The sequence below is a fragment of the Lolium perenne genome, chromosome 5 (genome assembly GCF_019359855.2).
Source record: "Lolium perenne isolate Kyuss_39 chromosome 5, Kyuss_2.0, whole genome shotgun sequence".
Lineage (NCBI taxonomy): Eukaryota > Viridiplantae > Streptophyta > Magnoliopsida > Poales > Poaceae > Lolium > Lolium perenne.
The window spans coordinates 166531857-166603945 of NC_067248.2; the positions used below are offsets into that span (position 1 = coordinate 166531857).

The following is a 72089-nucleotide window of genomic DNA, read 5'->3' on the forward strand; positions in this document are numbered from 1 at the left end:
AAACGCTAATTTTAAAACACGGCGCTCTACATGCCCATACGGCGGTAGAACACCGTGTAGTCGTCGCCGCCGTCGTCGGAGCCGTCGTCCTCGACCTTCGGCACCTTCGGCTGCGCGGCCTGGCTGCTGCTGCCCTGGCCGGCGTCTCCCCACCCCGGGGATGGCTTGTACCAGTCGTCGTCGGAGGACTCGAGGTCGACGACGGGGACAGCGACGCCGGATGGAGGTGTCGCAGGACGGCGGTACCGCGCGACATCGTCGTTGGCGGTTGGAGCGGCGCGGGCGGCGAGTTGGCGTGCGGCGGCCAGGTCCAGCAGCCGCCGCTGCTGCTCCGCCTCTGGCGGCGCCGATCGCGCTGGCGATCCGGTGCGGCGTCGTCCGCGCGCTTCTCCTCCTCCATGTCGGCAAGCGACCTGGCGATCGCCTCCGCCATCGCGGCCTCCTCCGCGCGCTTCGCCTCCTCGTCGGCGAGCTGGCTTGCGGCGGCCTCTTTCTTCGTCTTCTTCCGGCCGCTCTGCGGCGCGGAAGGCTGTTCTCGGATGACGAGGGCGCCGCTGCTGCGCCCTCTGGTCGCCGGCGGAGACGCCGGCTCCTTCTTGACGCGCACCGGCGTCGAAGCGGCGTCGCCTCCTCCCGCTTCACCGGCGCCAAGGATGACCTTGACGCCGATCCGGAAGACGACGAGCTGGCAGCCATGCGCCGTGGCTGCCAGACGCTTCCCCGACGGCGGCTCGCCGATGCCCTCGATGCCGATAGAGGGGGCATCGTGAGCACCGGGGAGTTGCCGCCCTCGATGTGCTCGATGACGGCCTCGAGTGTCCGGCCCGGCGCGCCCCACCACCGTCGGCGGCCCGCGGCGTTGTTGCGCGCAGCGGAGGCGGCGGGCCGTCGTAGGCCGCCGACTCCCGCTCCCACGGCGGAGGAAGTAGGAGTTCCACCGCGTGTAGTTGTCGGGGTGGTGGCGCGGGTCGGCGCGCTCCTCGTCGGTCATCGTCATCCTCGCCTCCTCGATGGCGACGTCGAGGGCATGGCCCCGCGGCGGCGGCGGGATTGGAACGCCGCCAGCACTTAGCCGCCAGCCGCCTCCGGGAGGCCTCGTGTCCGGCGGGCAGGGGTACCCCGCCTGGTGGAGGAGGTGCCCCTCCCACGCGTGGAGAGACCGGCGGGCGAAGCCGTTGTTGGCTGCGCCGTCGTCGTCGTAGAACGCCATCTTGAGAGTAGAGGGAGAGTGGAGGGAGAGTGGAGCACGGGGTACGCCTCGCGGCGAGCGGACCGGCGTATATAGGCGTGGCTGGCGCGGGGATTAAATGCCGCGTGGATCGCGGCGAGCTGACCGGCGGCAGCCTTTAGTGCGCGCGGAAGACGATGCGTGCGCGGAAGACGAAGACATTAACTCGCCGCGTGGCCGGCGAATGCATGCCGGCGGCAGGCTTTTACAGCGCGCGAAGACGACGACATTAACTCGCCGCGTGGCCGGCGAATGCAGACCGGCGGCAGGCTTTTACAGCGCGCGGAAGACGATGCGATGAGGACGACGATCGGTTTCTCTCGCCGACAAGTTGGGGCCACCAGACGCGCGGGAAGTTTCCTCGCCGTTTCGCGCGCTTTCGTTTCGTCCGGAGTCCCCGAGCGCTCCCCGGGGGGCCGGGGGGGGCGTGGGATCGCCGGATGAATTTAGGCCCAAATCCGGACGAAAACGAGGAACCGGGGGCGCGACTGGGCCGAATTTCGCCGTCCGGATGGAAAAAACGCTCGCCGGGGCCTGTTCGGGGGGACGAGTGGAGATGCTCTTAGCCTTTACTACGTTTCTCCCGAGCAAAAAATCAGGACGTGATCCATCATCCCATTGATCTCCCGGATTATAGCCATCCCCTCTACACGCCCAACAGTGGTGCGCTGGACCGCTGGTGTCCTACCCGGCGCCCGGCGGCCGCTCTACTTCTAGCGCGGCAGGGACGGGGAGACGCGAGACGTGTTCGTCGTCAAGGTTGCGGTCGCTAGAGCGGTGGAGACGAGACTCCGGCTATGTTCATCGATGAGATCGCTCGCTTCGGCTGCCTCTCAACTGCGCGCAACTACAGTTCTTTAATTTCTTGATGACCAGAACGAATCTATCATCAATTTGATTTCATTTTTCTGTATATGTACCTATGTATATCCATCTAGGACCTGCCCGCATTTGAGTTCTAATGTCCAAGCTGCCATGGCGCAGGATCCATATCTCGCCATGGGCCATGGGGTCACTGGACATCTACGGCGAGATCAGCAAGTCGAAGGCTAGATTCCACGGGATTGATCACAAGTCCGGTACGAGGTAATCCAGTCCAATCAGCTGCCTCGTGTTGTGGTTGGGTCAACTAATCTCATCAATAGTGAGTGCAGGAGTCATAGGCAACGCGGCAGTCAAGGAACTACTGAACAAACACGGTTTGCTACAAAACTTGCTTAAGTCAGCTGATTAGAACTGTTGGCGGGGAGTATCCGTAGGAGGGTAGGATGTTCTCATCATGAAGTTCTTAGCTTGATGAGATATCTATTTATATCCATACTTTGGAAATACATATATGATCTCTGCACTTGAAGTTAACGTAGATAGCTTAGTGTACAATTATTAGGCCATGGAATCTTCCGCATCATGGAATCAAGCTAGGGAACTTATATTGTATTTTATTATCACGCAATAATGTGTTGATATAGTGTGTAAATATATTACCACAACAAGCCATGGAGCCTACATTCTCTTTTCTATTTTTATTACTACATAAGAGTGTGTAAATATATTGGCATACGCGAAGACATATGATTGCAGATACCTTTATAGTAATACTGAACTGAATTTTGGCTGATGAAAAATTGACGTATTCTTTCACTATCCAGAGAAGTGTAAATGTTCAGCTTGACGAGAGATGGTTATCCACGTGGGACACTTGCAATGACGCCAGTGTACTATCCAATTTCATCCTTGAATTAAACGAAGGTAGAAGCAAAATAGCGGGTAAAACAAATATAGCACCAATATTGTTTCATCCTCATAAGTTCCATCTATCAGATTTATCATTACAAGAAACTGGATTGGTAAGAAATGATTCTGTTATGATGGCTAATTTGTGCTATTTTCTCCCCTCTATTTCCTGCATCTGGTGCAACTGTGGAGATGGAGGTTTCCTATGCATATTTTGTAAAGTTTTTCTATTCTAATAATAAAAATAGTTTCAATCTACTCCATTTTCAGAATTTGACACCGTCGACAACTGATAAATTGAGTTTCTGTAACTCTTTCCACTTATGAAGGGAACAACTTTGATTGTTTACCTCTGTTCACTTCACCAAGAAAATGAGTTCCCTTGGCAATATCATTTTCATGTTATTTATGCGTAGGTACTTATATATGTTTGATTCATGAACGTCAGGAAAAGATGCAGCGCTACTTAAAGCAAGTGCACTTACATATAGAAATATGCATATCATATTTCTATAAATTTCTATTCTATTTTCTGTTAGTTGAGTAAGCTTATCACCTATCATCTTTAGTTTCACTAATCTACTTGTAGAATGCAACTTATGATGGCAATTGGGAAACAAGAGAAAAATTGTACGTCTAATGAATATGCAAATTGTATTTCTGGTAAAATTTTGCTTTGTTTTCTGTTACGTGGGTAAGATTATCTCATACCATCATTAGTTCCACTCATCTACTTGCATATTGTAGCTTACACTGGTAATTGAAAATCAAGAGATAAATGATATGTCTGACAAAGACTTTTAATATTATTATCTACAGGTAAGTAATTGACGTAGCAGTGATTTTGCTCCATGTTGATTAACCTCTTGATTAACCTTGTCTTAGATGATATTGACATATTGATCCTGGTTGGTTGGTAAAGTGTATTGACAATGGAATTGTAAGTATGCTCGTATGCGGATATTCTACTTGAGACAATTTTGCTCTCTGATTTCTCCAACAAATAGTATTACGGTTAGTTCATTTACTATGTCGCCATTCTTCTTGATGTATCTTAAAATGTTTTCCATTAATTCTTAATATTTTTGGTTTAAGAACAATTTGTAGGATATTTTTTAATCTTGTATGTTATTGGTACGGTGTCTTTTTTGTTTAGAATCTTCTCTAAGACATTGACTTTTGACTATCCATCCAGATTATAAAAAACAAAATGCATTGTGTTTCTTTGCGTGGCTTCTTTTCATGTGAGAGGACATTGAGCCTCCATGTGTGGTTTTGGTAATTGATGGCAATCCCTATGGACTAATGGTTATATTGAGGTTCTCTCTTAGGTTGTGTCCATAGGAAATGCTTGAGCCATATGTTGGTCTCAAGGTAGCAAGATGAAGAAGATCAAGTGCGATGTAGAAGATGGATGAAGACGGTATTAAAGATGGATGAAGATGGGTAGAAGTTGGATGAAGACGGTGTTGAAGAGGGATAAAGACGGTGTAGAAGACGGTGGCGTGTATGTTCAAGAAGTTGGATGAAGATGGTGGCATGTGCAATGTTGAAGATGGATGAAGATGAAGCTTGCCGGCTCGAGTGGAATGCGCAAGGTCAAGGTTTGTTCTTGATAGGATAGTTGTCCGCTCTATCAAGAGGGCTCTCAGATGAATCACTTGATCGCATCGTTCAGAGAGAGCTCAAACCCCTTGCATTCATTGCATCGTGTTTTTTGATTGTTGTTGGTTCTTATCCATAATATGTTTTAGAGCTTGTGTTCATACTCATGACAAACTCTACCTCATCGGAAACGGATTTCGGATGCATCACATGTTGCGTGTTCGATTTTGATGATTTTCTCAGTTTATCGTATTGAGAGGTTGCACCTCTAAATTCATACAAAATCATCCTCCACTTGTTTCCACTTTTTCACCTTGTATGGAGGTAGCTCTTGCCGTCCTCTTTCCAACAATAATAGTTTCGTCCCATTCCAAGTTTCCTATCTCAAGAAGTCTTTTTCAACATCTAGAGAGAAGGTTTCCTTGTGGAGATTTCATCGGCTGACAAGGATCAATGTGGAGGATACCAAGAGGAGGGGTTTACACTTTGGTGATTCTGCTTTGGTCAATTTGGAAACAAGGCAACACCCGTGTATTAGGAAAGATAAGAAGGCAATATGTCCCTAAAAAACAGAAGAAAAAAAAAGAAGGCAATGTGATGCTAGGGAATTAATGAATCGCATCATTGATGAGCTGAGCCCATGGAAGCTTGTAGCTGCCGGAGGGAGACAAGCAATCCCAGGAGATTAGGCTTAGGTGTGGCGGTGTGTGTGTGTGTGTGTGTGGTGTAAATGTGATAGTTTATTTGCAACTATGTCAATCATCTTGTAAATTGCTTCTTTTTCTCTAAAAATATGGTGTGCTATTTGCCTACTCTTAGAAAAAAAGCTCCATTTACCCGTTTCATATTCTTGCATGTTTTCTGTTAAATATCGAAACCTATATGAAAACAAGGGCAAACAAGGCTTAGATTTTACTTATATACGAATATGTAAGGAATGGGAATGGCCCGACCGTGGACTTATTTGTATTACCTTATTACTTTAAGGTTATAAATATTCATCTCTTCATTTTATTATGACATGTATATTTCTTTTTTAATTATACAAACTTACGATCGAAAGTGGTTGAAAGAATTGATTTTTTTCCTTTATTTGTATATTAAGACAACATCTATGGGATGGAGGAAGTATTATATTTGAGTTTTTATCCTATATATGTTCCAAGTTTTTATTCAACAAATATTTTAAATACTACACACGGTTATATTTTTTCTGTATACTTTTAATATTTACATGAATTATATGCTCACCCATATAACATAGACACCATCAAATCTAAAGGTATAATTGATGCCCCCCATGGGGGTCTCATAGAGCTTAGAGCTTCTGGACCATTAGATCTTCATATCTAGGCAATCTCATCCGTTTATTCTGGGAAAAAACGAGTGGTCCGATTTGCCCTCCCACTAGCTAATCCCATGCAACAGCCATTTGTTACCCGCCAGTGGCTGCACGTGGGTCCCAGTTCTGTCCGGACCCGCATGTCGGTCACCGTGGGTAGATTTCGTGGGTGGTATTGGCCCTCCGGCTAGCTAACCCCATGCAACAGCGATGTGTTACCCGCCAGTGGCTGCACGTGGGCCCCACTTCCGTCCGGACCCGCATGTCAGTCACTGCGGGCAGATTTCGTGGATGGTGGAAAAAGATCTCCACCCGCAGGGGTAGATTGGGTAATTCCTCGCGAGGTGGTCAGAAGAGCCAAAACTACAGCCCGTGGTCACAACCCTAGCCATTTTCCATCTCCCGCTCCCCGCCGTCATCGGTCTCCTCCCCGTCGCCGCCACTCGCGCCACCTCCCCGCCGCCGCCATGTCCCCAGCTCCCGCTCCGGCGACTCCCTCCCATGGCATGGCCGCCGCTGCGCCGCACGATGGAAGAAGGAGGAGGTGCAGCCTCGCGGTGAAACCCTAGGCGCGGCGCGGGCTGACAGCAGCGCCAGCGGCTCTCAGGCGAGAGGAGGAGGCCGCCGTCAACGAGGAGACGCGCATCGACACGCGCGAGGAGTGCTGGCCAGGCCGTCGACGAGCGCATGGAGGGAGGCTCCGCCAGCGTGCCTCCGTCGCTGATGTGCTGATCCCTCCTCCCCGTCTCCTCCATGATGCCTCTGGTGGCCGCGTGATGTTCCGCCTTGCGCTGTCCGAGTGACAGAGGGGAGCGGCACAGGCGGCGGCCGCGGACCTCGCCGTTCCCTGCACCGACCGACGATTCGAGGTGAAGCCTAGCCCCGCTGCTGCTTTTCTCCTTCAACAGGAGGTGCCCCTGTCTCCATAGTCTTTGCATCGACAAGGCAGTATGAGGCTTCGATGGGATCTGGCCAGTGTGGAACCAGTTGAGGTGATTCCATTTTTTCCCTGCCTTATATTTTTCATGCCTAGATTCCTTTCTAATAATTGTTTCTCTGATTTGATTTCAGGATTTTCCTGCCAACTAGTGCTCAGTTCAAGGATCTCATTCTTTCCTTTTTTTCTGGTTGGTGTCCATGGTATGTGAAAAATGCCAATTTGTGGTGCATATCAGAGTCCTTGAGCAGAAAACTCCCTTTATTACTTTTATCATTTTCCTATTTGCTCTCCTGATGTGGATGGAGGCTAGATACAGGTTCACCTGACATCTTGTGGCTTTCTAAAAAGACATATCTGTTGTGCTGCTAGGATTGTTAGGTGCATCTTGTGCTGCTCTTCCTCAGGCGACAGGCCCACACGATGTGTTCAACACTGCTTCGTCAATGTCATGGAGAATGCCAACCGTTAGTGCAGCTCCTCACCCTCCTACGCCTCTTCTCCGGTGGTCACTTGACTTCTAAATGAGGTACATCACATTGCTTGTCTTCACGGGCTCTTAAAAACTGCTTTTGTTCCTAGAATAAACTGTAGGGGAAGACAAATGGGAAGTATGAATTTGCAGCCAGCAAAGGGACCATGCTAATGTGTATTACAATAACCATTTACATTAGCTTGCTTTCAGATTTTTAGTTACTTCATACTTACTGAATAAGCAAACTTTAAATTTGCAAGAAACTTAAGATTTCCGAGGAGGATACTTAACACACATTAATAGATAATAGATTCAAATAGGAGGAGGGAATAAGAACTGATTCATATACGGAAGGACCAAACATGTCAAGCAGTTACAGTTTTGGAATGTTGCCAGTCTACTTGGCTTTTACATATTTAATTTCATTTGGCTCATGTAGATTGTTTGAATGCTCAGCGAGGACGAGCTTGCTGGTTCCACATCTCACAAGGAGGAGGTCGATGGGATAATCTCCAATGGTGTGGAGAGCTGTTGTTTCTGCAGCCTGTGACGTCGACCGAGGTTTGTCAAACTTGAGCATCCATCTTCTTTGACTGTTTTTTTTTGGTTTTTGGTCAAACCCACTAGAATAAGTTGATTAATTGTTTGTATGCGTTAATACATTTACTCTGATAAATATGTGAAAGATGAAGCTGAACCTCATTTAAACTATTTCATGGAATTATGGACTAAATTTTAAAGATGTGTGCAAGACAAAAAAGGAGAGCTTTGAAATAATTCAGTTACGTACAAATGTTATCTTCAGTTTGGTTTCCCATATCATTTACCTGATTTTTCAATGGTTTTGTGTAGATTATATCTCATTGATGTGCTCATTAGTCATTTCTACAAAAAACCAAGAAGATTCTTCGCTGTTTTGGTCTCTTGATTGAGCACAGATAAAGAGATTCTTGGATTCAGTAAAGATTCAAGCATTTGGCATGTGATTTGACACTGATTCAGTCACTTTCTATGAGGGTTCTCTTTCATGTACAGAACGGTTTGGACCATTTTAGAGATAAAATGTTTTTCTTTGTTAAGTAGCTATCTTGTGGCTACATAGCATTCTAAGTTAACAGGATAGTTTGATTATATGCATGTGGGGTTAAATCCTTATATTCCTTTAAGACATAACTGATGTTTCTCTTGCTTTGGCCTTTTGCAGCAAATTATACGGATTTTATTCAGGGACACGCTCATGTGAGCTATGCCCTCTTACTCATGCCATGAGTTGTCGCTGTTATCGTCGTCGTCATCATGTGGATGTTATAAAAATATATTGGGATTGTTGTCACTCTGAATTTTACTGGAAGGTATTCTCCTCTCCACCCAACTAACCAATACGAGTACAGAATCAATACGAAACTTTCTTCTACTTCTATATATTTCCTTGATATTGTGGCGCCAAAGAATGTTATATGTGTTGCCTGCTTGTTTCTCTGAACTGGTTCATGTGTAGTCTAAAAAAGAGAACATCTTCTTTTGTATAACGTTCTTATGTATTCCCTTAGTATTGTGCACTCCTTATTCTGGAAAGAGACGTCACTTTCTTCCTTTTTAGGTGGCCTTTTGTAAAAATGTCAAAGAAAGCATTTCTGTTAATGCATTTCTGAGGTGTTAGGTACACTAGGGATTCATGGTTTAGTTTGTACATTGCATATAGAAATACCGTTGGTGTGATCCTTTTCTGAAACTTTTTAGGTCGATTCTAATTTATCCAAGGAGAGAAGGTTGTCCTTACCAGTTAGAAACTAATTTTATTACCATTTGGTTTCTTATCATACTCTACGTCAAAAGGTATAATTGATGCAAACAAAATTGTTTTTGGTTTGTGCAAATGTTTTTAGATATGATAGGAAGGTGTTTGACGAAATTCCAAGGAAAAGGTTCTTGGATTCAGTACAGATTCGGCTATCTTTTGAACTATAGTTGTTCTTACACATTGTTAGATCGACAATGGTAGAGTTCACGTATTTGAGATATACAATCTTTTGTTGTTCTCATTTCTTGCCTAATTGCGACCGCCGTGGAGATTATGCATTTTCTTACCGTGGTTTACTGTATAAATCCATGCTGGTTCTTAAAGATTATGCATTTTCTTACCGTGATTTACTGTATACATCCAATGCTGATTCTTAAAACCAAATAAATGTCTTATTTTAGCTAAGATTTTTATTTCTTGGATGTTCCAAGCTACTGTGTTCATCTACCTGACATGCTTTGGATTTTGTCAGGTTCATCACCTCGTTTACTGGTTAGTTCCTTCCTCATTTCCAAATTCACACCGTGCGCTTGATGCAAATCTCAAATGTTTTTGTTGTTGCTGTAGGTACTTCATTGAAAAATAATATCCGATAGTACCACCAGAGAGGCTATATATGCAAGCTATGAACATTGAAACGAGCAAATACCAGCTGTACATTCTCTTCACTGCATGAGATACAAAAGATCACAACTCATATTCGATTCATAAGGTGGGTTTTTTGGCTACTGTTACTTTAACATGCCTGCTTCATTCAAGTGCAGAGAGACACCAAAGAAAACACGTATGTGGTCCTTCTTACCAGCTACGGGAATCATCTACTCCGTATTTCACTAGGATTATATCCTCTTATTTGCTACAGTTTTCATTCTCATCTGGTATGTTGCCCGTTGATTTGGCATTATTGCTAGGTTAACTATTCCTTGTGAAAATATATTGTACACCAAAATAATTTGGAAAAATAAATTAATAGTTGGTTCTTAGACGTGTGTCAGATAATATACCTAATACTTTTTCCTATTCATTCCTCTTTTCTATGATGAAAGCCATTGAAACATATTGTGAACATGATGGTACTACTGCTGCAGCTTCTCGCCATCTGCCTCTTTTCCATCTTCCTTCTTTTATTATTTAAATTCAGAGTTAGTCACAACTCATGGGTGCATTTTTTATTTTCATGTTCTGAAGCATATACAATAAGGATCATCCATCTTAATAATTTTGACGCTACTGTTCTTTACATTTCGCCTCTGCCAGAACATTGTTGTGCTATTATTTTTATTGTATAGCCTGTTCATGGATATCTCATTTAACTGTTTTGTGCACATGCGGCCAGTTTGCTCTTTCTACTTATTAGTTAACCAAGGTATCTAAAAGTTGCGCTATTAGTAATTTGGTTTTACTCGCCTAATACTGCCATCGATATATCGAGTTTGGGATCCTATATAGCAGAATGATTTCTCTTTACTTGATTATCATGTATACCTTCTCTTAGGGGATTAAGCTGACATTTTCCTGGCTTAGTGTTTTCATATTATCTCACTATTGCTCTACATTTTGTGCAACGCAATAATATGAATTCAACAGTACGGATTATGTGAATATTTTTTCACAACGTCTTTCAGGGAGGTAAGCTTTCCTGGCCGATTCTCTTCGTTGCTCCCACTGGCTAGCTGGTGGTTTCTATTACACAAGCATGTTAGGGTGAACCTAATTTTCATTCAAAGAAACTTGGTCGAATTGTTCCTCTTTTATATTTTAGATAGCCCGATTAACATAAGGATAACCAGTAGACACTTTTTTCTTTAGCTTTTAAATACTGGAGTCACAACATATTTATCTTGATTACCTATTGTTGTCTGTTAGTTACCTGGCATCATATTTACTCCATGCTTTTCTATCTTGCAGCAGCAGGGCAAAGAAAAATATTGTGACGACAATTTGTCTACCTAAGGACACCAACTTGTATTCAGCTTGATCTTTTGGATTGACCATGGTGAGTATGGATATGTTTCTTGATGTACAAGTGATTCTTTGGCTTAAATAGCTTTGCATGGATATGTTTAGTCTCAATGCATTGTATCAAGCATGTCTTTTCAAGATAAACATATCTGAACTGTGTCGACCTCATTGTTCCATACGTATTTTCCTATATGTTCTCCCTATGTTCTGAATGATTAGTTGTGATACTTCAAGTTAAGTAGGCTTTTAGCAATTTCATTTCCCAACCCTGCATTACCAAGAGCTCTCTTCGTTTGGTTGGTTCTTTCTTGATCATATATTTTCACTTTATTGTGATGTATGATAAACCGCTAAGCTCCCTAATTTGGCCATGAATAGAGAGTGTTATTATCGAGTTTTGCATGACCGGGGCCATGATAAATTATGAGTTAATTAAACATGAGTTCTGACGTGATGCTTGAAAATACTTGCAGGTGTGGTATATGGCGTATACAGCGAGCCACGGAGTGGCCTGAGCCCGCGAAAGGTTCACAAAAGACAAGCTGCTTTGGCTTGAGCACAACACAAGGTCTGATTGAGTTCAAGTGTGAGGGCAACAGTAAACATAATTGGGTTCATGGTGTACAAAATCTGCTCCAGCAGGTTGATGTAACTGATCAGGTAGGACACCAGCTAGAAACACTAAAACTCAAGTGGTCAGTTAGTACATGAATACAACATGGCAATATCAAGAATGGATTTACATTCCAGTTTGAGGCATGATTTTAATAGAGATATGAATGATCCGTGACCTTCTGAGATATACTTGATGGTGTCGATATTGTTAGAGCTGAAAACAGAGTAACCTAACTCAAGATTCACTAGAATGCATACAAAACCATATTGGTCACAATCTGCTTTGATTTTCGTCGGTTTGTGTCCTAAGACATGTTGTACCATTGGTCATTTATACAACGCTTTACACATCTATGAACCATGCCGAGGGAGCACGAGCACATGGCAGCACAGAAGCTCATGTCTTTTTATGGCCTGGTGTGTCTCTGAAATTTGTTAATTCCTATTGTAGCTACAGTTTCCACAGTAAGAATAATCATACAGATGCCATAGTTGTGTTATTTACTTATGACTGAAACTAATATAGCTATGTATCCATCTAAGGTTTTTTTTGCTCAACCATTTCTTTGATCGTATTATTGTCTCACCTTGGTTAATCTCATTGCAGCGTTTTGAGAAGGAAAAGGTCATCTATACAATGGGTGTATCAAAATGGAGTCCGCGGTTCAGCTGAACTAATGTCATTGCTACATGTGAATCTATTGATGGATCTTACCTGATACCTGCTTAGCTGACTGAAATGATTGAACATATTTTCCTGTATATGGATAAAGACACATCTACTGAACTTGTGATGGAAAACGCTCTTTGTAGTTTCCATAAAAAACTATAAAGGTACATGATCTAACACTGTTGTCAGTCTATATTTTTGTATGCCTTCCAATACAACTAAATATTGCAGTTGCTAATGTTGTATGCTTATGCATATTGAACTTCTTTTCCTGTAGCTAATCCATTGCCAAATTCAAATATATTATTTTGATTGGATGTGATCTGTTTCTAAATACGTTGCACTTTGTTCCTTATATTGCTTAGATTAAACCATCCGAGTGATGCACCATATAATTTCTGCTTGCATTATTTGTATGCACATGTACAATGTTTGTATCCTCAGCAAGTACATGTGGCATTTGATTTGCCAATTCCGCTGAGGTATGCCAAAACTGAGGGAGATCTGAGGGGAAGAGAAAAAGAAGCACTACAGATATCTTCCTGTGAGAGTTAACTCCCCCATTACAAGGAATAACATATTTACGTAAAGTACACATGTAACTTTCGTACATGATTACTGATATGTTTAGTGATTTAGCCTGAACATTTTTCTTTTGCCTGCTCTATCGAACTTAAACTGTTTCTTTTTATGGAAGAAAACATGCATAGGTAGTTGACTTGACTGTTAACTTCTTGGCTTGCACTCATGCTCATTGGCTGCTCCCTTGCAGATACTATCCATTTATCCAAAGCTGCACACAATATCATGATGGAGATGTCAACCCAGACATCGCCGACACATGCATAGACCTCGGTGAGGTCAAGAGGATGTTTCAGTTGGCGTTCCTTTGCAGCAAGATGCAATGTGGTCTGCCTAGAACCAGCCCCGAAGTCGGCACAGCTGCAGGCTTCTCCTCAGTCGTCCGCAGCTCCAGCTCCGAGCTATATCAACGAGTATGCCACTTCTTAGATGAATAAACTTTCTGCTTCTTTGTCAATATTTTAATTCCTAAGAAGATTGAGAAACTGAATCTACGGTACTTCTCACACCGGTCTTAATTTGACACTCGGTCTTTATTTGTGTCATTGTTCTGTGATAACCTAGAAAGTTGTATTTTCCCTTCAAATATGTTAGATGATTCAGTAATGAAGTCTGAAATTATTGTTGCATTGCGCATTTCTTTGTGGTGTCATCTACCTAACCGCTGGTTGTCAGACTTTTGCTTTTGTCTTTGATTGAGAGGAGTATATATATTTTGGTAGTTATAGTTTCTCTGCCTTATTCTTAGTGTAGATATGCCAGCTTTTTAAGTAGAGTCACATGAGGTGATTTGGACGAGTGAGGCGACCATGATAAGAAGGTTTCGATGCACACTGCCTATTTGCTGAGATGCAGGTACTTGGGTTGTTCCTCCCTAAGTTACTGTGCAGTTTATTTATCGTGTTGATTGTATGGATTTTGGAGGGTGGCCATATGCAAGGAGGAGCTGTCAGGTGTTAGTTTGGAGAGTGGGTATATGCAAGGTATCCTCCGAATTAGTTCGTTGATTTAGTAGTTGCCCCTTTTGCTTTGTTTCTTACTCTTTTTTTCTTCTGTGTTCTTTTCCTCTAGGTTTACATGGCAATCATTGCATGGTTTCTGGCATGCGTATGGTTCTTCCGATGCTTCCGTTTTATGGATCATGTCGATTCCCTGCAACATCTTACAGTGCTGGTTCCCTTCCATTGTTTAAGGATATGACACAGGGTTCAAATTCTTGGTTAATTTACCTTGCCATTTACAGCAGTGTTAGCTTTGGGTGGTGCAAGTACCTATTAAATTATGTGTAATATCTTCTGAAGACAATGCTATGTTACTTTTGTTGATCTTTCCTTCCTTTGCACTTCACAAAACCATAAGCTCTTGGTTGCTGTAATTTATTCCCATGTTTCCCTGATTGGGTACAGGCCTTGGAGATCCGTTTGTTGTTTCATGTATTTGATCATACCAGAAAATCTTATTATCAAGAGTATTTCAAAATAATCATCGGTGCGTGATACCGGGGCCGCGCGCCAAGGCGCGCTTCAAAATCTAGTATACGGTAAGGAGCCGTGGCGAAGCACGGGCATTCAACTAGTAAACCAAGAGCAAGGCGGATCAAAGAAGAATTTCACCACGTTGTCGTTCTCGGGGATTTACCTTGATCCCGCGACTGTTCCACGCAAAGTAAAGGAAACTCAGCCAGCCCAGAGCCCAGACCAAACGCTGACACCACTATTCAAAAAAATTTAAAAAACGCTGACACCGCATCGAAGTCAAGTCAATTACTGAGTCCATCCCAGAATAATACGGATACGCAGCTTCCTCACACGTACGTACGGCACCTCGAATCGACCTCTCGACTGAAGTCGCATTTCGTTCGCATATAAATTCTGTCTGCATGGACGCGGTGGTATAGCCCAAGCACACTGCACACAGGTTCGTAAGCTCAATACAGCTGATCGATTGTCTGCTAGCTGCGCCAGTACGTGCCGTGAGAGATGGCGAGGCATCCGGCTCACTCTCCCGTCGTCGTCTGCTTGCATCTCCTTTTGGCTGCGCTGGTTGTGCACCAGGCCAGCCTGGTGGCCGCCGCGCAGAACGCACCGGTGAAGGTCCGCGTCGGCGTCATCCTCGACTTCGCGTCGCCGGTCGGGCGCAGGCGGCGGACCGGCATTCGGATGGCGGTGGAGGACTACTACGCCGCCCATCCCGGTTCAGCTACGAGGGTAGAGCTCCATTTCAGGGACTCCGCGGGGGACGTTCTTGGCGCCGCTTCTGCCGGTAAGCGCCATCAATCCTCTACCGCTTCGCCCTCAATTCAGACGTTAAATTGGTGTGTTCTTCATCACTATATGGATCAAGCGTGAGTTCTTGGAATTTTCTAAAATAAAAACGGTAATTTTTTTTTAGCCATGACCGCTTGGTAGTTAAGATTATTCATAGCGGAAGTAACATAGAGTAGTTAAATGCACACGTTACTACCAACGTGGGCTTTTGGATCTCGAGTGCTACACGCCTCCAAACACCCCAAAAAAATTGAACCATCCTGGAAACCAAGGATGATCAAGTTTGTAATTGTGAAAAATATGTTTGTAAAAGAAATAATGTTCATGGTCTTGAGGGCAAAAAAATCAAAATTATGATGAATATAAAGTGAATAATATTTGAACATGGGGACGTTTAGAATTTGTTTTTACCCAAGATACAATGAAAGTAATTTTTTAGGGAAATATTTTTATAAAAGTACAATACCTAATCATCTTTGATTTCAAAAAAAGTTTTTTTTTCTATTTTCCAAGTAGGGGGCTGTGTAGCACCGGAGATCTCCTATGTATTCATGTTAATACTCTCTATGTTACATCCATAGTAGATGGTATCATTGTTGTAGCAAAATAAAAAAGATATATTTATTAATTTTTAGACTTGTTTTTCTTGGAATATGTGATATTTTTCGATAATAAGAATATATTAATATTAAAAGATATCAATTACATCCAGGCTCTGCAACAACGCAATGCCCTAATGGCATTACGGAAACACACAGCCAAAAAAAGAAAAAGAAAAAACTAAGAAATAAAAGTCCCGCTACAAATCCTAGCCTTAGCAACAACAGTACATCCACCACCAAGACAACACGACTCTCCAAAAGCGACTCCTCCAAGAAGCGGACAGTGCACCCGCACCTTCGTCGCCCAATCAAAAATCTTAGGTTTCCACCCTGAAGATAGTCCCCGCTCTCAAAATAATGCCTCCAACAAAGACATTGTCAGGCACAACCAGTTAAGACCAGACCTTGGGTTTTCACCCTGAAAGGTAAGATTCCGAACTTCACATGTGCTGCCGCTCCCACTTTCATACCACTGCTGTAAAGCCCGGAACACCAAGCAAGTCCCTCAACAGCGCAGAGACTTGAACCTCCCTTAGCTAGTCCTTCAATCCGGCCTTCATGATATTCTGTTCTTCTAACTTCACCATGGACCAAATGTCACTTGATATCAACACAGAACAGAGCTTCACGCAGCTCCCTCCAGAACAAAACGGTCGAAATAAAATCATGGGTGCGCACGACCGAATACCACCGATCCAGCAAACTCCAGGTAATAGAAGCACTGTTACATTCGCCGGCGGCGCCTTCCGGAACTCAACACTCTAGCTAGATCGAGAAGGGCACGCCTCGGGTAGGTCTTAATATTCGCCCAAGAGACCCTAGGACCGCCGCCTTTATTCAGGTCGGGGCCCACGCCGGCGACCATCCTAGGCTGGCCAAGGTTGCCGCCGGAGACACCAAGCGCAGATCGCATAGTACGGAGACACCGCATACGCCTGGGCACCGCCAGAGCCGAAACGCCAGCCCTCCACCGATGGCCGCCGAGAGGCGAGGAGAAGAGGACCTAGGGGTTCCCCCTGCAGCCCGCCCCCAACCATCCCTCCGCCGCCGGCAGGGCTCACCACCACCTCTTCGTCTGTCGTGCCGCCACCGAGGCCCCCGACGAGAGGGTCGTGCCCTGGCCCGAGGAGGAAGTCCCGCGTCTGCCCCCCGCGTGCGAGAGGACGAGGAGTCCCCGCCGGCGCCGACCAGGCTTTGCTTGGCCGCGCCTCCTGACGACGAGGGAGGGGAGGGGGGAGGGGGTGGCGACAGCAGCACGGTAGGGTTTCTCCCGGCCGCCACGCGGGGGCGACACGGGAGAGGGGGCGACCTGGAATATGTGATATGATGATAATATAGCTAGTTATCACATTCCTCTCTTTTCTCAATTAATTAATGACATGTCATGTCATTGCATGTAACTTTATGTTACTACATGAGTTACTTCTACTATAGATAGTTTAGTGTATTGAGTTCTTTTGCTCACGAGCACGCTTGCAGTTTTTTTATTTTATATGAAGATAAAAATTGTGTTGTTTAATAAAAAAGGAAAACTTCTGGAAAAATTCACGGGACAATGGTCGTACAAACTTTTTGTGAGGAAAACATGCTTGTTTGTGTTCTTCACTAAAAAAAACATAAGATTGAGTGTTAGAAAGGAAATTTATTTTTTGTTGAATTTATTCGTTTTTTCATGGGACAATGAAATGTATGATATTGTATCAAAATTAAATCTACTTGGTCATGTACATAGGAAAACAAATTCACGGGACAATGAAATGCATGTTATTGCGTCAAATTACTACTTTGTCTTGGTTTTTTCCCATCAACGATTTTGATACTTAGAAATTATTTCTAAAGTCAACGCTAACAACCATCTGAACTAACTCGCACAAGTAAAGTGATATAGGCTAGCCCCCCGTGGCGCTCCCCTGGGGCGACTCGGGTGCCGAAACCCTAGCCTCCCCAAGGCCTCCTCGTCCTCCTCCCTCCCTTTTCGCTGCCCAATGATGCTGGCAAGCAAAGTTCTTGCCGACGGGCGGCGGTGGCGGGGCCCCTGTTCGGGTGCCGGCGCGAGAGCGTGGCGCGGTGGCTGGTTGCGGTGGTGTGGCTGCCTGCGGGCATGGAGGCGTTGTCATAACCCTGACTGGACATCCTCCCCGAGCACCGGGGGAACCCTAGATTCAGCTTGCCGGACCGGGCAGCGACGGCGTCTCTGCGCCGCTCGCTTCTTGAAGGCGTTGCTTGGGCTGCACGTGGAGTACCCGATGTGGCAGCAAGAGATGGTGGTGGTGAGTTTCTATGGCATGTCCGCCGCACTAGGTGATAGACTCCGGGGTGCACTACGCTGACGACGACACTCCCCGACGACTGCTACACTAGTCCCAGCCAGGTCCTGCCTTCCACCTGCAGACTCTCTAGGCATTTATGGGTGCGAGGTACATTGGCCTGGGAAGTGCTGGAGTTGCATTTGTCCTTGGAGGCGTTTGGCATTGGTTGTGGCGTGGCCATGTTGCTTTGAGTCTCGACACCTCGCCATTCATGGCCAGAGGCTAGGCTACAAGGAGCCCTTTGTTGTCGCGTTTCGAAGTTGGAGGCACCTCCTCTCCTAGTTGTAGTCGCTTGGTGAGGACAGTCGTGTGTGTGTATGTTTGTGTGTGTCCCTCCTCTGTGAAGGTTGTACCTTGTTGCCTTCCTTTTCAATGAAATGAAATGCATATTCTATTACGTTTTCTCGAAAAATAAGTAAAGTAATGTAGGAGAAAAGCTTCACCAAGGCTTGACTTAATTAAGTGAAGTAGGAAATCTTTGCTCAAAGAGATTGGCAAGACACAAGTCGTACTGACCGATATAGTTTAAACAAAAGGCAGGAGTGCCCATATTTAAATTAATAAAGCTTTTTACGGCTAGTACATTGGTGCTGAAGAACAGCTTACAAACCATTGACCAAACAAACACGACGGATAAAACACTAAGAACAGCTTAAGGTAGCCGAGTCCTTCATCCACGAGCAGCTACGGAGACTGAAGAAGCTAGCTGAAGAAGGATCCAAGTAATATAGGAGAAAAGCTTCACCAAGGCTTGACTTAATTAAGTGAAGTAGGAAATCTTGGCAAGATACAAGTCGTACTGACCGATATATGTACTCCTACTTTGTCTTTCGTGAACGGTGCTTTGCTGTTGTGTTGCAGCCGTGGACCTGATCAAGAGCGCGCAGGTGCAAGCCATCATTGGGCCTCCGACCTCGGCCGATGCCGAGTTCGTGTCCCACATCGGCGACCGCGCGCACGTCCCGGTCATCTCCTACGCCGCCACCTCCCCGGCGCTTTCCGCAGCGCAGACGCCCTTCTTCGTGCGCGCCGCAGCCAACGACTCCTTCCAGACGGCGCCAATCGCGGCCGTCCTCGGCGCCTTCAGGTGGCGTGCCGCGGCCGTCCTGTACGAGGACTCCCACTACGGAACCGGCATCCTTCCGGCGCTCGCTGACGCTCTCCAGGGCGTCGGCGCAAAGATCATGGACCGCACGGCCGTGCCGAACGACGCGACCGACGTCCGCCTCGACGCGCTGCTGTACCGCTCCATGGCGATGCCGACGCGCGTGTTCATCGTGCACATGCTGTATCCTCTCGCCGCGCGGCTATTCCTCCGGGCGAAGAAGGCTGGCATGATGTCCGAGGGATACGTCTGGGTCGCCACGGACGGCGTCGGCAGCTTCATGGACAGGCTGAGCCCTGAGGACATGGACGTGATGCAGGGCGTTGTCAGCCTGCAGCCCTACACGCAAGTGACGAAAGCCGTCAAGAGCTTCTCGGCACGGTTGAGGACGAGGTCGCGGCAGGAGAACCCGAGCGATGAGGACGTCGTTGATTCATCCTTGATGAGGCTCTGGGCCTACGACGCGGCATGGGCGATCGCTGCGGCGGCCGAGGCAGCCCGCGTGCCCGGCCCGGCGTTTAGGACACCTCAACGGAGCACCGCGCTGACGGACTTGGACCGTCTCGGCGTCTCCACAACCGGAACGACGCTTCTCAAGGCGGTGCTCGCAACGACGTTCGACGGGATATCCGGTAAGTTCAAGCTGGTCGATGGGCAGCTGCAGCTGCCGGCGTACGAGGTGTTGAACATCATCGGGAAAGGAGGCAGGACAGTTGGGTTCTGGACGCCAGAGTCCGGGATCTCGCAGGATTTGGGCCCTGACAGCGCCAAGGCGCTGAAGCAAATCCTTTGGCCAGGCGAGCCACGGTCCACCCCGAAAGGCTGGGTCATGTCACCGAACGCGCCAATTCTCCGTGTCGTCGTGCCGGTGAAGCTCGGGTTTAAACAGTTCGTGGAAGTCTCCACGAACTCGACAACCGGAGAGACAAAGATCACGGGCTACTGCATCGACCTGTTCGACGAGGTAATGAAGAATCTGCCCTACCCTGTGAGCTACCGGTATTTGCCCTACCCTGTGAGCGATCCTAGCTTGGATTATGACAAACTTGTGGATCTGGTGCGCGATCAGGTCAGTACCATAACGATGCCCGTACCCTACACTAGATGGGTCGATTTTACAGATAAGAGGATTTGCTACAATTAATGTTGAACCACTTTCAGGAAGCCGACATGATCGTCGCAGACGTGACAATCACCGCCAGCAGGATGACCAAGGCAGACTTCACCATGCCGTTCACGGAGACGGGGTGGTCCATGGTCGTGGCGGTGCACAAGGACACGAGCTCGACCATGTGGATCTTTGTGTATCCACTGAGCGCGAGTCTCTGGCTCGCCAGCCTCGCCTTCTTCTGCTTGACCGGCTTCGTTGTGTGGGTAATCGAGCACCGGGTCAACACCGAGTTCCAGGGCACACGATGGCAGCAGCTCGGCCTCATCTTCTACTTTGCCTTCTCGACACTCGTCTTTGCACACAGTAGGAATCCAAATTTATTTGTAGGAAGATTTGTGCACACCACCATCTCCTCCCTAACTAATTAATAAGAGCTTGATTATTCTCAGAGCAGAAGCTGGAGAGCAACCTGTCGAGGTTCGTGGTCATCATATGGGGCTTCGTAGTCCTAATCCTGACATCCAGCTACATGGCCAGCCTGACGTCGATGCTGACCGTCCAGAAGCTCCTGCCGAGCGTGACCGACGTGAGGGAGCTACAAAGACGCGGAGACTACATTGGGTATCAGGGTGGAAGCTGTATAAAATCCTCTCTCCTGGAAATGGGCTTCGCCGAGGATAGGATGAGGGAATACGACTCAGAGGAAGAGTACGCCGACGCGCTGTCCAGAGGCTCGGCCAATGGTGGGGTCGAGGCAGTGTTCGATGAGATCCCATACCTCAAGTTCTTCCTGTCGCAGTATTGCGATGGCTACGTGATGATCGACCCCATCTACAAGACCGACGGCTTCGGATTCGTAAGCACCACCCCACTAGCTAGCTACCTCTGTTGAAAAAATATGCAATCCATCGGTTGATCATCACCATCATGCATTGTTCTATCTATGATTGTGATAAATTACTAGCATCTTGTGGTTGTCGATCTGCAGGTGTTCCCGAGAGATTCCCCAATGACAGGAGATGTGTCCCGTGGGATACTGACGCTGGATGTAGCCAAAAGGTCCAAGATCGAGAAAGCGTGGTTCGGCGAGCCTGGTGCGTGTCGCAGTAATCAGAGAAAGTCCGCCGTCAGCACGTCGGCGAACCTAAGCTTCGGGAGCTTCGGTGGGCTATTCATCGTGACCGGCGTGACCTCCGGCCTCACGCTACTCCTCTACCTCGCCAGATTCACCTACCGCGAGCGTGATGAAATCCGCGCAGCGGAGGCTACTGCTGGCTCCGGGAGCGTCTCAATGCGAAGGCTGCGCGCATGGGTGCAACACTATGATAGGAAGCACCTCCGGAATGGCAATGATCATGCAAACCGAACACACCAGTGGACGGTCGAAATCCCGAGGAAACGCCGTCGTCTGAACTGGGTAGCTCGTTAGAGCAGGGGGGCGAGGGGGCAGCGGCTTCTGTGGAGATGGCAACGCCATCAACAGATTGTCAACCGCACTAGCGCCTGGGCCAGTGTCCAAGAAAGGGTGCCCCGTGTCCGTGAGTTACTTAAGCCACCGTTGTATTAAACAGCAAAGGATCAAGTCTGAAGAAAAGAGTTGACCCTCTAAATTCTATCTCCTCTCTTGTCTCTTCTTCTCCAAGTGAAATCCGCGTTCGTTTCTCACCGGCCAAATACTGCCACAAAATAGATCGAAGTCCGGTCATTCGATCCGCCAAATGCAAGAACGGACGCGCCTGTTCTGATAGCAGTGAGTTCTGCGCTAGATGGATTGATGTCTGGCGAGTGTTACAGGAACGCAAAATACATTTTTCGATAAATAAGGGCGCGCTCCAGTAGATTGCAGACCGTCAGGCCAGGATGGCTGCAGGCCAAATCGGTTTGATTGGTTGCCCGCATGAGGTCTTGGGCTGCGCTCGCACGCTGTTTAAAGCAGCCTAGGGGCATACCCGAAGACAACGGCTAATTTCACCGTTTCTACCGGGACAAGCCCGGTCAAGCGAAAAGGTGGGCCCTGCTGCACGGGTGGTGCACAGGTGGGAGACGCCGCTTGTTCGGGGTGCACGCGAAATAAATCCTATCACCGGCCTCACTCCTCTTCTCACTCTCATTCTTCCTCTCTACCCCCCCCCCCCCCCCCCCCCCCCAAAAAAAACTATCACATCAACATCAAGGTAGGCGGTTGCACTACCGCTGACGGATCGATTGCTCGGTTGCGAAGGAGAAGAGCTCGACCGCGACGGCGGCGGCATCACGCTCGACCGCGACCACGACTGCGAGAAGCGGTTGCGGTACATCGACCTCAAGCACCCCCCAGCCTCTCCAATGGCGGTAAGCACTTGCAAACCCTTCTTTGGATATGGCCGCGTAGATGTATTGGTAGTTGTTTCGATGAGATGCATACTAGATTGCTAGGGTTAGCAATGTTTTTCGAGTACATTGATGCTCTGTACAGATGAATCCCCATTGTATTGGTCGGTGGTTTTTGGTAGTCCGCTACTGTTGTTCATCGATCTAGAAGTATTGGTCGTTCGCACGGCAGATTCATGATAGATTGTTTCCAGATAGGGGTTCACTAGATGTGGTGTACATAAGAGGGTTTTGGGGATTTGAGATTTTGAGTTGCCTATGATTAGAACTTGGACAACGCACACTACTTTCAGGGGGAGTTAGCGAACCTGGTGAATTGTGGTAACAAGAATCGTTAGCATTTCCTAGGTTCCTTGCCCCCATCTCTAAAGAATCTATGTGCACACTATGAACTATGAGGCATGCAACTTTGAGTATGAACTTCTGAACGACCGATGATTATAACTCGAGCACATGACACCTTGTGAACTGTGGTAACAAGAATTGTTAGCACCTACTCGGTTCACTCACTCCATCCTTGAAGAATATGTGTCCTACATCGTATATGAGGCCAACATTGTTATTGAATTGTGCTGCCTTGCATTGTATCTACTTTTCCTTTGTTGTTTCCTAGTCGATGATTACAGAATATAGCATCATAAAAATGGGTGAGATAATGAGACATTTAACATTTGATTTGTTCTTGCTACATGGTAAATGTTTGATTATCCCATTCACTCATGTTTGCTCTCACACATATGAGACCCTATCTGCTTAAATTGGTTCGTTGGCAATGATAGTTATGCACACTTTCTATTTTAGGGTGGGGTGATCGAAACGAGTTGTATGTACAAATTTGTGTGTGTCTAACTTGTTTCGCTTACTCCATCTCCGAATATGTGTGTCCATAGCCACATGCAACAAGTTTCTGAAACTAGAAAAGGCATGTTCAGGCAACATTTCTTTTGTCGGAAGTGTCAATGATTGCAATAGTTCCACATACATTAACACTCAAGATATGGGTTTCAGTACCTAGTATCATGTCCAGAAAGGGCTAGATTTGAGCAGGGTACAAGGAACTAAGAGATCATGTTTTGAGTTCATACACATACCATGGTATATTGTGTATGCGTATAGTGAATGAGGCTCTTCTTCTTTTTCTACCCGTGTTTGTGTTGCTAACCTTGCAAGGTTTTACGTTTATAGGCAATGGCGGCATGTAAACAACAGGAGGGCTCGAAAAGGAGGAGGAAAACCGGAAGAGCAGCCGGTGTTGGGCAGTGGTCCGAGGCAGTGACCCCAACCCACTTCCGCAAGGTGTTTATAGAACCTGGGTTGGGAATGTTGCCTATCCCAAAGGCATCCAGGCCCCTATATCGGCGGCAGTTCCTTACCCGATCACCCTGAAGACCTCCACTGGATGCACCTAGGACATCAACATCACGGATGTCAATGGAAGAGCCTGCCTTAATCAGAGGTGGCCTGCCTTCGCCATAGCTCATGATCTGAAGATATGTTTCCTCCTTACCTTCAAGAAGTTCTCGCCTAAGGTCTACAAGGTGGTGATTTTCAACTACAGTGGTGCTGAGGTGGTGAAGAGGTGCCTTGGTCACCCTGAATCATTGGAGAGGATCATCTTCCACGACTGAGCTACGTTTGTTTCATGTCATATCAGGTTTTATGTAGTACTATTGGTAATGTAGTACATAGAACTTGTCTCGAACATGTCCTGAACTGCTATCTAGTATCGTCGTTGCCTAAAATTGGTCTTGTTCTTTGCTTCCGGTTGGTAACCTCACCTATGTGAGCAGGTGGTAACCATAGCCCGCCAGTTGCAGCCAACCAAACTAGTGGTCTGAACCACTGCTTAAGCAACCAACCAAACGGGCTGCAACAAGTCTCTGGAGAGTACAAAAAAAATGCTTCACATGCTACCAAACAGACTGCACAACATGGCCCAATGCCTATTTTTACTCAGCACTGCCCAGCTGAGTTGCGAATTGGATGCATGCTACCAAACGCTCCCTAAATGAACACAAAATACATGGTGATCATGAAGGGTTCCTTCGGATTTTGCCTCAAAGTTGTGGGCTCTCGCACCAAAGAAAACTTGTGGGCTCACCCATGCTTCAAACCACCAAATCCAAAACTTTATTATTACCCCCTCCAATCAATAATAAGTGTCGTGGTTTTACTAAGGACACTTATTATGGACGAGAGAGAGTGTTAAGAAAAGAGTTTTAGTTACAAAGTCCAGCATAGGGTGGAACGAACAGATGCAAGGTTGTTACTCTGGCGGCATAATGACACTCCAAAGTTTAACGACGACGACGCTGAAAGCATTTGCCTCGTTCTTGACCTTCACCATGATGACAAATGGAATAGATGAGAAATTTTGGAAAACCCTTGTGTTTCTCTCGCTCGAAAGCCCCCAAGCCACTAACAAGATCAAAGATGAAGTTGCGTTCTGCTTCACACCGTCGAGATGTAGAACAGAGAACCACCACTCCTTGATGATGTGAAAGCTTCCCATGAGGTGATGTCCAAGTCGACCATTCCTTAAGAGTCACAGACCATGCTCCAACTACAATCGAGAAGCGGCGACAAAAGAGAAGACGAGCCACTACCTCTCGAGTCATCCTACGTAGACATAGCCTGCAGTTAGGCCAGCCGTGTCGTTGAAGGTCATCAGCAGTCCACACTCTGCTTTGAATATGCAAAAAAAACACTTAGGTGTCCCATAGTTACTCCACTAGATGGTTGGCCGCATGGACATCAAAGGCATCCCCTCAAATCGCGTGTCGCAGGCATAAGCCGCCGTATAGGATCCAAAAGTGGTAAGCTTCCAAGAAGTGGTGTTGCGTGTCACGGTGACACGGTGCACCTCTTGTATCATCGACCAAAGGAGAATGATTCTTGCAATTGGTATAAAATAACTGTGTTGGATGTGTCAATGTTGGTAATCCAGGGGCTCCCCATATGTTCATTCTAAACATAATCATTTGTTGCTTTGGAGATATAGAAACAATATAAGTTGTTATTTTGGCCTTGCGGCCATGAACCCACGACGCATGCCAAAACCTGGCCATTTTTCTGTCGCTGATGACTGAAAGACCAAGGATGCCGCCTAGAGGGGGTGGGGGTGAATAGGCTCTTAATTTTTTATTACTTTAGGGGCTTGAGAAAGTGCGGAATAAAGCTAATTTTAACTTGACAAGCACAAATCCTACAAACTAGAGTTTACCTAAATGAACCAACGACTTATGTTAAGAAGGCAAGCAACAAGGTGATAGCAAGATATAGAGCATCAAGCGTGAAGGCTATCACAAAGTAAAGTGCATAATTAAAGGAGATCGGTTGAGGAGTAACCGAGGCACGCAGAAACGATGATGTATTACGAAGTTCACACCCTTGCAGGTGCTACTCTCTGTTTGAGCAGTGTGGAGGCAAAATGCACAAGAGCGTACCATATTCTCCTCGAGCCTTCCCACCAAAAGGCAAATCGATCCACTAAGGGACCCTTGAGGATGGTCATCGAACTCGTGCAAGCTTGGGGAGAGCTCCACAACTTAATCGGAGGCTCCAAAGTAAACTCCACGAATGTCACAAGAAACTCCAAAAAATTGGAGGCTCCCAAGTAATTTCCACTAAGGCCAAAGTCCACACCGCCACAAAGTCCAACAAGCCATCTAGGGTTCCAAGAACCCAACAGGTACAAGCTCCGGGTACAAGCACCCAAGAGAAATCAGAGAACTCAAACCGATGCACCAAATACAATGGCAAGTCCCTCACTCTCAAATTCCACCAAGGTTACAAGAACTATTGGGGAAATAAGAGAGGAAGAAGAAAGAAGGAGAACAAAAAATATCTCCAATATCTAGATCTAGAAGATTTCCTCACAAAGAGCAGATTTTGATTGGTATGATTGTAGATCTAGATCTCCTCTTTCTTTTCCCTCAAATAGGTGCAAGAATCATGGAGGAATTTAGGAGATATGAAGCTATAGAGGGTCAAGAATGGAGGACAAAAACGTGTTCAAGAACCTGCTTAAAGGGTGGGAAACCATTGGGGAAGAAGGGCCCTTAAATACCCCCCCCCCCCCCCCAAAAAACCTTTCCGTTACGGGCTGCGCGGGGGCCATAATTTCTCCCCCCCGCACTATTTCTGGCATCCAGGCACGCCTGGCCAGCTCACAAAACACGTATATAGGGGTGGATTTTTGGTCCTCGGGGCCAGAATATTCGCCCCCCAAAATTGGCAGAAAGATCAAAATGGAAACAACCAGAATTTGAGTACCGTACTCCGATTTTGATGATCTTGATCTCATTTTGAAGCTAGCAAGAAGCTCTACAAGATCATGGAGGGAACCATCATTGTACGTCAAGGGAGGATAAAAATAAATTATGAAAGGTTTGACCTATCTATAAAAGACTAACCGGTAAAATGTCCAACATCGAAAACACAAGAAGTTTTCCGTGCAAAGTCCATTTTCGATGAGCTAGACCTTGTTATGAGAATAAACGCAACACATATAACTTAGATGTCTGCAACACATTCATCTAGGTTCACACGTATACCTGGTTTGTGCGACTTGGTTTTCAATTTCACACATAGTTCCCTCGTGCTTGGCATGAGGCACCTTTTAGCCCTTCTTCCCCCCTCTCGCACCGCTGCCAATCTCCTTGCCCCCCGTGCTGCCCAGTCGACGCGATGTGGCTCACTCACCCGCTATCGTTGGTTCTGACGAGGTCGCGCGGCCCTAGTTGGGCCCTCTGGTTGCCGGGTACGTGCCTGTGCCCGTGCCACCACCCACCACCAGGTACGCGCCCATGCCACTCGCTGATGGGTACAACATCGCACCGCCCTCGCCTTCCATCACCGCTCGTTCCTCTCTCGTGCCCGCGGAATCCTTTGACAAGTTATTTTTGCCCTAATATTGGAATGTGTGTTAGTGTTAGATTGCTTTTTTTTTGTTTTCGGTTGTGTATTTTGAATCAACATGATGCGGTAGATGTTGAGGATTAGATTCAAGAGCATCAAATTATTTGAGGATCGGATCATTTTTATGGATCCGAGTGGAATGGATGAGGAGACGAGAGAGTGCTTGAAAATTGCAAGGGATAAGATATTACGATAAGTGAAGAACATAGTTGATACTGAACTTGACACCGGTGGTTACAACAACTAGTATTCTAGTTTATGGTAGTATTCGAGTTTATCATCGCATTTGATTTCATCATTTGTACGTCTAGTTTAAGAATTGTTATCATTCGTGTCGAAGTATTTATCCAAAATAAAAAATGGAGCAAATCCAGTAAATTTGTAATATTGGATATTTCGTAATGAGCAATGGAGCATTGCCGGATTTGTTTCGGCGGTCCACAACAGGTTTGCGGTTTGCCGCAAAGAGCTTTTGCAATACAAGAAAGCCGGTAGCCGGTACCCCCTAGAGATGCTCTTACTTTGATTAATTGGTGACAACTGACAAGAGCCTTGCGTTTTGGGCGGATAACGAACATCAAAGAGCGATTGAACCGAATATTTTGGCAAAGCAGAAAAAGCTCCTTGGCGCCCGCCAATTATGAATCTTCTAAACTTTGCACTGTAGTTAATCTGGGCCGTCCATTCCTTCATGGACCAGCAGGATCAACTTTGTGGAGTTCGTGGGCAGTGCAGACCCCGCCGTTGGACCCTCCCCTCACTTCCCAATTCTCCCCGCCTCCCCAAACTCCAAACCCTAGCTCACCATCCCGATCTCGCAGGGCCCACCTCGCCATGGACGACGCCGGCGACGGCGGAGCCAGCGCCGGCGGCAGTAAGAAGAAGCCCTCTGCGGCGGCCACCAAGGGGAAGGCGACGGGAAAAGGGAAGGCCGCCTCCAAGGGGTCGCCCAAGGCCAAGGAGAGCAGCCTCCTCAAGCAGAGTAAGCTCCCGGGACCTCGAACATTCGTCATCGGTCTTGCACTAACTTGAATCGCAAGCTTACTTATCCACTTCTTTGCTGCAGAATCGCCAGCTGAGTTCTTCGCGGAAAACAAAAACATCGCTGGGTTTGACAATGTGAGCAGCTCCTTAACTCTCTGTTTTAGTAGTAGTACTGATTCGCATCCAGGCGTTTGTGAGGCTTAGATAGACGCCGTCCCATTTATTTTTGCCTCTGGACCAGGCACAATCTGTTCACAAATTAGAAGTGGATTATCGGATGTCCCCGAAGGGACATTAGAAGTGGATTATGCATAAGAATGAAATTACCAATTAGAAAGTGATGGAGAAGCAGATATAGCGTTTTGGAGGGACTTCTGTTAGGGATCAGCAAACTCATTTCCCTGACTTACAATACTTGACAGCCTGGAAAATCTCTGTACACCACGATGCGGGAGCTAGTTGAGAATGCCCTTGATTCGGCCGAGTCCATCTCCGAGCTCCCTGATATAGAAATTACGATGTAAGTGATTTTCAACGCCATTTGTGTTATTGGGTACTTTTTTTTCCCTTGACGCTGTCAAAGAACAATATGGGTTCTTTCTGTTTTGCCAGAGAAGAGATCACTAGGAGCAAATTCAACACAATGATAGGACTGGTTGATCGAGAGCGTGTTGATGCAGCACTCTATGATGATTTTGAATCAGCTAAGGCTCGTGAGGTATATTATCACTTTGCAAATTTTATTAGTTGGACCATTATTAGCTGAACAAGGTTTGGGTACTTATTGAGTCCGCTGAGAGCGGTTGTGTACTTCACAAATCACCAGCTAGATTACACCCTTTTATCTCTGGATTATCCACCTTTTATTCTGATAGTACCGTAAAACTTTTGGATACGTAGAAACGCCTAGCCAAAGAAGCACGTTTCCAAGAAACACAAGCTAAAAATGCTGCTCTTGGGAAGAAAGTTAAGGACGCTCCAGCTGCTCGCGGAAAAGGTCGGGGTGAGGCTTCGTTTTTCAGAGTGACTTGCAAGGTATTGTCCATAGTGACTTTGTTTTTGTGACGAAAATCTATCTTGTGAACTTCTAATCTTGAATGTTTTTGTGGGTGTAGGATAATGGCCGAGGCATGTCACATGAAGATATCCCAAACATGTTTGGCAGAGGTAAGCTTTCAATAGGATTTTTTTCGACTGATTTGTTTAAGATTAAAGCACTGAAGGAGGTATAGTACATGCTGTGCAAGATCACTGGTATTATTGAATTTTCGGTGCAGTGCTATCGGGCACGAAGTATGGTTTGAGGCAAACACGCGGGAAATTTGGACTTGGTGCTAAAATGGTAAAATTTCTTCACACAATTAGTTAGGAAACTTTATTTAGTTTGGCACGAAAGGCCATCTCATTAGAATCTATCCCGTCCATTCCTTTGAAAGAAACAGAGTTATTCAAACATTTATTTGAGTCGTGCCCTTCTCTTAACAAAGTTTAGGACTTGTTTTCCTTCTTTCGGTTCGTAGCTGACTATTTTCATGTTTATATTGGTTAGTGAAAGTGGGCAACCATGCAGTATGGTTGGTAGCAATTAGCATGGAGACATCCATTGTCTTGTGCTGCCTTTCATGACCCGTTTCCTTACATTCCTGTATAGACATTCTAGAGATATGATCCTAAGATGAAAAATCAACATTTTTGTTAGGACGGTTATCCTTTTTCTCACTAAATTCTTGTTTAACCTTTAACAGTGACCGCATGTATGATTGTGTTTTACGCTTGTAAACTCGCGTTCTGATGGTTAGGCTGTCCCATGAATACAAGATGTTTGTGACATTTCGCCTGTCAGTTGTAGTAACTAGCCATGTTAAGCTGATTTGAACATTTGACATGTTATGGACATTCTGATAGATGATTATTGTATTCTGTTACTCTGTAGCTATTAACATGTTTACAGTTAGGAGTTAGGACCCTCTGTTGCCTGTTCTGTCTAATTTAATTTACGTGTATTAAACAGGCACTTATATGGTCAAAGATGAGTACGGGTCTTCCTATTGATATTAAGTCATCGATGAAAGACCAAAATTACATTTCGTTCTGTCGACTTGACATAGACATTCACAAGTAAGTGCAGCTTCTTGGTTAATGCTGTGCAACACAGTGAATGGCTGGTCATTATTGTTTATCTTCATGCAAGTCAATATGTTAACCTCTGCAGTTTATCATTAGTTCATGACTAATAGTGGTAAACGCTACTCAGAAATGTCCCTCATATTCATTTACACGAGAAACATGAGAACAATGATCACTGGCATGGGGCAGAGATTCAAGTTATTATTGAGGGAAATTGGACAACTCATCGTGTGAGTAGGATTCCCTTTTCTTTTGAAAAATTGAAATATTAAACTATTACTATCAAGTAGAATTTACAATTTATTTCTTGCAGTCAAGGATACTACATTACATGCGACAGATGGCTGTCATCACTCCATATGCTCAATTCCTATTTAGATTTCTCTCTGATACAGCAGAGTATGAATTTTCTTCTCTAGTGATTTGTGTTCTGCTAATTGCTAAATTGACAATCTTCTGATTTTTTTTTTCATAACACTCTGGGTCTTGCAGAAAAAATTTGAAGATAAAATTTGCACGAAGGACAGATGTTATGCCTCCCGTTCCACTCCTAACAAAGCATCACCCATCTGCTGTCGATTTACTGCTGATAAAGCGCTTAATTACTGATACCACTAAGCCGAACCTTTTGCAGTTCCTGCAACATGACTTTGTGAATATAAGCAAAGCACATGCTGACCGTTTAATCGGTGAGTTACTGAGTTGAAAATCAAATTAATTAATCAATATCTCATTTCTGTGGTTCATACAGTGATATAATTTGGGGATTTTCAAGTAAGAATATCTGTAGCAATTGCATATGTTTTTGCTTTATACATGGTTTGAGTTTGACTTATGTTCATGTGTTGCTAATTTCCATATACTCTTCTTCCAGTCAAACCATTGATTGTGTAAAACCCGTCTGCTGGGTTAAATATATATAGTGGTATTTGCATTACATACTTTGTTATGTACCTGCGGTTGTTACTTCTTTACCGATTTTTTTTTTTTTGCTTATCACAATTTTTTGTTTTGACAGGGGAGATGGGGCCTGATTTTAGTGCAAAAACGACAGTCAACAGCCTTACATCACAACAATTAGTGCGGATACATCAGTTATTTCGGCAGGCTAAGTTTGATGATCCCAGTGGCGATGTATGTATCCCTTTTCAGCTCTCACCTTGATTTTCTTATCACTTATTTGCTGCTTATTGACTAGTATATCTTCCACAAATATGCAATTATTGATCACAGTATAGAAATCAACCAATTCTGTAGTGTCTTAGTCCTGCAGGTGAATACAATTTACGTCTAGGTATCATAAAAGAGCTACACCCCGATCTGGTTGCAACACATGCAAGCAGGTATAGCATTTAACCAGAGAATGTCCGAGATGATGATTATATCTTATTTTCAGTTTAAGTATCTTACTGCCATAAGGCTACCCTCTGTTTAGCCCTCAGGTTTTTGAAGGGCATCCATTTATTGTTGAAGCTGGAATAAGCATTGGTGGAAAAGATGTTAAACAAGTAAGAAACTACTATTTTGTATTTCCCAAGGAGTATTTTCTGCCTGTCATCTTTAAAGAAGATTCTGGAAACATGTTCTTTGTTGCTCCTTTTGTTGTGGTCTGGGTAAAGGAGGAACTACATACCTTAGAGCATCTCTTGCAGATACCGCAAATGACCCAGTCTGCATTTTATTTGCGTTTTGGGCCAAAAAACGGCCCGAATAGACACAGCATTGCGGTCTGCATCGCAAAACTGGATGCGGGATACCCTAAATCTGACCCGCTGACTGCTATGCGTGTAAATTATGATATGTAAGCGACGATCTTTCAAAAATATGGCATGAATTAGCAGTTCGTGTTTGTTTTCTCGATTTGCAGTTCTTGTTTTGCATATCTGTTCTGCTGCGACGTTTTTCGACCTGCGAACACGTGATGCATTACACCCACCGCAAACGCCTTTTCTGTTTCGGGCATTTGCGGTATCTACTGGAGATGCTCTTAGCAGCAGCCATAACGACAAAGTTCAGGACGAGGTAGTTTTATTTCAATAGGTTCTGTTACAGTGTTCCTTTTAGAGCGAGAACTAGTTTTTGTGATGGAGTGGCTTCCATAAGATGATGTGGTTCTGTCACAGGTGGATTGGTTAGTTTATTATGTGTTTATTATGTTATATGGAATCCTGTCTATAGAAGGGAGATGTCAATCTATTTCAGTTCATGCAAGAAACAATGTAGTACCATAGCCCAATCTATATCTATGCACCCACCTCCCCCCCTCTCTCTCTCCTAACAGGGAGGATGCCACATATCTGTTCCTCCCCACGATCTGCTTGGCTCTCACCCCTACTATTTTTCTCCTCCTTGTTCTGTATTTTCCTTTCCCAGTCAAGACTCTGCTCTCTCCTCCTATGTCCCTATATACCCAGCATTGAACAGCTTTGTTTTTTCTAGCTGCCTACAGTTTGTGATCACAGATATTGTAAATATCAAAATTGATAGTAGTTTCTTCCATCAGTTCTCTTATTTTATATGAATGTCCATGTTAGATTCTGCCGATGCTCTTTCTATCTGATTCTTTTAAGTGTATTATCAGATTTATTAGTCAAACTCATATAAATGCCTGTTGTGCAACAAATAGTGATCCATGTTTGGACAGAGATTTGGTGCACATGAGCACCAGTGATCCCTTTTCATGATGTAGTCAGTATTGTATCCCACAAACGTGGGAATAATTTGTATTTTGGGTTGCACGAAAATAACAAATATGTGGATCTGAGTATAGTGATTCAAATCTCCAAAAAAATTCGGACTTTGTCATTTTTGTATAGCTCAGAAAACAAAACATTTGTAATTGAGATTTTTATACGTTAGTGGAATACATCATTAGCTACTTTTAGAATTTTGTTACATTATTTTTTGAAATATATAAATATAATTTTCGAAATTTTTAATACATTGAGAGCACTGGTCCCCATGATCCAAAAGGACTTTTCGTCCATATTTTAATAGAAAAAGTACACTCTTATGAATTTGCAGCCAGCAAGAGCACAAAATGTGTGGCCATTAGTTGACATTGGAGTGGCCCATGTTGTACACAAAAAGCTACCTGCATTTTAAAGATACACCTGAAACGTTCCATTTACTAATTAGTGGATAAATATTTAATTCTATGACTAAACCTATTATTTGTTAACTGTGTTAATACCACACCCCAAGCTGCAGTTTAATAGGGAAGAACCTTTCCATTATCAGTGTTTTCCTTGCTGACAAGATTCATGCTTTAACAATTTCCTTGTACTGATGATCGAAATTCTCATATATATGTATACTGTTCAGGGTTTAAATATTTTTAGGTTTGCAAACCGCATACCACTTCTTTTTGAACAAGGTGCGGACGTCATCACAAGAACTGCTCAAAAAAGGATAAAGTAAGTTTTTCTGGTAGTACTACTTGTGTTGTACTTCAGATGTTTATCTCTTCCATTACTCTTATCTTTCATCTTTCTTTAGTTGGGGCTTGTACAAAATTAATCAGCAGCAGGACAAGATTGGTGTCTTTGTGAGCATTGTCAGTACAAAGATACCTTTTAAAGGTACAGGAAAAGAATATATTGGAGATGATATAACTGAGATAGCAGAGGCTGTAAAGGTACATACGCAGTTTCCTTATTTACTGTTATTGTATGGTCATCTACTCATCCGATCAATTTTCTTGCACCTTCAGTCAGCCCTTAAGCAGTGCTGTCTCCAACTGAAGTCAAAGATAGTGAAGAAACTTCAGGCTCGTGAACAGCAGGACAGGAAAAGAAACCTGAACAAGTAACTCCTCTTGGTGGATCTGGTGATATCTTTTATTGGTGTAGATGTCAGGCTGTTTGTATTTTTGCTATGGCTATGTTTTGAATCAGTGAAATTGCCGAATCATACATTTTCCGTAGTGCCAGTTGAATGTTGAAGTTGGCTAATAACAGATGCATCGCAGAAATATAGGTCCACTTTGAAAAATTAGGGGACTAAAACTGTCTTTCATTAATATTAAGCAATATTCAGGTTGATATTTGAAAACTGATTTATTAACATGATTTGCCATGCTGATGCTAGATAATCCCGAATCAGACAAGGTCTTATTCTGATGATTTCTTGTTTGTAGATACATTCCCGATGTGGCAAGGACAATTATGGAAACACTGGGGGAAATTGCAGACGAGTCTCCCCCCAAGAGGCCACGGTATGACAAGGAAGACGAGGAACTCCTTGAGAAAATAAATTCGGAGGAGGTGACAGAGATGACTTTTAGAGATTGCTTAACTCAGCACGTTGAGCAGGTAAGGAGAAAGCAACACTCTAACATGACCATCAGTCAAAGCAAGATGTATCATATAGTTTCCTTTGTGCTCTATTCTACAACAATGTCCATAGTCTTGCACCTTTCCATGACCAGTTCTGATTTGTTACCACAAAGCTGATATTGTTTGCTCCAACATGAAACCACCAGGTTGACTATGAGATGGCACTGGAGTACGCCATGCAGAGCGGTGTAAGCAACGAGCCTCGGGAAGCACTCTATCTGAACTCGCTGGAAGGGTCTTACAAGTTCATGGACCTCAAGAGCCCTACTTTCTTGTTTCGGTTCATCCCATGAGGCTGAGAGGGTGGAATCTGCACGCCCCGTCTGTTCTCAGGTTGATTGACAACAATGTATGAAAATGCAGTGTACATTTTCCCATTGTAGTTGAGACGATTTATCAGGCTGTTGTAGCTTGCAGCTATGAGTGTAGACACTACTAGTTTCAGTTCAGGGAAAGTCATTTTTAGTCCCGGATATAACTGTATGTTACATTTATTGAGGAGCATATGTAATCTTAGAGATTCTGAACTGACGTGAGAGACCTGCTGAATTATTTCTATTCCGGCAATCCAAAAAAACACGTGGGAAGGAGTGTCGTTCTCATGTCAAATTGTCTCCAAGAGACATAAAGGGCAAATGAAAGAAAACTACATCCCATGAAAGTTGTCTCAGGGAGTTATCTAAATTCACATGTAGTACATACATCTAAATTTTGAAAAAACTTTATGCTGTGTTTGGATGCACTGAATTGAGCTCCGAATTGAATTGGGAATACCAAATCAACCAATTCAATGGAATACCATAATTGTTGTTTGGATGCGCATGGCATTTGTTTGCAGAATCGAAAGAACAATGGAATTCTAAAACCTGTTTGGATGCACATTGTGTGGAATTGATTTTTTTTTTACTTTGAACAATATATATTGTGTAATATGAATGAAAATAAACATGTACATCCGAATGTTTCAATAATATTTGTCACATAACATATTTTATTTCGAGATGAACAAAAAAAAAACAGAAAAATATCTAGAAAAAATGAGTTGGATCTGGATCGGGAGGCAGCAGTGCCACCTTCGTCGGTGGCGTCGACCCAGGGCTACACCGCCGACCTCCCCGAGGAGCTCCTGGCCGTCGTCTTTGGCCTGCTCGGCTCCGGCGACCGCAAGCGCTGCTCCCTCGTGTGTCGCCGCTGGCTCGCCGCCGAGGCCGCCTCGCGCCTCCGCCTCGCCCTCGACGCGCGGGCCCTGCTCCTCGCCGCGGCCCCCGGGATCCTCGACCGCTTCTCCGCCGTCTCCAACCTCGCGCTCAAGTGCGACCGCCGCGCCGAGAGCGTCGGCGACCCTGGTCCTCGACGCGCTCACCTCCGCCGTTAACCTCCGCAAGCTCTCCGTCGGGTCGTGCGCGGGCAGGAGCGAGGCGGGCATGAGCGAAGCGTTCCTCGGCTCTCCAATTCAGAGCCAATACAGAGGTCTGACCCTCTGAATTGGTACCCAGGTAAGTTAGCCGCGCGGGGGTGCCCCTCGGAATTGGTCCGACGATTCCAGGATCCAATACCGAGCGCAACCAAACAACGGAATTCGACTATTTGGACCTCAATTCCAATTCCGAGCCTCAATTCAGTGCAACCAAACAGAGACAAATTTCATGAGGCGGAGGGAGTAACGTGGATTCTTTTTGTCACGTGAACATGCTGTGCATCCACAATATTTAGCCGAAGATTTTTGTTGTCTAAGATGTTAAATGAAACGTACACTGGTTTTCGATCGCGTGGCCTCTCGCAAGCTCCTTCATCAGGGTTGGCCACGAAAAAAATATCGTCCTAGAAAAACACAGACGCGGGGAACTGGGAGGGCCTCGTCGTCAGATCTGATTCAGAGGCAGTCTGCTTTCCTGCCGTTCTCTTTCGCTTCAGTTCTAGTACACTTCAACGAGGAGACCAATAACTAGGAGGAATGGCTGGGGAAGGCGAGCTTCCCCGGATCGCGGTGGTCGGCGCGGGCATCTTCGCGCGCACGCAGTACATCCCCAGGCTGCGCGAGATCGCCCACCTCGTCGTCGTCAAGGCCATCTGGAGCCGCACCCAGGTCAGGCTCCGCGAGATCGCCCACCTCGTTTCCGCGAGATAGCTACAGGGAAATTCACTTGTAATGTTCCTGCACAGCTGACCGAGATCACTACTGCAAACTAATCCATGATTAAGTGTGTATGTTTTTGTGCCACCATTGTTCAGGAATCTGCGGAGGCTGCCGCGGAGCTTGCGCGCGATTTTGCGCCTGACATCGAGTGTAAATGGGGCGATGCGGGGCTGGAGGAGATAATGGGAGACCGTTCAATCCTGGGTGTCGCCGTTGTTCTTGCTGGGCAAGTCCAGGTCTGTGGTCATGGAAAATTCCTCTAAATGCCTTGGTTGTGACAGCTATTTCCTGGGGATTCTGCATTTCACCAAGTGTTCCTTTTCTCACTTTCTGTGTTTAGCCAATATGTGTATTTCGTGAATTTTACTTTGCTGCCCACTTTTATAAAGAGGTGATACGGTGCTGGACTGCGAACCCAGAACCTGCTTATAAATGTTCTCTTGTTGTCCAAATATGCAGGTAGAGCTTTCCTTGAAGATGCTCAAGGCAGGAAAGCATGTGATTCAAGGTAAGCTGGAAAATAAGCAACAGTGCCTGATTTGAGATAGATGACTGGCAGCGACAGTAAAAAGGATATCTTCCTCTTGGTTATCTCATTACGTAGTAGTAGATGATGCCAAAATACTGAAGCTTATATGAGATTTCCTAATTGTTGTTCTCACTATTTGCATGATGTATTTTCTGGTGCTGTGAAGAGAAACCTGCCTCTGGATGTAAGTATCTGTAACTTCTCATTATATCTTTCATGAGTACCATAGATACGATGAATATGTATCTGATCAGCTTTCTCCAAACACCGCAGCGACGGCTGAAGCAGAAACTGCATTGTCAGTCTACAACTCATTTCCGAACCAGTTGCCATATAAGCCGATTTGGGCTCTTGCAGAAAACTACAGATTTGAACCTGCATTTGTGGAGGTAAACTTTTGCAACGCTAGTGTTCCGTTTCATATTGGTAGTTTATTTCGGTAAACTCTAGATCATATCAACAGTCAAACAAGTTGATGAGTGACATTGGTGAGATGATGAACATCCAAGTTATTGTTGAAGGATCAATGAACAGCTCAAACCCATACTTCAACAGCTCCTGGAGACGAAATTTTCTGGTAAGGAGTCAAGTAGCAAACGTTTAATTTTTCCAGTGAAATATGCTTTATCTGCAGTTTCCCTTATCATACCTATCACTTCAATTACGAAGCTATATCTTAATTTTGTGAACTAAACAATGGTTGGGAATGGTTCGCCTTTCAGCTTACGAACACAGGCACGTGCGAGTAATATAAGTTTACTAAATATAATACAGTCAGATGTTGCATAAAAGGGCAATGCTATACGCACCTCTTGTTGATCTATACTTTTGAAGCCTAGTGAATTCAATACAATGTTTAAGTAAATTGCATGTTTTTTTGGTTAGAGTTGATTCAACTAGTTAATAAATAAGTTCATAACTCTATTTTTTTGTTTGCGAATAGTTTATAACTCTATTTGCTTGTATGTTTTGGTGCATATCATTAGAAGTGGTGGTGGCTTATATTTGGTCACCTTAACTTACTGGGATCTTGCTGTTGTCATTGGATTGCAGTTTCATGTATGTCTGCAAGTCTGCAATAGCTAGATCATTCTGCTTGTTCAGTTTTGAAGTATCCAAACGCTTACAGTTGTCCCTTGTAATTACTACATGTCTGCGGTTTTATTTCTCTCCGAGTTCCGCAAATTAGGAATCACTACGGAAAAATCACTTTGTTTGCCATCACACCTATTTATTTCAATGAACTTGATACGTCTGCCCTCAGTCCTTATTTTGACAACTTTACATTGCAGGGTGGCTTTATACTGGACATGGGCGTACACTTCATTGCAGGACTAAGAATGGTACATCTCCTATGTTGCTTTTAAGAAAGAGCTGAGCAGCCCTGGCACTTTCCATTATCATCTGTGGGATTTGAGATTCTTCACATAGATATGGGAAATATTACCTCCAAATTACACAACAAGTTTTCCAAAAAGGAAATATATCTGATTTGACACGTGATACTTGTGATTTGTGTAGACTAGTAATGCTTTCATCCAAGTGGGTTGCAAGGGTGTATTCATGTGTTTTCAGTGTCTTACTCTGTTTTCCTGTTAAGATATGAGCTCTTCTGTAACAGCTTGTTGGTTCAGAAATAACAACGGTATCATCTATCTCCCGTCATGTGGATACGGCTTTACCACCGCCTGACAACATATGTTCTCTTTTGTAAGTTCTGAAAATACAAAGTAAATTTTGAAAAATGGTAAAATTTCAGGATTTACAGACATTTGATATTTGTATGCAGCCAACTAGAAAATGGATGTGCTGGGGTCTTGGTATTTGCAGTAAATTCGAGATCCCCGAAGGTTAAACTAAGTCTTATTGCAAATACTAGTGTCACAATGTTCTTTATGCATATTATATTATCCATCATTCACTGCCTTATTTTTTTCTACATTGGTCCTGAATCCTGATACAGATATTATGGCGGGTTGATGGAACAAAAGGAACAGTGCAAGTTGAACGTGGAATTGATAGTGGGAAGCATGGCTACCAGGTAAATAACACTTTCTCTGCAAGTGCCAGATGAAATGCCAACCTGCTTTCTATTGTTTATGCAGCGAGTAAGTCACACAATATCCACACCCTGAGGCCCCCTTCTCTTTTCCTATTTGCTTCCACAAAGTTGGTAATGTCTTAGTGACCACAGTGCATTGTTATAAGCAACAGTGTTGCTTGTACGAAGATGTAGGTGTTCGAATCTGACTCTGATTAATGTTACTCAGACAAGGATACTTGTGTCAGAAACTGACTCGGATTCGGGTGTCCAATTCTCTTTGGTTCTGGACACGGTCTCTGAATAACACTGACGTAACTAATTTTTGTTCAGGCATGATGCTGCAGAAGCAGATTGCCCCCTAGAATTTGCAAAAGATATGCATCATTGCATTTAAAGAAGAGAGAGTTTGCCTTTTTACAACACTAAGGTGTGGACTATCCAAAACATCAAGAAACACACCCTACCACGGCCATTACCTAAACGAGTGCCGCCTTGGAATCCTAAGGGACCTAGCTCAAATGCGCTGCTCCCATGGGCCCGATCTCTCTCCCGTGCCTCGTCCTGCACCACACATATAAATATATACATATATTAGCTTAGGCATCTAGCCTCTCGTTTGTAAAGATGCAAACATTTCTTGTCCAAAGGCTCTATATGGCGATGAGAAGCAGTACAATTAACAAAATACTTATCAACCATGTTATGCATTTGCAGGTGCTATTTACAAGTGAAAATGGGCAGTGCCAGAAAACATTTTATCCATTTAGCGGTGTGCATGAAGAACTGAAGGCATTTGTCCATGACATCGTGCAGGCTAGCAAAGTATGTGGTACTAAGCCATTTCAGTTTATATTTCTCGCAATACATCATGGGTCACTGATGAAGATATTCGGGATTTCCTTCTGATAAAAATGCATTGCCGTGGCTGGCTGTTTCATTTGTAAACCAGAGGTCAGAAAGGCTGTGGTGAGGTCTTTTATTTGGAAAACTAAAACACATCACCAGTCATGACTGATTTTAGAATAAAACACCTGATTGTATTGCTGGTCCATTCTAGGCGTGTACAAGATCACTGATTATCATAATGAAAATATATTGTCTCATCATCAAAGTACACTTCCATAGAACATCTGGTTAGAGCTTGCATGAGTTGGAATTGTGTGCGTAAAACCAAGGACACTTGCCCAGATTCCACTGGATGCGTAAAAGCATGCTAGGATTTAATCAGGGCTGCTTGCTCATGCAGGACGGAGATCACAAGGCTGAACCCCGCAGTTCTTATGCCGAAGGTGCTCGTGACGTTGCCGTTCTAGAAGCCATGCTCGAATCTAGCACGAAGCAAGGAACCCAGGTGCAAGTGAAGAAATTCTAATAGATGTCACCGAGCAAAAGGGAAAAAGGAAAGAACATTTCTTCTGCAAGCGCCAGTGGTCCAGTTCTTTTTTTGTTTTTTGTTTTTTTGCATCAGTGATACTGACCACTGTTCCCCGGAAATCAGAGATCATATTCATACCATTGATGACATAGGATGCAAATCAGAGTGCTCCCTGGAACCATCTATCTTTTACTCAGGTCTAGCTGCCTACAGGTTTATTTATGCTTATAAGTACTAGCTACCATGTATACCTATGCTACTCATCTTGTACCATTCCTTGTATCTTTCTGTTGAAGGTAAAGTGTACTATTGTTGTTTTCCATTCGAGTTGCATATACATGTATCTGAGAACCTCAACTTGAAATGGGTTGTTTGCTTCAAAGGAAAAATGGAGGAATAACATAGGAATATGAAATTTTCCTACGGTAGCACTATTCATCCATTAGGTTCAAAGGAATCAAGCAAAGGAAAAAATGCAGGATAATTTTCTTTGATCTCTGTTTCAAAGGAAAATCACAGAAATTTTACAATCCACTTGGATCTCTTTAAATTCCTACACATGAAGAAGACTGATGTATCCAATGGCATAATAACATCCTAATTATACTCTCTCATGTTGCTTGACTTTGATTTGACCATGTCTGTTAAAAATCCGGTATTTTTCATATTTTGAACCAAACAACCAAGTTTACAGAATTCCTGTGTTTTTAATCCTTCGTTTTGCTTGTCCATTCCTATACTATTCCTACATTTTTCATATTCATGTGCTTTTTTAGAGTTATTTCGAAAGTTGTATGCATCGATTGCTGCACAGGCTGGGACTATCCCCATTTTGAAAAAAAAAGTGCTTTTCAGAATCATGCGAACCAAATAGGCTGCAAAAGTGAAGCACTATTGACCCTAAGGTGGTTTTATTTCCATGGCATATGATGTGGACGGTATTACTGATGTAGCACATGACACTGACTAGCATCATATATATTTGATATGTTTTGACAATAACCTTTAAAAGTATCTGAGTAGATGATATTATTTTTGAAAACTTCTAAGGATGGACTCTTAGATCAAATAATTCACGAAAATTAGCGCCTAATCAAGGGTGACTCGGCGGAGAGCTAGATAGTGCCGGTGGTGCCATTGCACAAGCAATCAAAATGATGATATTTTCAATCTTTCTTCTTGAAACTTCAAAATGTTTTTCCCTGAACCAAATTGATGATTCATCTTCACAGTCAGCATTATCTTGACAAGATCTCCAAGATAGACCCCATGTTGGTGTGTCGATGATTATTTTTCAGCCTGTGACCCTGCCATCCAATTTTTATTAAGTTGTCATCGTATTGTACTCAAGTTACAATGGTAATTTGTTATAAAATATGTTGACAACATATGCTTTACTGCCTCATAATGAAAAGAGATATATTTTGTTGAAACATACTAATGCAAAGCCCTTGTCGACATGTCCCTCAATGTACACTTAGCAATTTTCTGTTTTGACATACAAGGATGACTTGGCAATGACCGTTTTGCATGGAAGCAAGATCCCACCAAGGGTTTGGGTCGTCCATTGAGCTAAAATCGAAACGTATGATCATTATATTTGCCGAAAGGAGATTTATCTCGAGGACCTGGATTCTAGTGAAAGTTTTCTCTAAACTCAAAAGTTTCATGACCACCATCACACGCGGCAAAATGTGACACCTCATCTTCCCACCCACCAACCACGGTATCTTGCCTCGTTTTCTCCGCCAAAAACATCTTGCCTCGTTTTCTCCGCCAAAAGACGCTTAGCCCAAAATGATGAAGCTGACACAATTGTGTGTACTTTTTGCCTATTGTAAATAGTCAGTAAGTCAATGAGACATAGGCGGGTATAAGAAAAAAATGAATGAAGGACACACGCCACAATGTGACGCCACCACTCCCACCTACTGCCACCATCGACACATGGCACAATTGCATGTAAATGTTTTTGTCAGCTGTGAGGAAATTCTTCGATGATATTGAGGCGAGTGTAAAAATAAATTAGAGAAGGACACTTGTTTGAACCGCCTATAAAAGGAGAGTGCGAGGTCTCAATACTCAAAAGTGCACTCCAAGTGAAATGCATGCAAGGCCTAGCCAAAGTTTGAAGGTGCCCGTCATCAATAAGATTTGCCTATGAGAGTCATTTTTTAATATGAGGGTGATATCATTTTGTAATAACACACATGAGTATGTTAGGAGAGAGTTGTCAATGTTAGATATGGGAACATACAATTTTTCGGTTAGATCCTTCCCTGTCTTGGTGAACATAATATGATAATAGATGGTACACTTTTTTTGTGGTTAGGCTTGTCCTTGTTTTGTTGAACAGAGTTTCCTTGTATAACTTCCCAATGTTAGAAAAAGAACACATGCACGCGACTGTTTGTAATGGTGGATTTTCCGTGTGCGTATTTTTGCTGCAGTTCCTTGACGACGATAGATTTTGTGTTTCTACAATAGGGACATGCCTTTAAATGTTCATGTAAAATGATGACCAGAGTAGGTGGACCAAAGTAAAAAAGAAAACTGCATGCGTGTCCATGAAAATTCCTCTTAAAATAATAGATAAAGTTTCCTATTTAGATGATGATGTCTAAGTGATATGAACACATGTACTATATATGTTACTTAAATGGCTGAAAATAGGTTATTGGTGGTTAGTAAGAAAATGTTAGACTCCGGGACGTTGATATTTGTAAGTTGGAGCGAACAAAACTGTTAATTGGAGCCAATTTTCTGCATTAAACCATTAATGAAGTTAACTATAGATTACACTGTACACAAAAAATATCTAAAACAACGAAAGGGGCTAAATATCATCTTCTTTAATTGAGATGTTTGCAAAAGATGGCATATCCCTAATCCGACGTCATGCTTAGGCGAAATGAGTGCCCTTTAATTTACTCCTAGCAATTGAATGTGATACTAAGTCTTTTCCTCAATGCAGGAATCTCAGCAGGATTTTCAGAGAAAATAGTTCAAACATTTACAAGTACACCCTATCACCCGGCATAGAGCCCGAGCAATCATCCTAACATGCCATGATGGTGATTCTAACCTCGCTCCTGAAGTGGTTATGCAGAATGCCACGACTGCTGCAATCCTGATGTTGGTGTCATAATTCTCTTTGCGATCGCCAACCAGCGCCCTTCCCGCTGTGTCATCACCGGGCCGGCATCCGCCTTCTGTGTCATCACCGGGCCGGCATCCGCGAGACAGAAGATGGCTTTTTCGGGCTTCTTATGCCCTTATGTTTAACTTCTATGCTTGTGTTCATATTATTAGTTAAATGAAAAATATTTCTATCAAGTCAAGCTTAGTAATGCATGCCCCCCACATTTTCTAGCATTTGTTTGAAGCAATGGAACACCTTAAAATTTTTTTTGTTACTTACATGTCTTCCATTTTTTTGCATGAGTAAAAAGTCTCATATATGTTTTCGCACATCTTGCTATTTCAGAAATGCTGGCTCAAAAGGGTGAGCGATGGCACAGGGAAGTCCAATTAATTTGGCGATTCATCTGAATGACAGAACTCCTCCTACATGAACAAAACGAGCAGTTTCAACATACTAGGGGCCCTATATTGCCACTCCGGTGATGCAGACCAATACCCTATCTTCGATGGACGGGTTTAGTCCATAGTGCTCGACCGCCTTGAGGAGCTTAGTTTTAGCTATGTGTGGGTGCTCAGCAACACCCCACTTTAGGCTGGAGAGTTGATGCCACCCCTGTAGCCTTCTGACAAGGTATCGACTTGTCAATGCCTACAAGTTGTAGACTAGGGTTTTGTTGGAAGTAGAGGGCAAGTAGATCTCGAGGGTTTCAGCCGGAAAAGTACTCGACTGCTATGAAAACTAGGGTTGTGTTGACAATGAGTCGATCCTCTCTTCGTCCCTCGACTCCCCCTTATATAGGAGGCGGAGCCGAGGGTTTCGTATTACATAAGTTTACAGATTCCGGGAGACTCTTTGAGTTCAACCCGTAAAGTTACAAATCTCTTTATTCCTAATACAATCCTATCTTTCCTTAACAACAACTAATTGGGCTTCCGAACTTCATATTCTTCGACTCGTGGGCCTTCAGTAAACCCCGGGTACCATCTTCGGCAGGCCCATCAGGGATGCCTATGTCAGTAGCCCCGAGATTTTGCTTGGATCAGAGAATCAGGGAAAATCTCCAACTTTACAATTATCATATAACTTCTTCGAGTTAACACATAACCCTTAGTAAAACATTCGTATATTGTACATGGATAACGGTAATTGGGGCTAGTTCATCTGACGGGTCAGGTACTAGTTAATTGCTCTTGTGGCAATCCGCAAAAACCTACTTCAAAATCACGTCCCTGGACATGATCTCGAGATACTGACATAACTCGACATGTGCCGCTTAAGGTCTTACCATATGCCGAGTTCCAGTTATGTTTTATCGGGTACCTAACGCGTCCGTTAGGATTTTTCTTTGTATCTGTTGATACGGAAAAAGTAGCAAAATGCCGTCAGAGGCGGTGCCACGCCGCACAGGATGGATCCGGGGACTTACCTTCGCAAAGTTTTGTGGCATTCAGAGATTATTCGCGACTGAGGCGCTTTGAGAATATATTGTCGAGTGCCTTTTTTGGCTGATGGAATAGCACATTTATTCGAGTCATCGGATGACTTGTATATATTTATCTTGTCCTCCCGATGGGAGTATATGAAGAGTTATTTGTATAACTCGAAATATGCTCGTCATGTTGTTTCTAAATTCATCGGGCACGCGAACAGCGTTCCTGATGGGTAGCCAAGTGCTTGTACTTGGTTGTAGGCTCACCGTTTTAACATCTTTGTCGCTATATTGTCCCCTTCTCGAATTCTTCCACCTTTATCGGGTGCGCGACCAGCGCTCCCGATGGGAGTAGCCCCCGAGGCTACAGTCGAGTATTTATACTTGGCTGTAGGCTCAACTTGCATTACCGAAGAACTCTATATTTTATTGTCTGCGTTTATCTCTTATCAGAAGTATAAACAATACTTCTGATAAGAATAGCCCCCGAGCATATGAACAAATGCTTGTATTTGATCATAGGCTCTCATCTTTTTTCTTTTTTGTGCTGCCTGAAGTTTCCTTGTCGATATTCTTGATAAAACTCTTCAAAAAGTAGCCCCCGAGCTTTTGAACAAAAACTTGTATTTGGTCAAAAGCTCTCGAGATTATCATTATTCCTTTACTGTCGCCAATTTTCATATACCCGCAGCCGAGGTTTTTCCTTTGTAAAGTGACATCATTGCTGACGATAGCCACGACCACTGTATCGGGAAAACGCGAGTTCTGTCCTGTCACTGACCTGTGGACCCAAAGTATGCGGCACTTTGACACGTTACGCAAGTGGGGGACACACGTCCTCCGCTTTTTCTGGCACGCGCGCTGTAGCGCCTGTCCAGTTCCTTCACAGTGAAAATACGTTTTTACCCCTTGAGCCACGTGTAAAGCATCAAGTCCATTCTCATACCATCCAACGGTGCGGCGCTTCGGCTAACTTGCTATAAGTACTCGTCTTCTTCCTCCTTCAATCCTCTTCGCCGCGCCGCGCTCATATCCTCTCTGTCCAAATCTCCACTGCAACCACAAAACTCCAGCGCTCACGCACTGCCCTACTTCCTCCAACGCCATTGTTGATGCCACCACGGTCAAGACTCACAAGGCACATCACTCCCGAAGCTAATATGGTGGCGCAAGATCTAGGAGCTTCGGAGTGGGAGAGATCCAAGATCTCAAACCAAGATGTCAATCTGATGAAGAAGCTTGGTCTGACGAAGAAGAAGGATGCGCTGCGCTTCCCCAGTGAGGAGAGCTGCCTGACGCCCCCTATGGAATATCGGGTTAGCTTCGTTGACCATCTCATTCGCGGCCTCTCTGCTCCCATACATGATTTTCTCCGTGGACTACTTTTCGTGTACGGGTTGCAGCTTCATCAGCTGACTCCCAATTCCATCCACCACGTTTCTATTTTCATCACCCTTTGCGAGTGCTTCCTCGGGGTCCAACCTAATTGGCCTTTGTGGAAGCGCATCTTCTGCCTCCGCCGCAATGGCTCCCACAACATCGCCTACAACATAGGTGGTGTTTTTATTTGCGTTCGTCCTGATGTCGAATATTTCGACGTCAAATTCCCCGACTCCATTCAGGGGTGGCGCAAAATATGGTTATACATCCGTGAGGAATGTCCCGACTCACTGGAATATAACATCGCTCCCTTTGACGGTAGCGCCAAAATTCTCCGCCGCCGATCATGGGACGCAGAGGCCACCGAAGAAGAAAATACGGCGATAGAGGCGGTGATGACACGTATCCACCAGCTCCAGAATACCCGCGGCAAAGAGCTGTCGGGTATTCAAATTACGATGTATTTCCTTAGGATCAGGGTGCAGCCTCTGCAGGCTCGCAAGAACCCTCTCTAGATGTATGCTGGCGACAAAGACGTGGACCACCTCTCGAAGGATCTTTCGGTAAAAGATCTGGAAAAACTCGTCCGAAAGATCTCGTCGCTGAGCAAGAAGGACGCCATTCCGACATCGTGTCGCGTGGAGCCGTATAGCATCGCCAACGCCCTCCCCAAGGTAAACTATCTTTGTTCTCCCAAAGTTCAACATTGCCGACTACTTTTTTGCTGATTTCATTGGTATAACTTATCATCGACATATCTTTTTGCCTTGTAGAACCATCAAGTTACATCCTCTCTCCCTCCCCTTCCTGAAGTCGGGGAAGTCAAGGAACGAGCCGTCGTTACCGACGATAACCAGGGCACTTCTCGCCCTGAGAGTGAAGTTGCTGGTTCTCACAAATCCGCCGCTTCCTCTGAAAGAGAAGTCGAAACCGAAGCTTCCGAGTCGACGCGTTCTCTTCTTTCTGCTGCTTCCCCGAATAACAAGAGGAAAAAGGGATGAGATCGCAGACTCTGGCACCTCCAAAGCGGGTAAATCTCCTGTCGAAGAGACATCACCCAAAGAAGAGGGAAAAGCCTTCAACCCTTACGACGATGCCCTCGTTAGCTCGTAAGTCTTTGTCGTTTTTTGTATTTACTATATTGCTATTTTGAGTATTCTCATACTATCTTTGATGCATAGTGGCGACGAAGAAGAAGACCCCATTGTTAATGTGATTGCTCCCACGAGCACGTCACATACCTTGGTGCTTTCGGAGACTCGTCCTGCTACCGAAGAAAACTCGCCTCCTCGGCGGGATATAGGGAACCTGACTCCTCCCGGTAGCCCCCGTGCCCCTTCGCCGAAGAGAGCGAGGGTTAAACTTGGCGAAGGGTCAAACCTCCTGACTGGGAGTTCGTCGACTCCTTCTATGGATGATGTAAGGACCCTTACCACTCATTTTTATTACTGTCGAACTTTTTCTTTTTCTGGCTTTCTTACCCCTTTTCTTTTTCTCAGCCTCTGATGCAAGAATTTATTCGTCTTGGTACTCAATTTGTTGGGTACCGCGACCATGCGAATAGTTTGAAAGGTACTCCTCTTATCTCTTCCTTCTCGAACAAATTTTCATTTGCTATTTTATTGTGACATTTGTCATTGTCTTTTGCCAGAGGCTCTCGCCATAGCTAATAAACGTGCCGAAGATCTTGCTCTCAAGCTGGCGGAGAGCGAAAAAGCTCGTGAGAAGGCTGAACTAGATGCTGCCTCGGTGGAGAGTCTTCGAAAAAGACTCCATGACGCTGAAAATGCCTTAAGTGAGCACACAACCCATCAGCTCGCTCGTGAGAGTGATATCGCCGCCCGCTTGGAGTCGCAGAATCGACGCTTTGTCAGTAAGTACCAGTCACTTTCCTCGAATTGTCTCCATCATTAATTTTTACGTATACTTGTTAGTAACCCGGAATTTGCTTCAGCAGGGAAAATGAGCCAGGAATTTGAACTTGAGAAGCCCGACGATGACCGTCTCCTTGACGCTCTTTCTCTCCTTGAAATTTATGGGGATGAAGTGCGCCAGAGCATCTCTGATGCCAAGCGGCATTTTCGTGGCTTTTTCCTTACTTCTTCCCGAAGACAGAACAACCCGACACCTTCACTGCGCTTACCAAGTGCTTCATTCGGAAGGAAGATCTTCGACTAGCTCTTCGGCAAGAAAATCTGAAGATTGGCGTTGAAGGCACCATCGCTTTGGTTGCTGAGAGCCAACAAAGCGTCGACTGGGCGAAGGTTGGTGACGTGAAGAAGATGGAGACGAAGAGGTGGCAGTCTTTGATTAAGGCTGCCAAGCCGAGCTCGAAGAAAATCCTCTCCTTCCTTGGATACAAACCAACTCCTTCCCCTAGTTCTGCAAAGCCGGAGGTCAAGTAGACCATCCTGTCCCTGCTTTTTCTTTGTTCTCTCTTTTGTTGCTGTCGCCGTAGAAGCTTTTGCGACAGCTTATCATAGGTTCACTAGGAACCCTTTTGTAATGCACGTGTAAATATCCAAATGAATCAATGGAATGCTATTTTGCCAAGTTATTGATTCCCATATTTTTTCTAGTTGGTTTTTGACAACTATATCGCGGATCCTCGTTCCTCGAACGCCTTGCCCGCTTCTTCCGTCTCGAGGAAAACTTCTGCTGATAATCTCAACGAGGATTCTTCGAGTGCTGATCCAGGACAGGATTTGAACGAACTGCGACAGCAGCTACAGGCGATGAAGAAACAAGCGCTTATAATTATGGATCAATCCCGGAAGTCGTCCGAGAAAGAAAAACTGGCGCTTCATCAGGCCTAGGAAGCCTTAGCTCTAAAGGAGGCCGCAGTCGCCGAAGCTGCACAGGCCGCTTCTCGAGAAAATTATATGCTCGAGTTGATGACTGACGCCAGCCTAGATATGGCGGGTACGCTTCCTGTCTTTGAGGTTCTTCCCTTATACTTGCTTCCTTTTTCTTATCATTGTGCTTCCGTTGAATAGGCTCTTTTTTGGATACTGCTGCCGAAGACCAACATGTGGAGGCAAGATCAAATCATCTTGTAAGGCTCGCCCTAGAGCATGGTACCAGTTTTTGGGCCACGCCGGACCGTACTCGAGGAATCGTCAGATTTCAAGATCGCACCGGTCAAGTTCGCGACTACCTTGATTTTTGTGCAAGGACATTGGCTCTGGTTTATAACACCATGTTTCCTCGAAACACCCAACCGAAGACTCTTCCTGATTTGATGAACAAGTTCAGAGATGCTCCTTGGATCCATGAGTTCGTGAAAGCCCAATTAACTGCAGGAGCCTGGTTTGCTATGATCATGCTGCAAGTCGTCTATCCGAAGTTGGATATGACTAAAATTGTTGAGTTGTGCCATGCTAAATGATACGTCTCCAACGTATCTATAAATTCTTATGTTCCATGCTAGTTTTATGACAATACCTACATGTTTTATTCATACTTTATATCATTTTGATGCATTTTCCGGTACTAACCTATTAACAAGATGCCGAAGCGCCAGTTCCTGTTTTCTGCTGTTTTTGGTTTCAGAAATCCTACACAGGAAATATTCTCGGAATTGGACGAAACAAAAGCCCACGGTCCTATTTTCCACGAAGGGTTCCAGAACATCGAAGGAGAGGCGGAGGCGGCCAGCAGGGGGCCCACACCATAGGGGGGCGCGAGCCCAGCCCTGGCCGCGCCACCAGGTGGGGAGGCCACCCCCTGGCTCCTCCGAGGCCGCCCTTCCGCCTATATATTCTCCCCGTCGCGAAAACCCTAAAATATCAAGTCATATTCCACGAAGAGTTCCGTAGCCGCCGCCATCGCGAAGACAAGTTTCGGGGGATAGAAGTCTATGTTCCGGCACGCCGCCGGGACGGGGAATTGCCCCCGGAGTCATCTCCATCGACACCTCCGCCATCTTCATCGCCGTTGCTGTCTCCCATGATGAGGAGGGAGTAGTTCTCCCCCGAGGCTAAGGGCTCTACCGGTAGCTATGTGGTTCATCTCTCTCTCCCATGGTGTGATCTTTATGTGATCATGAGCTTTGTATCACTATTAATCTATGTGCTACTCTAGTGATGTTATTAAAGTAGTCTCTATTCCTCCTCCATGATGTAAAGTTGACAGTGTGTGCATCATGTAGTACTTGATGTAGGTTATGATTGTAATCTCTTGTAGATTATGAAGTTAACTATTACTATGATAGTATTGATGTGATCTATTCCCCCTTTCATAGCTATTGTTGACACTGTGTATGTTATGTTAGTACTCGGTCTAAATTGCAATGGTATTATCTTGGATTATGATTTGATGAGGATATCCCTATGAGTGGTGTTTGTCAAGTACTTGATGAACTTTGAGTGGAGCTTTTGTAGCCACTACGTGATGATTAGTGATTCCAATAGGAGAGTAATTCAGAGTAGCACAAGTGAAGAGAAGTTATTTAATTGTCCAATTATGTGGTCATTGTTGAGAGTGTCCACTAGTGAAAGTATGATCCCGAGGCCTTGTTTCTAAGCATTGAAACACCGTTTCCAACAAGTTCTACTACATGTTCGCTTGCTGCCATCTTTATTTTAGATTGCAATTACTACTTATAATCATCCATATCACTTGTATTTCACTATCTCTTCGCCGAACTAGTGCACATATACATCTGACAAGTGTATTAGGTGTGTTGGGGACACAAGAGACTTATTGTATCTTAATTGCAGGGTTGCTTGAGAGGGATATCTCTGACCTCTACCTCCCTGAGTTCGATAAACCTTGGGTGATCCACTTAAGGGAAACTTGCTGCTGTTCTACAAACCTCTGCTCTTGGAGGCCCAACACTGTCTACAGGAATAGAAGCGTGCGTAGACATCAAGCTATTTTCTGGCGCCGTTGCCGGGGAGGTAAGGTACCATTGATATGAAGGAAGGTAATATAAAATATCAATTTCCTCTCAAGAAAGGTATGGAACACTTTCCTAGAAAGAGAATGAAGGTACCTTTTGACTCTATTATGAGAACAAATTATGATGTTGACACTTCATCTCTTGATAATACTTGATACACACTTTCTGCGCCTAGCTGAAAGGCGTTAAAGAAAAGCGCTTATGGGAGACAACCCATGTTTTTACCTACAGTACTTTGTTTTTATTTTGTGTCTTGGAAGTTGTTTACTACTGTAGCAACCTCTCCTTATCTTAGTTTTGTGTTTTGTTGTGCCAAGTTAAGCCGTTGATAGAAAAGTAAGTACTAGATTTGGATTACTGCACAGTTCCAGATTTCTTTGCTGTCACGAATCTGGGTCCACCTCCCTGTAGGTAACTCAGAAAATTAAGCCAATTTACATGCATGATCCTCAGATATGTATGCAACTTTCATTCAATTTGAGCATTTTCATTTGAGCAAGTCTGGTGCCATTTTAAAATTCGTCAATACGAACTGTTCTGTTTTGACAGATTCTGCCTTTTATTTCGCATTGCCTCTTTCGCTATGTTGGATGAATTTCTTTGATCCACTAATGTCCAGTAGCATTATGCAATGTCCAGAAGTGTTAAGAATGATTGTGTCACCTCTGAATATGTCAATTTATAATGTGCACTAACCCTCTAATGAGTTGTTTCGAGTTTGGTGTGGAGGAAGTTTTCAAGGATCAAGAGAGGAGTATGATGCAACATGATCAAGGAGAGTGAAAGCTCTAAGCTTGGGGATGCACCCGGTGGTTCACCCCTGCATATATCAAGAAGACTCAAGCGTCTAAGCTTGGGGATGCCCAAGGCATCCCCTTCTTCATCGACAACATTATCAGGTTCCTCCCCTGAAACTATATTTTTATTCCATCACATCTTATGTGCTTTTTCTTGAGCGTCGGTTTGTTTTTGTTTTTTGTTTTGTTTGAATAAAATGGATCCTAGCATTCACTTTATGGGAGAGAGACACGCTCCGCTTGTAGCATATGGACAAGTATGTCCTTGGTTTCTACTCATAGTATTCATGGCGAAGTTTCTCCTTCGTTAAATTGTTATATGGTTGGAATTGGAAAATGATACATGTAGTAATTGCTATAAATGTCTTGGGTAATGTGATACTTGGCAATTGTTGTGCTCATGTTTAAGCTCTTGCATCATATACTTTGCACCCATTAATGAAGAAATACATAGAGCATGCTAAAATTTGGTTTGCATATTTGGTTTCTCTAAGGTCTAGATAATTTCTAGTATTGAGTTTGAACAACAAGGAAGACGGTGTAGAGTCTTATAATGTTTTCAATATGTCTTTTATGTGAGTTTTGCTGCACCGGTTCATCCTTGTGTTTGTTTCAAATAAGCCTTGCTAGCCTAAACCTTGTATCGAGAGGGAATACTTCTCATGCATCCAAAATACTTGAGCCAACCACTATGCCATTTGTGTCCACCATACCTACCTATGCTACATGGTATTTTCCGCCATTCCAAAGTAAATTGCTTGAGTGCTACCTTTAAAATTCCATCATTCACCTATGCAATATATAGCTCATGGGACAAATAGCTTAAAAACTATTGTGGTATTGAATATGTAATTATGCACTTTATCTCTTATTAAGTTGCTTGTTGTGCGATAACCATGTTTATCGGGAACGCCATCAACTCATTGTTGAATTTCATGTGAGTTGCTATGCATGTTTGTCTTGTCTGAAGTAAGGGCGATCTACTCTGAGTTGAATGGTTTGAGCATGCATATTGTGAGAGAAGAACATTGGGCCGCTAACCGAAGCCATGTTCCATGGTGGAAGTTTCAGTTTTGGACAAACATCCTCAAATCTCTAATGAGAAAAGAATTAATTGTTGTTGAATGCTTTAAGCATTAAAAGAGGAGTCCATTATCTGTTGTCTATGTTGTCCCGGTATGGATGTCTAAGTTGAGAATAATCAAAAGCGAGAAATCCAAATGCGAGCTTTCTCCTTAGACCTTTGTACAAAGTGCGGCATAGAGGTACCCCTTTGTGATACTTGGTTAAAGCATATGTATTGCGGTGATAATCCAGGTAGTCCAAGCTAATTAGGACAAGGTGCGGGCACTATTAGTACACTATGCATGAGGCTTGCAACTTATAAGATATAATTTACATGATGCATATGCTTTATTACTACCGTTGACAAAATTGTTTCATGTTTTCAAAATCAAAGCTCTAGCACAAATATAGCAATCGATGCTTTTCCTCTATGAGGACCATTCTTTTACTTTCAATGTTGAGTCAGTTCACCTATTTCTCTCCACCTCAAGAAGCAAACACTTGTGTGAACTGTGCATTGATTCCTACATACTTGCTTATTGCACTTATTATATTACTCTATGTTGACAATATCCATGAGATATACATGTTACAAGTTGAAAGCAACCGCTGAAACTTAATCTTCGTTTGTGTTGCTTCAATGCCTTTACTTTGAATTATTGCTTTATGAGTTAACTCTTATGCAAGACTTATTGATGCTTGTCTTGAAGTGCTATTCATGAAAAGTCTTTGCTATATGATTCACTTGTTTACTCATGTCATACACATTGTTTTGATCGCTGCATTCACTACATATGCTTTACAAATAGTATGATCAAGATTATGATGGCATGTCACTCCGCAAATTATCTCGTGTTATCGTTTTACAGCTCGGGACGAGCGTAACTAAGCTTGGGGATGCTGATACGTCTCCGACGTATCGATAATTTCTTATGTTCCATGCCACATTATTGATGTTATCTACATGTTTTATGCACACTTTATGTCATATTCGTGCATTTTCTGGAACTAACCTATTAACAAGATGCCGAAGTGCCGATTCTTGTTTCTGCTGTTTTTGGTTTCAGAAATCCTAGTAAGGAAATATTCTCGGAATTGGACGAAATCAAAGCCCAGGGGGCCTATTTTTCCACGGAGCTTCCAAGACCGAAGAACACACGAAGTGGGGCCACGAGGTGGCGACACCACGTGGCGGCGCGGCCCGAGGGGGCCCGCGCCGCCTATGGTGTGGCCCTCGTCCGGCCCCGACTCTGCCCTTCCGCCTACAAATAGCCTCCGTGACGAAACCCCATGCATCGAGAACCACGATACGGAAAACCTTCCAGAGACGCCGCCGCCGCCGATCCCATCTCGGGGATCCAGAGATCGCCTCCGGCACCCTGCCGGAGAGGGAATCATCTCCCGAGGACTCTACGCCGCCATGGTCGCCTCCGGTGTGATGTGTGAGTAGTCTACCCCTGGACTATGGGTCCATAGCAGTAGCTAGATGGTTGTCTTCTCCCCATTGTGCTTCATTGTCTGGATCTTGTGAGCTGCCTAACATGATCAAGATCATCTATACGTAATTCTATATGTTGCGTTTGTTGGGATCCGATGAATAGAGAATACTTGTTATGTTGATTATCAAAGTTATGCTTATGTGTTGTTTATGATCTTGCATGCTCTCCGTTACTAGTAGATGCTCTGGCCAAGTAGATGCTTGTAACTCCAAGAGGGAGTACTTATGCTCGATAGTGGGTTCATGCCTGCATTGACACCTGGGACAGTGACAGAAAGTTCTAAGGATGTGTTGTCTTTGTTGCCACTAGGGATAAAACATTGATGCTATGTCTAAGGATGTAGTTGTTGATTACATTACGCACCATACTTAATGCAATTGTCTGTTGCTTGCAACTTAATACTGGAGGGGGTTCGGATGATAACCTGAAGGTGGACTTTTTAGGCATAGATGCAGTTGGATGGCGGTCTATGTACTTTGTCGTAATGCCCAATTAAATCTCACTATACTCATCATGATATGTATGTGCATTGTCATGCTCTCTTTATTTGTCAATTGCCCAACTGTAATTTGTTCACCCAACATGCTGTTCGTCTTATGGGAGAGACACCTCTAGTGAACTGTGGACCCCGGTCCAATTCTCTTTACTGAAATACAATCTACTGCAATACTTGTTCTACTGTTTTCTGCAAACAATCATCTTCCACACAATACGGTTAACTCTTTGTTACAGCAAGCCGGTGAGATTGACAACCTCACTGTTTCGTTGGGGCAAAGTACTTTGGTTGTGTTGTGCAGGTTCCACGTTGGCGCCGGAATCCCTGGTGTTGCGCCGCACTACATCTCGCCGCCATCAACCTTCAACGTGCTTCTTGGCTCCTCCTGGTTCGATAAACCTTGGTTTCTTTCTGAGGGAAAACTTGCTGCTGTGCGCATCATACCTTCCTCTTGGGGTTGCCCAACGAACGTGTGAAATACACGCCATCAAGCTCTTTAATCTTTTTCCTGAGTTAAGACATGGATTGTTTGATGCGAAAATTAAAAAAACCTATGGAACCTTATTTGCATGCTAGTAGCAATGTTATTAGTATGAACGCAATTACTGCTAATGCTATGGAAAAGTCTAAGCTTGGGGAAGCTAGTTTATATAAAAATAATCTTTTTTGCTCCTCAGCTTTGGAAGAAATATCTTGCCTTGATAATGCTTTGTCTCCAATATGTGGTGATTGGAATGATGCTTGTGATATTCCAAATCCACCTACTGAAAGTATTCCCTTCAAGATACCTATGAAAATTGTTGAACTTGCTATGAACAATTGCTATTTTGGAGATGGGACTGTCCATCCTAGTGATCATTTACTCTTTATACATGAATTATGCGAGTTGTGCGAGAGTGCAAGTATTTCAAAGGACCAAGTTAAGAGGAAGCTATTCTCTATATCTCTGAAGGGCAGAGCTGCGGAATGGTATAAGATGCTGAAGAATGGTCGATCTATTGGTTGGGAGGAAATTGTATCTCTCTTTTACTCTAAATTTTATCTTCCTCATGAAGTGCATATTGATAGGAATTACATTTATAACTTTTATCCTCGCGATGGAGAGAGTATTTCCCAAGCATGGGGGAGATTGAAGTCACTAATGCTCAAATGTCCCATTCATGAGCTTCCCCGTAATGTTATTATTAATAATTTTTATGCAAGGCTTTCAGGACACCACAAGGACTATCTAGATGCCTGTTTGGAGGGATCTTTCACAAGCAAGGAGGTTGATGCTAGATGGGATCTTCTTGAAAGAATTCAAAGCAATACTGAAGATTGGGAGAATGACAAAGGTAAAGAATCAGGTATAAACTACGAGTATGATTGCATTAAGTCTTTCGCTCGAACTGCTGATTTTCAAGAGCTTAGTGCTAAATATGGTCTTGATCCTCAAATTATGGTCGATTGCTATAGAGCCTTTGCTTCTCATATTAATGTTCCTAAAGAAAATTGGTACATGTATCATGAACCTTTTAAAGATACTTGCATGGAAAATGAAATTGTTGTTAATGATTGCAATAAACATGCTCAAACTTCTGAAAATGCTATTTCCTATAAGCATGTTAATTTTTGTGGAGTTCATAGACCTTGTGAAAAGAATAAAATTGAAGAAGAATATTGTATCCATCACAGGAATGAAAAAACTAGAAAGTGGTCTAGGGTTCTAGATGATCTTGGTGAAAAAGTTTGTGCCCTCTATCCTTTTATTTGTGAACTTTGCGATAGAGTGGGTCATTTTAAGTTTCAATGCTCCTCCAATGATAATTCGAACCTTATGAGTGCTGCAAATTTGTATTGTGATGATGAAATCACTCCTAATCAGCATGACGAACTTACTTTATTTTTGGGGTGTGAAGAGTTATTGAGAAAAACTTCTTTGGTGGATATGAGTGCTCTTGATGTTAATAGTGTCCTGCATGGGTGTCTTTCTTATTGCATTGATAATTGCCACACAAATACTTACATACAAAATATTTTAGAAGATGACACTTTGCCAAAATATGATAGGACCGCTGTGTGTTTCAAACTTATTAATGAAAAGGAGGAATCCTCCCAAGTTTCTTCTATTGTTTCTGGAAATAAATCAGGTTATGTGGAGAAGCCTCCCTTCAAGCCTCTTCCTCCTAAAGAAGGGAACAAGGAGAAGGAAAAGAAGAAGAAGGGAACGAAGAAGAGGAAGAAGAGGGGGAATAAAAAGAAAGAGGTAACGGCATATCCCCGCGTGTATGAGATAACGATAGGTAACCGTAAGTATGTTGCTCCTAATGATTATTATGATAACGAATCTGAGTACAATGATCTTCCTATGCCCTTTACCTATATTAGTGATCATGATTTAGAAGAGCACACTACTTTTGATATTGAAGATCTCTGGGACACTAATTCTGAAAATGATGATGTTAATAATTGCCATAGTATTAGTACTATCCATGTTTCTTTCCATAATGATATAGAAAGTTCTAAGCTTGGGGAAGCTGGTTTTGAGGAGCATGATATTTTTAGTCCCCCAAGCATGGAGGAGAAAATTTACTTTGATGATACTTTACCTCCTATATATGATGATTACAATGATGACTATCATATTTTCAGTCCACCTACTATTGAGGAGAAAATTAATTATGATTACAATATGCCTCCTATATATGATGATTATGGTGATGAGAATAATAATGATAGCTATCTTATTGAATTTGCTCCCACTACAACTAATAGTAATGACTATGCTTATGTGGAGAGTAATAATTTTATGCATGTAGCTCATGATAAGAATGTTTCATGTGATAGTTATATTGTGGATTTCATCAATGATGCTACTGAAAGTTATTATGAGAGAGGGAAACATGGTTATATGCATCTTAATAATATTAAGTTTCCCCTCTTTATGCTTAAAATCTTGAAGTTGCGCTTATCTTGTTTTCCTATGCTTATTGCATTATGCTTACATGACTTGTTTATTTACAAGATTCCTTTTCATAGGAAGTGGGTTAGACTTAAAAGTGTTTCTTATTTGCTTTTTATGCTCTCTTTTGCTTCAACTCTTATTTCTTGCGAGAGCATCATTAAAATTACTGAGCCCATCTTAATGGCTATAAAGAAAGCACTTCTTGGAAGATAGCCCATGTTTTTATTTTTGCTACTGTTTTGTTGTGTCTTGGAAGTTGTTACTACTGTAGCAACCTCTCCTTATCATGTTTATTTCATTGTTGTGCCAAGTAAAGTCTTTGATAGAAAGTTGATACTAGATTTGGATTTCTGCGCAGGAACAGATTTTTAGCTGTCACGAATTTGAGTTAATCTCTCTGTAGGAAACTCGTAAAATCCTGAAAAAATTCATGCGTGATCCTCAGATATGTACGCAACTTTCGTTCAACTGGAGATTTTCCATCTGAGCATGTTAAGTGCCTCGAAAAAATTCGTCTTTACGGACTGTTCTGTTTTGACAGATTCTGCCTTTTATTTCGCATTGCCTCTTTTACTGTGTTTGAGTGGATTTCTTTGCTCCATTAAATTTCAGTAGCCTTGGTTAATGTCCAGAAGTGTTGGGAATGATTGTGTCCTTGCTGAACATGTGAATTTTTGATTATGCACTAACCCTCTAATGAGATTGCTTTGAGTTTGGTGTGAAGGAAGTTTTCAAGGATCAAGAGAGGAGGATGATATGATATGATCAAGAAGAGTGAAAAGTCTAAGCTTGGGGATGCCCCCGTGGTTCATCCCTGCATATTTCAAGAAGACTCAAGCGTCTAAGCTTGGGGATGCCCAAGGCATCCCCTTCTTCATCAACAACTTATCAGGTCACCTCTAGTGAAACTATATTTTTATTCCGTCACATCTTATGTGCTTTACTTGGAGCGTCTGTGTGCTTTTATTTTCGTTTTGTTATTTTCATTCTCTGAATAAATCGGATCCTAAACATCCTTGTGTGGGAGAGAGACACGCTCCGCTTTTTCATATGAACACTCGTGTTCTTCGTTTTTCATGTTCATGGCGAAAGCTGAAAGCCGCAGCACTTATTGTTATTTTGTTGGAAACAGAAAATGCTTCGTGTGGTAATTGGTATATTGTCTTGAATAATTTGATACTTGGCAATTGTTTTGAGCTCTCAAGTAGATCATGTTTAAGCTCTTGCATCATGTAGTTTAAATCTATTAGTGGAGAACTACTGTAGAGCTTGTTGAAATTTGGTTTGCATGATTGGTCTCTCTAAGGTCTAGATATTTTCCGGTAAAAGTGTTTGAACAACAAGAAAGACAGTGTAGAGTCTTATAATGCTTGCAATATGTTCTTATGTAAGTTTTGATGTACCGGTTCATACTTGTGTTTGCTTCAAACAACCTTGCTAGCCAAAGCCTTGTACTGAGAGGGAATGCTTCTCGTGCATCCAAAACCTTGAGCCAAAACCTATGCCATTTGTGTCCACCATAACTACCTACTATGTGGTATTTCTCTGCCATTCCAAAGTAAATTGCTTGCGTGCTACCTTTAAAAATTTCATTCCTTGTATTTGCAATACATAGCTCATGGGAAAGTAGCCTAAAAACTATTGTGGTAATGAATATGTCGCTTATGTATCTTAGTTCTTATAAGTTGCTTGTTGAGCGGTAACCATGTTTCTGGGGACGCCATCAACCTGTTACACCTTTGTTGAATATCATGTGAGTTGCTATGCATGTTCGTCTTGTCTGAAGTAAGGGAGATTTCTCATGATTAAATGGTTTGAGTATGCATATTTTTAGAGAAGAACATTGGGCCGCCAACCAAAGCCATGTATCATGGTGGAAGTTTCAGCTTGGATATTAATCCTCAAATCTCTTATGAGAATATTATCTGTTGTTGAATGCTTAAAGCATAAAAGAGGAGTCCATTATCTGTTTTCTATGTTGTCCCGGTATGGATGTCCTCAAGTTGAGATCTATCAAAATTGAGAAATCAAATGCGATCTATCTCCTTGGACCTTTGTACAGGTGGCATAGAGGTACCCCTTTGTGACACTTGGTTGAAACATATGTAATGCAATGATAATCCATGGAAGTCCGAGCTAATTAGGACAAGGTGAGGGCACTATTAGTATTCGATGCATGAGGCTTGCAACTTATAGGAAGTTTTATGCATAACACATATGAATTATTACTACCGTTGACACAATTGTTTCCATGTTTTCAAAATAAAAAGCTCTAGCACATGAGTAATCCCTGCTTCCCTCTGCGAAGGGCCTTTCTTTTACTTTATGTTGAGTCGGTTTACCTACTTCTTTCTATCTTAGAAGCAAACACTTCTGTCAACTGTGTGAATTGATTCTTACATGTTTACTTATTGCACTTGTTATATTACTTTATGTTGACAACTATCCATGAGATATACATGTTACAAGTTGAAAGCAATTGCTGAAACTTAATCATCCTTTGTGTTGCTTCAATGCCTTTTATTTTGAATCTATTGGTTTATGAGTTAACTCTTATGCAAGACTTATTGATGCTTGTCTTGAAAATACTATTCATGAAAAGTCTTTGCTATATGATTCAGTTGTTTAGTCATTATCTATTTGTTAACAAACTATAGACCATTGCTTCGAATCGCTTCATTCATCTCATATGCTTTACAATAGTATTGATCAAGATTATGATAGTAGCATGTCACTTCAGAAATTATCCTTGTTATCGTTTACCTACTCGAGGGCGAGTAGGAACTAAGCTTGGGGATGCTTGATACGTCTCCAACGTATCTATAATTTCTTATGTTCCATGCTAGTTTTATGACAATACCTACATGTTTTATTCATACTTTATATCATTTTGATGCATTTTCCGGTACTAACCTATTAACAAGATGCCGAAGCGCCAGTTCCTGTTTTCTGCATTTTTGGTTTCAGAAATCCTACACATGAAATATTCTCGGAATTGGACGAAACAAAAGCCCACGGTCCTATTTTCCACGGAGGGTTCCAGAACATCGAAGGAGAGGCGGAGGCGGCCAGCAGGGGGCCCACACCGTAGGGGGCGCGAGCCCAGTCCTGGCCGCGCCACCAGGTGGGGAGGCCACCCCTGGCTCCTCCGAGGCCGCCCTTCCGCCTATATATTCTCCCCGTCGCGAAAACCCTAAAATATCAAGTCATATTCCACGAAGAGTTCCGTAGCCGCCGCCATCGCGAAGACAAGTTTCGGGGGACAGAAGTCTCTATTCCGGCACACCGCCGGGATGGGGAATTGCCCCCGGAGTCATCTCCATCGACACCTCCGCCATCTTCATCGCCGTTGCTGTCTCCCGTGATGAGGAGGGAGTAGTTCTCCCCCGAGGCTAAGGGCTCTACCGGTAGCTATGTGGTTCATCTCTCTCTCCCATGGTGTGATCTTTATGTGATCATGAGCTTTGTATCACTATTAATCTATGTGCTACTCTAGTGATGTTATTAAAGTAGTCTATTCCTCCTCCATGATGTAAAGTTGACAGTGTGTGCATCATGTAGTACTTGGCGTAGGTTATGATTGTAATCTCTTGCAGATTATGAAGTTAACTATTACTATGATAGTATTGATGTGATCTATTCCCCCTTTCATAGCTATTGTTGACAGTGTGTATGCTATGTTAGTACTCGGTCTAAATTGCAATGGTATTATCTTGGATTATGATTTGATGAGGATATCCCTATGAGTGGTGTTTGTCAAGTACTTGATGAACTTTGAGTGGAGCTTTTGTAGCCACTACGTGATGATTAGTAATTCCAATAGGAGAGTAATTCAGAGTAGCACAAGTGAAGATAACTTATTTAATTGTCCAATTATGTGATCATTAATTGTTGAGAGTGTCCACTAGTGAAAGTATGATCCCTAGGCCTTGTTTCTAAGCATTGAAACACCGTTTCCAACAAGTTCTACTACATGTTCGCTTGCTGCCATCTTTATTTTAGATTGCAATTACTACTTATAATCATCCATATCACTTGTATTTCACTATCTCTTCGCCGAACTAGTGCACCTATACATCTGACAAGTGTATTAGGTGTGTTGGGGACACAAGAGACTTCTTGTATCTTAATTGCAGAGTTGCTTGAGAGGGATACCTCTGACCTCTACCTCCCTGAGTTCGATAAACCTTGGGTGATCCACTTAAGGGAAACTTGCTGCTGTTCTACAAACCTCTGCTCTTGGAGGCCTGATGCGTGTAGTTGACACGTCCGTTGGGAACCCCAAGAGGAAGGTGTGATGAGCACAGTAGCAAGTTTCCCTCAGTAAGAAACCAAGGTTTAATCGAACCAGTAGGAGTCAAGAAGCACGTTGAAGGTTGATGGTGGCGGGATGTAGTGCGGCGCAACACCAGGGATTCCAGCGCCAACGTGGAACCTGCACAACACAACCAAAGTACTTTGCCCCAACGAAACAGTGAGGTTGTCAATCTCACCGGCTTGCTGTAACAAAGGATTAGATGTATAGTGTGGATGATGATTGTTTGCGAAGAACAATAAAACAAGTATTGCAGCAGATTGTATTCAATGTAAAGAATAGGACCGGGGTCCACAGTTCACTAGAGGTGTCTCTCCCATAAGATAAATAGCATGTTGGGTGAACAAATTACAGTCGGGCAATTGACAAATAGAGAGGGCATGACAATGCACATACATGATATGATAAATATAGTGAGATTTAATTGGGCATTACGACAAAGTACATAGACCGCTATCCAGCATGCATCTATGCCTAAAAAGTCCACCTTCAGGTTATCATCCGAACCCCTTCCGGTATTAAGTTGCAAACAACAGACAATTGCATTAAGTATGGTGCGTAATGTAATCAATAACTACATCCTCGGACATAGCATCAATGTTTTATCCCTAGTGGCAACAAGACATCCACAACCTTAGAACTTTCACATCCTTTGTCCCATTTAATGGAGGCATGAACCCACTATCGAGCATAAATACTCCCTCTTGGAGTTAAGAGCAAAAACTTGGCCAGAGCCTCTACTAATAACGGAGAGCATGCAAGATCATAAACAACACATAGGTAATAGATTGATAATCACCATAACATAGTATTCTCTATCCATCGGATCCCGACAAACACAACATATAGAATTACAGATAGATGATCTTGATCATGTTAGGCAGCTCACAAGATCCAACAATGAAGCACATAAGGAGAGGACGACCATCTAGCTACTGCTATGGACCCATAGTCCAGGGGTGAACTACTCACACATCACTCCGGAGGCGATCATGGCGATGAAGAGTCCTCCGGGAGATGATTCCCCTCTCCGGCAGGGTGCCGGAGGCGATCTCCTGAATCCCCCGAGATGGGATTGGCGGCGGCGGCGTCTCTGGAAGGTTTTCCGTATCGTGGCTCTCGGTACTGGGGGTTTCGCGACGAAGGCTTTAAGTAGGCGGAAGGGCAACGCGGGGGGCCACACGAGGGCCCCACACACCAGGGCTGCGCGGCCAAGACCTGGGCCGCGCCGCCCTGTTGTGGCGGCGCCTCGTGGCCCCACTTCCTTTCCCCCTCGGTCTTCTGGAAGCTTCGTCTAAAAATAGGCCCCTGGGCGTTGATTTCGTCCAAATCCGAGTATATTTCTTTACTAGGATTTCTGAAACCAAAAACAGCAGAAACAAAGAATCGGCTCTTCGGCATCTCGTTAATAGGTTAGTGCCGGAAAATGCATAAATACGACATATAATGTGTATAAAACATGTAGATATCATCAATAATGTGGCATGGAACATAAGAAATTATCGATACGTCGGAGACGTATCAGCATCCCCAAGCTTAGTTCCTGCTCGTCCCGAGCAGGTAAACGACAACAAAGATAATTTCTGGAGTGACATGCCATCATAACCTTGATCATACTATTGTAAGCATATGTAATGAATGCAGCGATCAAAACAATGGTAATGACATGAGTAAACAAAGGAATCATAAAGCAAAGACTTTTCATGAATAGTACTTCAAAACAAGCATCAATAAGTCTTGCATAAGAGTTAACCCATAAAGCAATAAATCAAAGTAAAGGTATTGAAGCAACACAAAGGAAGATTAAGTTTCAGCGGTTGCTTTCAACTTATAACATGTATATCTCATGGATAGTGTCAACATAGAGTAATATAACAAGTGCAATATGCAAGTATGTAGGAATCAATGCACAGTTCACACAAGTGTTTGCTTCTTAAGGTGGAGAGAGATAGGTGAACTGACTCAACATAAAAGTAAAAGAAAGGCCCTTCGCAGAGGGAAGCATTGATTGCTATATTTGTGCTAGAGCTTTTATTTTGAAAACATGAAGCAATTTTGTCAACGGTAGTAATAAAGCATATGTATTATGTAAATTATATCTTACAAGTTGCAAGCCTCATGCATAGTGTACTAATAGTGCCCGCACCTTGTCCTAATTAGCTTGGGTTAACACTGATTATCATTGCATAACATATGTTTCAACCAAGTGTCACAAAGGGGTACCTCTATGCCGCCTGTACAAGGGTCTAAGGAGAAAGTTCGCATTGGATTTCTCGCTTTTGATCATTCTTCAACTTAGACACCCATACCGGGACAACATAGACAACAGATAATGGACTCCTCTTTTAATGCTTAAGCATTCAACAACAGTTAATATTCTCATAAGAGATTGAGGTTTTATGTCCAAACTGAAACTTCCACCATGATTCATGGCTTTAGTTAGCGGCCCAATGTTCTTCTCTAACAGTATGCATACTCAAACCATTTGATTGTGAAAACCGCCCTTACTTCAGACAAGACGAACATGCATAGCAACTCACATGATATTCAACAAAGAGTTGATGGCGTCCCCAGAAAACATGGTTATCGCACAACAAGCAACTTAATAAGAGATAAAGTGCATAAGTACATATTCAATACCACAATAGTTTTTAAGGCTATTTTGTCCCATGAGCTATATATTGCAAAGGCGAATGATGGAAATTTAGAGGTAGCACTCAAGCAATTTACTTTGGAATGGCGGAGAAATACCATGTAGTAGGTAGGTATGGTGGACACAAATGGCATAGTGGTTGGCTCAAGGATTTTGGATGCATGAGAAGTATTCCCTCTCGATACAAGGTTTAGGCTAGCAAGGTTTATTTGAAACAAACACAAGGATGAACCGGTGCAGCAAAACTCACATAAAAGACATATTGTAAACATTATAAGACTCTACACCGTCTTCCTTGTTGTTCAAAACTCAATACTAGAAATTATCTAGACCTTAGAGAGACCAAATATGCAAACCAAATTTTAGCAAGCTCTATGTATTTCTTCATTAATGGGTGCAAAGTATATGATGCAAGAGCTTAAACATGAGCACAACAATTGCCAAGTATCAAATTATTCAAGACATTTTAGAATTACTACATGTAGCATTTCCCGATTCCAACCATATAAAAATTTAACGAAGAAGATTCAACCTTCGCCATGAATACTATGAGTAAAGCCTAAGGACATATTTGTCCATATGCAACAGCGGAGCGTGTCTCTCTCCCACACAATGAATGCTAGGATCCATTTTATTCAAACAAAAACAAAAACAAAAACAAAAACAAAAACAAACAGACGCTCCAAGCAAAGCACATAAGATGTGACTGAATAAAAATATAGTTTCAGGGGAGGAACCTGATGATGTTGTCGATGAAGAAGGGGATGCCTTGGGCATCCTGATGGCGTGTAACTCACACGTTCGTTGGGAACCCCAAGAGGAAGGTATGATGCGCACAGCAGCAAGTTTTCCCTCAGAAAGAAACCAAGGTTTATCGAACCAGGAGGAGCCAAGAAGCACGTTGAAGGTTGATGGCGGCGGGATGTAGTGCGGCGCAACACCAGGGATTCCGGCGCCAACGTGGAACCTGCACAACACAACCAAAGTACTTTGCCCCAACGAAACAGTGAGGTTGTCAATCTCACCGGCTTGCTGTAACAAAGGATTAACCGTATTGTGTGGAAGATGATTGTTTGCGAGAAAACGATTAGAACAAGTATTGTAGTAGATGGTATTTCAGTAAAGAGAATTGGACCGGGGTCCACAGTTCACTAGAGGTGTCTCTCCCATAAGATAAACAGCATGTTGGGTGAACAAATTACAGTTGGGCAATTGACAAATAAAGAGAGCATGACCATGCACATACATATCATGATGAGTATAGTGAGATTTAATTGGGCATTACGACAAAGTACATAGACCGCTATCCAACTGCATCTATGCCTAAAAAGTCCACCTTCAGGTTATCATCCGAACCCCTTCCAGTATTAAGTTGCAAAGCAACAGACAATTGCATTAAGTATGGTGCGTAATGTAATCAACAACTACATCCTTAGACATAGCATCAATGTTTTATCCCTAGTGGCAACAGCACAACACAACCTTAGAACTTTCATCACTTTGTCCCAGGTGTCAATGCGAGCATGAACCCACTATCGAGCATAAATACTCCCTCTTGGAGTTACAAGCATCTACTTGGCCAGAGCATCTACTAGTAACGGAAAGCATGCAAGATCATAAACAACACGTAGATATAACTTTGATAATCAACATAACAAGTATTCTCTATTCATCGGATCCCAACAAACGCAACATATAGAATTACAGATAGATGATCTTGATCATGTTAGGCAGCTCACAAGATCCGACAATGATAGCACAATGGGGAGAAGACAACCATCTAGCTACTGCTATGGACCCATAGTCCAGGGGTAGACTACTCACACATCACTCCGGAGGCGACCATGGTGGCGTAGAGTCCTCCGGGAGATGAATCCCCTCTCCGGCAGGTGCCGGAGGCGATCTCTGGATCCCCGAGATGGGATCGGCGTTGGCGGCGTCTCTGGAAGGTTTTCCGTATCGTGGCTCTCGGTACTGGGGGTTTCGTCACGGAGGCTTTAAGTAGGCGGAAGGGCAAGTCAGGGGGCCACACGAGGGCCCCAGATGACAGGGCCGCGCGGCCAAACCCTAGGCCGCGCCGCCCTGTAGTCCGGGCGCCTCGTGGCCCCACTTCGTTTCGTCTTCGGTCTTCTGGAAGCTTCGTGGAAAAATAGGCCCCTGGGCGTTGATTTCGTCCAATTCCGAGAATATTTCCTTACTAGGATTTCTGAAACCAAAAACAGCAGAAACAAAGAATCGGCACTTCGGCATCTTGTTAATAGGTTAGTTCCAGAAAATGCACGAATATGACATAAAGTGTGCATAAAACATGTAGATAACATCAATAATGTGGCATGGAACATAAGAAATTATCGATACGTCGGAGACGTATCAGCATCCCCAAGCTTAGTTCTGCTCGTCCCGAGCAGGTAAAACGATAACACGAGATAATTTCCGAGTGACATGCCATCATAATCTTGATCATACTATTTGTAAAGCATATGTAGTGAATGCAGCGATCAAAACAATGTATATGACATGAGTAAACAAGTGAATCATAAAGCAAAGACTTTTCATGAATAGCACTTCAAGACAAGCATCAATAAGTCTTGCATAAGAGTTAACTCATAAAGCAATAATTCAAAGTAAAGGCATCGAAGCAACACAAAAGAAGATTAAGTTTCAGCAGTTGCTTTCAACTTGTAACATGTATATCTCATGGATATTGTCAACATAGAGTAATATAATAAGTGCAATAAGCAAGTATGTAGGAATCAATGCACAGTTCACACAAGTGTTTGCTTCTTGAGGTGGAGAGAAATAGGTGAACTGACTCAACATTGAAAGTAAAAGAATTGTCCTCCATAGAGGAAAAGCATCGATTGCTATATTTGTGCTAGAGCTTTGATTTTGAAAACATGAAACAATTTTGTCAACGGTAGTAATAAAGCATATGCATCATGTAAATTATATCTTATAAGTTGCAAGCCTCATGCATAGTGTACTAATAGTGCCCGCACCTTGTCCTAATTAGCTTGGACTACCGGATCATCACAATGCACATGTTTTTACCAAGTGTCACAAAGGGGTACCTCTATGTCCGCACTTTGTACAAAGGTCTAAGGAGAAAGCTCGCATTGGATTTCTCGCTATTGATTATTCTTCAACTTAGACATCCATACCGGGACAACATAGACAACAGATAATGGACTCCTCTTTTATGCATAAGCATGTAGCAACAATTAATAATTTTCTCATTTGAGATTGAGGATATATGTCCAAAACTGAAACTTCCACCATGGATCATGGCTTTAGTTAGCGGCCCAATGCTCTTCTCTAACATTATGCATGCTTAACCATAAGGTGGTAGATCTCTCTTACTTCAGACAAGACGGACATGCATAGCAACTCACATGAAATTCAACAATGAATAGTTGATGGCGTCCCCAGTGAACATGGTTATCGCACAACAAGCAACTTAATAAGAGATAAAGTGCATAATTACATATTCAATACCACAATAGTTTTTAAGCTATTTGTCCCATGAGCTATATATTGCAAAGGTGAATGATGGAATTTTAAAGGTAGCACTCAAGCAATTTACTTTGGAATGGCGGAAAATACCATGTAGTAGGTAGGTATGGTGGACACAAATGGCATAGTGGTTGGCTCAAGTATTTTGGATGCATGAGAAGTATTCCCTCTCGATACAAGGTTTAGGCTAGCAAGGCTTATTTGAAACAAACACAAGGATGAACCGGTGCAGCAAAACTCACATAAAAGACATATTGAAAACATTATAAGATTCTACACCGTCTTCCTTGTTGTTCAAACTCAATACTAGAAATTATCTAGACCTTAGAGAAACCAAATATGCAAACCAAATTTTAGCATGCTCTATGTATTTCTTCATTAATGGGTGCAAAGCATATGATGCAAGAGCTTAATCATGAGCACAACAATCGCCAAGTATCACATTACCCAAGACATTTATAGCAATTACTACATGTATCATTTTCCAATTTCAACCATATAACAATTTAACGAAGGAGAAACTTCGCCATGAATACTATGAGTAGAAACCAAGGACATACTTGTCCATATGCTACAGCGGAGCATGTCTCTCTCCCATAAAGTGAATGCTAGGATCCATTTTATTCAAACAAAACAAAAAACAAAAACAAACCGACGCTCCAAGAAAAAGCACATAAGATGTGATGGAATAAAAATATAGTTTCAGGGGAGGAACCTGATAATGTTGTCGATGAAGAAGGGGATGCCTTGGGCATCCCCAAGCTTAGACGCTTGAGTCTTCTTGATATATGCAGGGGTGAACCACCGGGGCATCCCCAAGCTTAGAGCTTTCACTCTCCTTGATCATGTTGCATCATACTCCTCTCTTGATCCTTGAAAACTTCCTCCACACCAAACTCGAAACAACTCATTAGAGGGTTAGTGCACAATAAAAATTAACATATTCAGAGGTGACACAATCATTCTTAACACTTCTGGACATTGCATAATGCTACTGGACATTAGTGGATCAAAGAAATTCATCCAACATAGCAAAAGAGGCAATGCGAAATAAAAGGCAGAATCTGTCAAAACAGAACAGTTCGTATTGACGAATTTTAAAATGGCACCAGACTTACTCAAATGAAAATGCTCAAATTGAATGAAAGTTGCGTACATATCTGAGGATCAAGCACGTAAATTGGCTTAATTTTCTGAGCTACCTACAGGGAGGTGGACCCAGATTCGTGACAGCAAAGAAATCTGGAACTGCGCAGTAATCCAAATCTAGTACTTACTTTTCTATCAACGGCTTTACTTGGCACAACAAAACACAAAACTAAGATAAGGAGAGGTTGCTACAGTAGTAAACAACTTCCAAGACACAAAATAAAAACAAAGTACTGTAGGTAAAAACATGGGTTGTCTCCCATAAGCGCTTTTCTTTAACGCCTTTCAGCTAGGCGCAGAAAGTGTGTATCAAGTATTATCGAGAGACGAAGTGTCAACATCATAATTTGTTCTCATAATAGAATCAAAAGGTAACTTCATTCTCTTTCTAGGGAAGTGTTCCATACCTTTCTTGAGAGGAAATTAATATTTTATATTACCTTCCTTCATATCAATAATAGCACCAACAGTTCGAAGAAAAGGTCTTCCCAATATAATGGGACAAGATGCATTACATTCAATATCCAAGACAACAAAATCAACGGGAACAAGGTTATTGTTAACGGTAATGCGAACATTATCAACTTTACCCAAAGGTTTCTTTGTAGAATGATCAGCAAGATTAACATCCAAATAACAATTTTTCAGCGGTGGCAAGTCAAGCATATCATAAATTTTCTTAGGCATAACAGAAATACTTGCACCAAGATCACATAAAGCATTACAATCAAAATCTTTAACCTTCATCTTAATGATGGGCTCCCAACCATCCTCTAGCTTTTTAGGAATAGAGGCTTCACGCTCTAGTTTCTCTTCTCTAGCTTTTATGAGAGCATTTGTAATATGATGTGTGAAAGCCAAATTTATAGCACTAGCATTAGGACTTTTAGCAAGTTTTTGCAAGAACTTTATAACTTCAGAGATGTGGCAATCATCAAAATTCAAACCATTATAATCTAAAGCAATGGGATCATCATCCCCAATGTTGGAAAAAATTCAGCAGCTTTATCACAGCAGTTTCAGCAGTTTTAGCGATTTAGCAGTTTTTCGCGCTTTGCATTAGAAGTGGAAACATTGCTAACACCAATTCTTTTATTAGTATTAGTAGGAGGTGCAGCAACATGTGTAGAATTAGCATTACTAGTGGTGGTAATAGTCCAAACTTTAGCTACATTCTTCTCTTTAGCTAGTTTTTCATTTTCTTCTCTATCCCACCTAGCACGCAGTTCAGCCATTAATCTTATATTCTCATTAATTCTAACTTGAATGGCATTTGCTGTGGTAACAATTTTATTATAATGATTCTCATTAGGCAAAACTTTTGATTTCAAAAGATCAACATCAGCAGCAAGACTATCGACTTTAGAAGCAAGTATATCAATTTTCCCAAGCTTTTCTTCAACAGATTTGTTAAAAGCAGTTTGTGTACTAATAAATTCTTTAAGCATGGCTTCAAGTCCAGGGGGTGAACTCCTATTATTGTTGTAAGAATTCCCATAAGAATTACCATAGCCGTTGCCATTATTATAAGGCTATGGCTTATAGTTGTTACTAGAATTATTCCGGTAAGCATTGTTGTTGAAATTATTATTTTTAATGAAGTTTACATCAACATGTTCTTCTTGTGCAACCA

General features: G+C 43.3%; 2 protein-coding genes and 1 pseudogene across 2 annotated transcripts; all 3 read left to right on the forward strand.

Annotated features, from left to right (window-relative positions):
- Window positions 1-14930: 14930 nt before the first annotated feature.
- On the forward strand, window positions 14931-21845 carry LOC127303730 (glutamate receptor 2.8-like; annotated as a pseudogene).
- Window positions 21846-28386: 6541 nt separating this feature from the next.
- Window positions 28387-35610, forward strand: LOC127300529 (DNA topoisomerase 6 subunit B). The gene is made up of 19 exons (XM_051330657.1): window positions 28387-28617; window positions 28702-28754; window positions 29042-29139; window positions 29232-29337; window positions 29520-29654; window positions 29735-29786; window positions 29897-29961; window positions 30631-30737; window positions 30874-30976; window positions 31060-31145; window positions 31239-31435; window positions 31765-31880; window positions 32004-32089; window positions 32182-32254; window positions 34071-34162; window positions 34245-34383; window positions 34459-34553; window positions 34885-35059; window positions 35230-35610. Exons 1-19 carry the CDS (start codon window positions 28470-28472, stop codon window positions 35374-35376), a joined length of 2073 nt encoding a protein of 690 aa, XP_051186617.1. The 5' UTR covers window positions 28387-28469; the 3' UTR covers window positions 35377-35610.
- Window positions 35611-36938: 1328 nt separating this feature from the next.
- On the forward strand, window positions 36939-41490 carry LOC127300530 (dehydrogenase FPY6). Its single transcript, XM_051330658.2, has 12 exons — window positions 36939-37169; window positions 37316-37456; window positions 37680-37728; window positions 37916-37933; window positions 38023-38138; window positions 38213-38326; window positions 39042-39092; window positions 39371-39459; window positions 39539-39599; window positions 39713-39790; window positions 40508-40615; window positions 41040-41490. Exons 1-12 carry the CDS (start codon window positions 37038-37040, stop codon window positions 41163-41165), a joined length of 1083 nt encoding a protein of 360 aa, XP_051186618.1. The 5' UTR covers window positions 36939-37037; the 3' UTR covers window positions 41166-41490.
- The last annotated feature ends 30599 nt before the right edge of the window (window positions 41491-72089 follow it).

Bases quoted from the DNA above. Each gene is read 5' to 3' on its own strand.
- LOC127300529 (XM_051330657.1), top strand. From the start codon at position 28,470: ATGGACGACGCCGGCGACGGCGGAGCCAGCGCCGGCGGCAGTAAGAAG. The intron at 28,618-28,701 runs GTAAGCTCCCGG...TCTTTGCTGCAG, and splicing joins GAGCAGCCTCCTCAAGCAGA to AATCGCCAGCTGAGTTCTTC. The intron at 30,738-30,873 runs GTAAGTGCAGCT...AACGCTACTCAG, and splicing joins CTTGACATAGACATTCACAA to AAATGTCCCTCATATTCATT.
- LOC127300530 (XM_051330658.2), top strand. From the start codon at position 37,038: ATGGCTGGGGAAGGCGAGCTTCCCCGGATCGCGGTGGTCGGCGCGGGC. The intron at 38,327-39,041 runs GTAAGGAGTCAA...TTTACATTGCAG, and splicing joins CCTGGAGACGAAATTTTCTG to GGTGGCTTTATACTGGACAT. The intron at 39,093-39,370 runs GTACATCTCCTA...CTTCTGTAACAG, and splicing joins TCATTGCAGGACTAAGAATG to CTTGTTGGTTCAGAAATAAC.